At 47.1% G+C, this 66720-nt stretch overlaps 2 protein-coding genes and 1 pseudogene across 2 annotated transcripts; 1 reads left to right on the top strand and 2 right to left on the bottom strand.

The window, feature by feature from the left end:
• Positions 1-5995: 5995 nt before the first annotated feature.
• Positions 5996-30401, bottom strand: LOC149327210 (uncharacterized; annotated as a pseudogene).
• Positions 11731-15089, top strand: LOC149327211 (uncharacterized). Its single transcript, XM_089563172.1, has 3 exons — positions 11731-12017; positions 12527-12632; positions 14047-15089. The coding sequence occupies exons 1-3, from the start codon at positions 11988-11990 to the stop codon at positions 14985-14987; spliced, it is 1077 nt and encodes a 358-aa protein (XP_089419298.1). The 5' UTR covers positions 11731-11987; the 3' UTR covers positions 14988-15089.
• A 5015-nt stretch (positions 30402-35416) lies between the features above and the next one.
• On the bottom strand, positions 35417-36277 carry LOC149327209 (uncharacterized). Its single transcript, XM_089564816.1, has one exon. The coding sequence runs from the start codon at positions 36275-36277 to the stop codon at positions 35417-35419; it is 861 nt and encodes a 286-aa protein (XP_089420942.1).
• Between the last annotated feature and the right edge of the window lie 30443 nt (positions 36278-66720).

Genomic DNA, 66720 nt, shown 5'->3' with positions numbered 1-66720 from the left:
TTACTGTGTTACTTGAGCATGAAAAAATTGTTTAATGTGAGATGTTCTCACTTTACCTATTTTATTTATTGTCCGCAGCAAAAAGACGAATTTACGGCAAGAGCCGCAAAATGAAATGAACTCAAAATTACTGGAAATCGGCTAAGTATATACGCTATAATCCACCTTATGAGGTGTAGGACGATAAGCCGATGGATTTTGCATCTACAAGACCCTCCTGCTTCAGCAGTTTGGGAGACCCCGTAACGCGAGTAATAGGTCTCCCTTGAAGCTTTAGTCAGTTGGGACTTTCTCATACGCTGTGTACTTACGAGGCACCAAAATTTCCGCCGCACGTGCCCTCTACGTTCCCGCGCACTACTGAGAAACAAAAGTGTCATGTGTTGGCACGTATACATATACAGGCAGATACCTTTGCGTCGCCCCGAAACCGACTTGCCAGTCCCCCCCCCCCGTTCTTTACTACATGGTAAGAAAATGTTCAAGGATGCCTCCCCCGCCCATCCCCCACCCAACGAGGGCCTCGTGGGAGGGTGTAGGTTGCTCAACCACGGGACGAATCACGAAGAAAAGACACAGAGACACACACAAGCGCATATACACACACACACATATACAGCATTAAGCGCTTGTGTGTGTCTCTGCGTCTTTTCTTCGTGATTCGTCCCGTGGTTGCGCAACTAACACCTTCACAACATCATGTACCAACTAGGTCGAACCCATGTTTTATTGAAGTGCCTCGTGGGAGCACTTGCTCTTCCTAACATCCAGAGCTTACCAAGCATATTTTATTTAAATCACCTATTCGACATCGCCTTTGTCACTCACGTTATATATCCCGAGCCCCTATAGCTGAGTACCTTCAAAAACTCAGCTAATCGTGGCTTCTCAATATAGTAAAGTAAAGAATTTGTTTGTGATAGAATGTTTGGGACTTTTCCCGGGGCGCTATGAAAGGCAACCTTTTCGTCAACAGAATTTTTTGCGCCCTTAATAGAGTGATAAAGAGTGGTTAATCTGGCGTGCACCATTTGTCCCCCAACTTGTTTCAGGCGTTTATTTTCAAAACTGCAAACAACCCCTTTCTGGCAGCTGTTCTTAATAGGTGACTAAGTGCTCGCCTAAATTTTCTGGACATGCTCGGGAGTGCTGATTCATTCGGTTTTTCTCCCTCTTCGCTTTTGCTTACCTCTACGGCCTCTCCACAAGGCAGATGACAAATGTTGCGATCGGGCATTACTTCCTCTACCCATACATATACAGCCTTACCTAGACTTTCTCTATACTGGTGTATTAAAGCAAAGTCAGCGGATGTACAGTGGAGCCCACTTTGATGGCCGCAGATATGGCGAACGCTGGCTTACTGCGAGCGGGTGTGGTGCTACTATGAAAATATGCATAAGGGCAACGGAAATTCGTCGCAGATACAGCGAACAACTCTGGCCACACCACTCGGTTATAGCGAACGAGGTGGCGTGGTGAACTACCCCGAGGTTGTAGAGGTCGTTCTTCCGCTAAGCACGCAGACGAAATAGCGCCCCTCAACCTTCACGACACCGCCCAGGAAAGAACGTGTCAACCCAGAAATGGAATTAAAAGGCGGCAGTGCTGTGCGCAGCGCTAACCGGAAAGTCCGGCGTCCGGTAACGCTGTAAACGCTAAAAAAAGCACGGTAACAATATGCTGTAATTTTCTATTGAAATAGTAAGTAACCGCCGGCCAAGCCCACGTCGATGGCCAACGAGGGCAATCATTGCCTACGCGTTCGCTGGCTCGGCAAAGCATCCCGAATGGAAGAAGCGCGGTGCGCGTGAGAAAGGGGCATCGTCGAAAGCGAAGCTACTGACCATGGTCGCGGATCAACTCACAACAGCGATTAGGTAATTCTGAAATCCTTGCTGGCCATGCTAGTCACGTGGTATGCATATGCATAGCATGTGCGGGCGGAGGAAGGGAGTTATGGTGGCATGCCTTATGCCGAGATCGCTGAAATCGACGCGGTCAAGTGAGGCATGAGGAGGGTCAGAGAGGTTCCAAATATTCCATGCAACAACCATAAAGAAAGCCTACAAGATAGCCGAATAGCCTAAAGCATCTGTAAACAGAGTTTTCTGTTGAGCCGCCATTAGTACAAATCCCGCTCGGAGTCAGAGGTTAGACTATGCATACTCTTTTAGTTATTAAGGCGGAAGCCTTTAATGCCTCATCGTTGTAAGCAGGAGTTGTCGACAGAAAATGTCACGCTTTTCAATTGGTCGAAATGCTCGTGACGTCACAGTGCGCGAATTTCAAATGGGGCCAATTGTACTTTGGCTAGTAACCATGCAACCAATCAAAGGAATCGTATAGTGATGCTCTAAGTGGGACTGAGTTTAGTTAATTGATTAATTATTCAATTAGCCTAATTAAGATAGAGGAGAATGAAGAGGTCAGAAGAAAGAGGAAAAGAGAAGAAAGACGCGCGTCGCAGCGACAACAGCATCCGCGGAAGGAGACGCTGCTTAAAAAAACAGATAAGTACGAAGCCGCGTTCGCTCCACCACCACGCACTTCCCCACTCAGTTCGACGTTGCTCGTTTCATATACGTTGTGTCGAACATCCTAGACAGTTCCAACATTTGGCAGGTGAATGACAGAACACGATGGATAGAAATACAATAATATAAATATGAAATAGCCTAATTAACCTTTCTAGTTAGACCGCATAAATCAATAAAACCGAGAACGAAATTGGTCGAGTTGGGGAATCGAACCAGGGTCTCCGGAGTGCGATACGAGCACGCTAGCCACTCCGTAATGCCAGCTGAATGGTTTGGAATGAACAAAGGCGCGTCTAGCTAATACGGCGTCTTCGTTCACTCCCATCTTCCCCCTTTCCCTTACGGCGAGGTGCAGGTGTCCACCCAGATATGCGAGAGAGATACATTTCCTTTCCTCAAAAAATAAATTTACCGTCCAGCAAGGCGTACAGCCGAATTGGCGATGGCGTTCTGTGGACTCCCTGGCAGCGTTGCAAGACGCTGTCGCGTTCCACTCTTACAGGCAAAGCTTAACATGTTAACCACACATCAGTAACACACGCAGACAGCCAATGGACGCGTCATTCGCTGGCAGCACTTGAATCATCATTCACAACCACATTCGTGGCAGAATGCTGTACTCAGGCTTTCGCCTTGCACCACTTTAGTCGCCAAAGTGACTCCTAATTTTCATTTTACTGCGGTAGCAGTATAGTTCAGAAGGGTGGCGGATCGGGCTAGTTGGTGCAGTTTTGACATTTTTCGAAGCGCCGAAACAACAAGGACGCAGAGGGAAGTAGCGCTCGTCCCTGCCTGTTCCCTCTGCGTCCTTGTTTTAGCGCTTCGAAAAATGTCAAAGCAGTATAGCCTGCTCTCCCAAAAATAACCGCGCTGCGTGCTTGCAGCCTCCATCCTTGATTCACACTCCTTTGGGCGTACATCAGAGCATTCAGTGGTAAAAATGCACCTTCAAAAACTTTCACCCATCTCTCCACTCCTCATCACCCACCTGTACCCGATATAGCCGAGGCAGATTGTTGTGAAGGCTCCACGTATTTAGTCGCCCAAGCGTTCTACGAAAAAAAAAACGCCAAAAAAGCATAAGCCTGTCGTGTCAGACACTAAGAACGGCAAATATGACTGCGAGAAGTAGATATAAGTCGCCAGAAAGAGAATTCAAGAACGAGCAGTGCGAGAACAGCGGATGGAGCCGCGCGCTGGCGACTGGCAGCAATTCTTTCGTAGAAGCAGAACGATTTCAGCGAATTGGCATAACGAAATCACTTCATCGTAGTTACATTTCATCGCAGTAGCATCTTTCTGGGCGGAATCACTATCGCATGCCAGCGAGCTCGTGTATTTCCGCATTGTCCTTTTGTGTAATCGGTATTTATTTTTTTTCTTATTAGTACATCTCCCCCGTTGCCAAGAACCCGCCTTTCGTTTCTTATTTCCGTCGCGTGCAAACAAGAATATGCGGATTATAAAAGAAATAGAAGCTGCACCAATTTATACATCCTTCTTTTGGTAATACTAGTGGTAATATCTCGGGTTTCACGTGTCGAGTAGACATTGGGGCTACATGACAGACGGTGTAGTGGAGGGCTCCAGATTAACGGAGACCAGCTCGGGATTTTCGACGTCAGGCTGGTTTTTGTATTTTTGGAACCAGCAGCCCAGCTCCACAACCACTGAGCTATTTTTTTTCTTGATTGCCCTACATGCCCATCGTGAGGGGTTTTATTTAGAACTTGCTGTCTCAGACAATGAGCGCCTACAATAGTAAATGTTGCACTACCTACTGCGGTTGCTCAGTGGTTAGGGCGCTCGGTTACTTATTCGGTGTACCCGGGTTTGAACTCGGCTCCGGCGACCACGTTTTGTTGGAGGCGAAACGCAAAAGGCACCGTGGGCTGCGCGATGTCAGTGCACGTTAAAGGGCAACTGCGCCACTTTTTGAGAATTTCGCGATACTCAAGGATTCAAATCTATATTGGCTGTAGGTAAAGCATGCTAAGTTTTTTGCACTACCATTTAAAATAGTGACGTAATCGACGATTAAATTTTGCACTTCTTCTTAAAGCAACAGTGGAGTGCGGCGAAGTTCAATGTGATGTCACGGAAGGTATGATTTCAAATTACTTCTGCCGTCAGCCACGCCCTGCCGTGCCTCGTTGGACGCTGCCAAACAACGTTCGGCGGGCTGTGCCTTCGGTGACGTTGGTTTTTTTCTTTCAAAGGCGTTTATGCGTTGGAAAGATACGGATACTTTCGATGACTTCATCATGCGTCCCTCCTTAGCGTTGTGCTCTGCGGAGAAGCTTGAAGGCCGTCGCAATTTTAATTGGTAATTACGTCACCGTTTCAAATGCTAGGCCAAAAGGACTTCGCATACTTTACCTGGAAGTTTCACAAATTGACCCTTTTAAGCTCGTCGATTTCTAAAACCTATGCAGTTGCCCTTTAAGGATCCCCAGCTGGTAGAATTTTATCATTGTGCCTGCATGTCAGTGCCCTTTATTTTTAAGTTGCCCCAGTATAAAAAAACTCATTTTCTTCATCAGGATTCTTGCCTGCTTTGTGCCATATATAAATGTGGGAGGAATGGCATTTCATTGATATATGGTGCCAAAATATTTCACGCCTGTCGCAGGACGGGTATTGTATGCTTTGTAAGCAGGTGTGAGTGCTGACGCTGTGACTTATGTTTCGATTGCAGTTGAGGAGCAGCATCTTTGATCTTCGCCCTCGTGGAAATGTGGCCAGGGTTTGATTCCGCCCGCTTCCTGGTGTGCGACATCCCTGTATCAAAACCACTTAGCTACGACTGTGAGCGGTTGCCCCTAAACTGATCTTATTTTATCAGGAAACATGAAGGAACCAAGATTTATTTTGTACTTGGTTCTAACTGTGAAATTACTTTCAACTCATTTGCAGCTAGGTATAGCTAGAGTTGTAGTATGTATAAATCATTCACAAGAGGGAGTGGCTGGTCTTGTTCAGCTGTGTTCTCAGTGGCACATAGCAACATAACTATTGGCTTTCACAACACTTTATTTCAGCCTCTGTCATGGCAGCTGCCCACATGTATATACATCCTTTTGCAAGCTGTCACACCTCAGCATCTCCTGTTTTGTGTTGACAAGCAATGGTCAGTGCCTTCGCCAGGTCAACAGATTGATGATTATAGATTTTTATGGCGCAAGAGCATCTAAGATCAGAGAACACCATGGCACAATATATTTTCTACTTTTCAAGGCGGGGTCAAAGACCCATTTCCCAAGTGCTTCACCTTAAAGAAGCCGAGAACCAAACCAGGGGAAAGCATGTACCCATTGTATCATCGATGGATACAAGGCAGCACTGGGGATCGAATCCGGCCCCTCCCGCATGCAAGGATGCTCAACACTTGGCCACCGCTGCGGTTCGTCGGGTCAACAGCTCTGCTCGGTCAAACAGTGAGAGGCTGCGTAATTTGTGCCACGTGAAGAGTGCCTAGGTATTGCACTCAGCTTCTGGGGTTTTGAAACGGCAACGATGTGATATAATTAGATCTTCCTTTGCTGGCCTTTCATAGCCACTGGACATAGAATTAGTCGGCAGGGTCTGGTAACTGTCGAAGCTTTCCCTGTACGAATGTTCCTTGCAGTGGGATACTGAGCTTTGCAGCAAGGCATCGACGTAATCTGCAAGGAGATATAGTGCATTTATTTATTTATCTCCTTATCAATAAAACAGGGCTCTCAGTTTCTGGTGCATAGCAGGTACGAACACAGCGCTGTTCGTTCTTTCCGCCCTTCCTTTTGTGCTCTTCTTCTTTGGCCTACGGCCGTTGCGCTAGTGTCTACGAACATGTTCCAACTACAGTATCCTTGCTGTTTCACATCACAATCCCCTGTACAGCATTTATACACCACATTACTCTATTCTAGCTTGTTTTGATCCTTGCCCTTTAGTTAAAGTTAGTGGACTTAGCAGCTGCTTTTATTAAACAGCCTAGAAATGAAGGGTTTGATTTCTGGAGCAGATACAGCCACGTTCAGCCAATAAAAATTGCTCATTAGCATGACACTGTTTTGTGCACTGCATTTTCAAAGTGGACATTGAGTTTCCCACAGGTTTAATGACCACTTACCATACGTGAGCTTCTCTTTCAAGGGGGGATACTGTGAAATGCCCTTTCCTTGCTTTGGAAGACTTCACCTTCCACTGCTTCTCTCCTTCTTTGGTTTCAGCTTGTTCTCTGTAGGCGTTCTCATTGAAGTGTAGGACAGCGAGCTGGGTCCTAAAATGTATTAAGGAGATTATACGATTGCAAACCACCTGTCAGAGCTATATGTACCTTGCCTGCATCATATCCGGTGAGAAAGCATTGGCCTTAGGAGCGAACCGGATGAGCACGCTGTTGAAGGACTCCAATGAGAACGTCTGAAACTGGAGAGAGCTGGTGAAGGTCGCGTAGCAGCGGAGCAGACTGAGTGCTTTGAGGCTCATGAAGGCTTCCGAGGCTACAAAAAATAAATATAAAACTTGGCATGCATATTTCTCCATAAAGTATAGATGCTGCATATCTAGCTCAGAGTACTACAGCTCCAAGTACTACCATTTACATGTTAATTACTGGTATTGACGCCAGCGCTCGTGCAGATGGAAGCGCCTCTCAAGAAGAAGAGGAAGTGTGTGCATGTGTGAAAGTGGAAGTGATCTGGAAGCGCACGTCCGTGGGAGCCCGTGGGCGGCACCTGTAGTGCTTGTGAAGAAGAAGGACGGCACCTTACGATTCTGCGTTGACTACCGTCGGTTAAACACCATCACTAAAAAGGATGTGTATCCGCTGCCCAGAATTGACGACGCCTTGGATCGTGTATGCAACACCAGATATTTTTCTTCCATGGATTTGAAGTCTGGATATTGGCAAATTGAGGTAGACGAAAGAGACCGCGAAAAGACGGCATTCATCACTCCAGACGGGTTGTACGAGTTTCAGGTGATGCGATTTAGTCTTTGCTCGGCACCCGCGACTTTCCAAAGGCTCATGGACACCATCCTTGCGGATTTGAAGTGGCAAATTTGTTTGGTCTACCTGGACGACGTCATCGTTTTTGCCCCGTCTTTCGAGGAGCACCTTCGTCGCCTCGAGGAGGTCTTGCAGGCCATAACATCATCAGGCCTTACTCTCAAAGCCGAAAAATGCCATTTTGCTTATGAAGAGCTAAAGTTTTTGGGCCATGTCGTCAACCAAGAAGGGGTTCTTCCGGATCCTGAAAAAACATCCGCCATTGCCAATTTTCCACCGCCGCATGACCAAAAGGAAGTTCGTCGCTTCCTCGGGCTATGCGCATATTACCGCCGCTTCGTGGAGAATTTCTCTAAAATTGCTTCACCCCTTACTGATCTGACAAAAGCGCATGTACCGTTCAAGTGGGAACCTCCGCAGCAGAAGGCGTTTCAAGAGCTTCAACGCCGCCTGCAGTCACCCCCCGTGCTGGCGCACTTTGATGAGCTTGCTGACACACGGGTCCACACCGATGCGAGCAACGTTGGTTTGGGTGCTGTCCTTGTTCAAGTTCAGCGGGACCAAGAACGTGTCATCGCCTATGCCAGCCGTGCACTCTCCAAGACAGAGACCAACTATTCTGCCTCTGAAAAAGAGTGCCTCGCCATCGTGTGGGCAGTTTCCAAGTTCAGACCGTACCTTTATGGCCGATCCTTCAAAGTAGTGACCGATCATCACGCACTATGCTGGCTGACCAATCTCAAGGATCCTTCCGGCCGCCTAGCTAGATGGAGCCTCCGACTTCAAGAATTCGATATCACCGTCATCTACAAATCTGGTCACACACATGCAGACGCAGACTGTTTATCTCGTGCTCCCGTGCAACCAGCTCCGGATGATGCTGCTGACGACGAAGAAATATTCCTGAGTGCTGTCCATACCAACGATTTCTCCGAGCATCAACGCGCCGACCCCGATCTTCGCGACGTCATTCGTTATCTTAAAGGAGCCAGCAGCACAGTTCCTAAAGCCTTCAGGCGCTCTTTGTCGTCTCTCTGCATACGTAACGGTGTTCTCTTTAAGAAGAACTTCGCTGCCAACACTAGGCCGTACTTGCTGGTCGTCCGCGTGTCCCTACACAATGAAATTCTTCACGCCTGCCATGACGAACCAGCTTCCGGCCACCTTGGGATTACTAGAACACAAGCCAGAATTCAAGAGAAGTACTACTGGCCGCGCCTGGGTCATGACGTTGCACACTACGTCCGCACTTGCCGGGATTGCCAGCGCCGTAAGGTCCCGCCCGTGAAGCCAGCCGGATTCCTCAAGCCCGTTGAGCCGCCTTCGCAAGCATTTCAACAAGTCGGCATGGACTTGCTGGGACCTTTCCCTACAACAGGCTCCGGGAAAAGGTGGATAATAGTAGCCACTGATTATCTCACGCGTTATGCAGAGACAGCATCCCTTGCGAATAGCACCGCCCTCGAAGTAGACCAGTTCTTTGTGCATCAAATCGTCTTACGTCATGGAGCTCCACAAGTTTTGATTACGGACAGAGGGGCTGCCTTCTCCTCTGAGCTCTTGCATTATATTCTAGTTTTTAGTCACACCAGTCACCGTAGGACGACTTCTTATCATCCCCAAACTAACGGACTGACGGAACGTCTAAAGAAGACGCTTACAGACATGCTTTCCATGTACACAGTAAAAAATTTTACACCCTTAAGGGTGCTTAAAAGGTGCTCCGGCAATGTGCACCCTTTGGTGCACCTTTATAACACCCTTATTTTGCCCTATACACCCTTCATCACTGTCTGAAAGGGTGCTATTCCTCCAAGCACCCTTCATTTTGCGTAGGGTGTAGAAAGGGTGTAAGGAGGCTACTTGTAATGACCATATATTTAAGTATATACTGCTTTTCAAGGCTCGTGTGTACCAGAGGTACAACTAAAAAAGCGGTAGCCACGCATAAAGATTCGCCATTTAACATTACTTCGAACAGATACGCATATCTTTACATCTGGTTGGCAAAAAACTGCCACTTAAACACAAGTGTTTCCTCAAGCAGTTTTTAGAATTGTGTAACACATATGCGCACTACCAGTCTGCCAGAATCACTTACGCTGAACAGATCATTGAACAATTTGCTCTTGATTACATCTCTTCAGTACTCTGTCATATTTAAGTGCCTTGAATTGATTTTCTGGCATTATTGTAAAAAGAAATATAATCTGAGGACCTCATCTAACACTACAGATGACAATGGGTGAAATCTATTTCATAAAAAATGATTTTAATCACCAGAAAAGTGAAGCATGAAAAGTAGAAACAAGACCAAATGCAGCATATTACACTGCAAACATTCACAGAAAAATTAACTTTGTAATTGAGGAACATGTGATAATAAAAAAACGTTCAGTAAGTGCAATGCATGTGTAGAAGCATGCAGCAAGCAGTTTAGAATGTCATGCTGAAAGCTTAAAAATTGCTTTGTCCTGGACCTGCAAGCATGCTTTTGTGGTGCAAGCTCGAAAAGTGTTTGTTTCTGTATAGGTATCAAAAATGATCCCATGTGGTTCCGTGAGAAACATTCTTTATAATCACACATTTATATAATCCAGTAAGCAGGATGTTGCTGCAAGCCGACTTGGCAGTAAGATGCGGAGGATGTCTGATTAATGTTCTTGCCTTTGGAAGCAACAGCAGCGCAAGCAACAGGTCGTTAATCCGCGCGTTTCTACCAGTGGTAATTGCTGGCAAGCGCTGAAATTTCCTCGGGCACCGAGACGGCTGATTACCCAATTATATCAGCAAAATTAAAATAAAAAGTAGGAAAAGAAACTTTTTCACATCGAAACCGAAACAGAAACTGATTGTCACCGCCAGGTGGCTGCCGGTAGCTGTTTATCTGTATAACCATCATGGCGGTTCGGACGGTGCGACGTAGGGTGCCTCGATGCGCGCGCCCTCTTGGAGGGTGGTGCCATTCTTTGAAGGGGCGAACGCCGCCTCCGGAGCGGCAGCGGCCATTTCGCTCCCCACGCGTCGCCGCGGCTGCTTGGGAGAGGCACGTGCGCGGCGTTTTCTGGGACAAAATGCCCGGGTGTTGCGTGCCCCAGTGCACGAACCACTCACGAAATGAGTGGAAGATGTACCGGTTCCCTAAAGAACCGAAAAGACGGCTTCTCTGGCTCGTAAAAATCAAGCGCGACAAGTGGCAACCCACGGACCGCTCGTGTGTATGCAGCGTAAGTTATGCTTCTTCTGTATTCGTAGTTATTCTTTCATTTGCATGCTTTATACCGTAGCGTTTGTCAGTCTTGGATCCTAGATATCTGGCGCATATGCTTGCGTGTTTAACTCGTTTATTTCTGGGCAACACGACATGCTTAGTTCTTATAATCTCTTGTTGTACATGTAGTACTGCGAGCGCGTAAAGATGTGCGCTCTTTGCTACCGGATCCTTGTGCAATTTCTTTTTTGTGCGCAGTGGAACGTAAGGGGAGCTCTAAGTTACCTTTTATGCTATGACATACAGAGCGCTTTGAGGAATTTTCTCGGCGTTGTATTCTTGTGCCGCTGTCCAACTCAGACGGTGTGCGTGCGTGCGCGCGCCCGTTTGTGTGTGTGTGTGTGTGAGAGAGAGAAAAAGAAATGAGGCGTATGACCAAGCAAGACGCATGTGTGGCCATGACAATCATGTCAGGACTCGTTATGACTAGTTTACTAACGGCTAATTGGTAGTTACTGCATGTATAAAGGCACGCTTAACTTGGTGATCGATATGTGTTTTGTGATCACGCTTGTCTAGACATTCGCTTTTCTTTCCCCATTCGATGACCGGTGAATTATCTGAACATCTGACTGGAGATGAGTGACGAGGATTTCATGACTACGGAGCCCTTTAACAACGGAAATTTCTTAATGGTGATGACAGGATCAGACGAAAGAGAAAGCTGTTTCATTGAAGCTCCACAAAATTTGTGGACAGCATGATCGAAAGCGGGAAGTCGTGAAAAATCCAGGATTGACTTACAGCATTGCCTTCTTGCGCGCACATATATGAGTGCAACGTTTTATTTTTAAAGGAATTTCTTAGCTCACTGCCCATGTTCCACCTAGCAGCAAAGGCAAGAACCTTTAGTATCTTAACATGGGAAGCACACATCTCTTCAGTGTCCAATAATTTCCTCGCACTCTCCCCGTTTTTTTTTTTTTCAGAAAGAAGTCGACGGTCTTTTGCCTCTTTCTTAGTATATCTTAACAAGCACCTGAATTTCACTTATAACTGTTTGGGCATATCCCTGTTTGTGTTACTTATTTTTAGCTGTTTAGAATGTTAGTGTGAAGCCCTCTCAATTTAAACATTAATAAGTTTGTCTGATCATTGCATGTTTCTGTGTTACAGGCACATTTTGAAGAAAGCGCCTTTGAGCAGAATAGGGCTGACGGGTGGAAAAAATTGAAGCCCAATGCTGTGCCAACGCTTTTTTCCTTCAGAGGTATAATAAGCCACATATTTCTACATTAACGAAAGTTTGCAACGCTTCTTTCCTAATCCTATTGCTTCTTTCATTCTTAGCCTGATTGTTCTAACTTAGTACTGTAATGACCGGCCATTTGTAGACTCACGTGGAGCGATTATTTTTTTTTTCATCATACTGCAGACCCAGTGAAGGGTCCTAGCAAGAGGGGTAACAATTTCAGAACAAAACACAAAAGCATAAAGTGCAAAAACACGAACATAAAATTCACACAAATGTTTCTTCAGAGAATTAGGCGGCTCACATTACAGTAAGACTCTTCATACCTCCGGTCAATAGAATAGCTCGTTTTCATTTTTTACAGGGAGGTAAATCAGCCGCGCCTTCCGCCCAGAAGCATGATGCTGACAATTTTGCATTTTATTTAATTTTATGTCTAAACGTAGCAAGACTTGGAGCATGCTCGTTCGTAATGATAAAATAATGCACCATCTGATTTGCAGCATGTGTGGCCTCTCTTTTTTCAGCGATGCCTAAGCACAGGAAGCCGCCAAAGGAAAGGTTACAAGGGGTGCCTGCGGCAGCAGAGCAAAGGGGCACTCTGCAGCATCAACAGAGTGCTTCTGATACCACATCAACAGAAATTCAGGACCAATACGTCAACGACATGGCTGATATGCCACACACGGCAAATCAAGAACTGCAGCCATTGCCCAGTGACGACAGGGAGACGGCTCAAAGTCAGATGAACAACTCACCTCGCCCAAGTTCCATTCCAGAAACTTCAATACCCGCCACAGATGATTCCCTGCAAGTTGCCTGCGCACTTCGTGCAACCCGTGCAGAGAAGTGCAGTAACAGCTCATGTGCTACACTTAATAAACAGCTAGAGGACATGAAGAAAAAATACGCGAAACTTAGCGAAGTTCACAGCAAAACAAGTGCTACAAATAAGTCAATTAAAAGGAAGCTTCAAAAAATGGAAAAGGCCAGCGAAATGTTACGAAAAAAACTGAAGTTCCTAAATCAAGACCAAATGCGAGCCCTGTCTCGGAACAGCAACAAAGGTTCCACCTGGTCGTCCAAAACAATTAAACAAGCCCTTCAGATCAAATTTGCGAGTGGAACTTCAGGCTACGAAACCCTAAGAAGACTTGGGTACCCACTGCCTTCTAATAGGACTCTTGTCCGTCGTCTTCAGGGACTCAAGTTCCTACCAGGAATCTTAACTGAAGTGATTGACGTTCTCAGAGTAAAAGCAGAGGGCATGGAAGATATTGAAAAAGATTGTGTGCTTTATCTCGATGAAATGGAAATTGCACAAGGGTATGACCTCGATCGTGCTGAAGACATTGTGTTTGGAGGGAAAACATTTCCAGCAGTTCCAGATGAACCTGCATGTCATTGCTTAGTGTTTATGGTCGGAGGATTGAACACAAGGTGGAAGCAGGTAATCGCATACCATTTTACAGGAAGCTCTGTCGACGGGGGTCTGCTTAAGAGTTTTGTTCTGGAAATCGTGCAGCTTTGCGCTGACATTTCTCTTAGAGTGCTTGTGGTAACCTCTGATATGGGAGCGTCCAACAGAGCTATGTGGCGCGAGTTAGGTTTTTCTAGCCATAGGAATTCTAACACTGTGTGCTCAATCCCTCATCCGATGCTTCAGGGAAAGGAACTCTTTTTCACTGCGGACGCGGCTCACGTGATAAAAAATATCCGAGGTCAGCTTTTAAACTCTATTGACTTTACGCTGAGCGATGCAACTGTCTGCCAACATAGCTTACCCTCAAACAAAGTCAAGCTGGAGCACGTGCGCGCTGTCGTAGAATACGACTCTAGCAAAGAGCTGAAAATTGCACCCAAACTTTCTGAAGCTCATGTCAGCAAAGGCCACTTCACAAAAATGAAGGTCGGCATAGCAGTTCAGTTCTTCAAGGAATCCCCAGCCGCCATTCGTTGCCTAATAAGAAAGTGCTCGAACCAGAAGCTGAAACCACAGCATGGTTCCTGGAGCTCATCGCAAAATGGTACAAACTGATGTCCTCACGACATCCGTCAGTTGCACTTAGTTGGCAAGATATGGCAAAGTACCATGAAGCCTTGCACATGTTGCGCCTGGCAGTGGACACAATTCAAGGCATGCAGATGGGCAGCACATCCCAGTGGAAGCCCTCACAGGCAGGTCTCATGATTGCAACAACAGTTGTCCTTCGTTTGCAAGATATTGTGCTTAAAATGGATGGCTACAAATTCTTTCTCACCGGGAGACTGCTACAGGACTGCCTGGAGAATCTTTTTTCTGTTGTGCGTCACAGGAAACCCGTTCCAAACGCGTATGACATGAAATGTGCTTTGAAACTTGTATGCGTCAGTCAGTTTTTGCACACACCAGCAACCTCAAGCTATGAAACGGATGATTCTGAGTACCTGCTTGATATGATTTCACAAGGAAAAAAAGAGTACGTTGGAGATGTTGAAGAGGAAATTGACGATGGGGAAATTCTGTTCATTGAAGCACTGACTTCAATTGAGTGCAGTATTTTGCATCATATTGGCGGATTTGTTGTGAAAGGAATTTTGAAGAAAACGAACTGCGAGCAGTGCAAGGCTGCAATGCTTGGCTCGACGAACCATGAGCATGCATATTTAACTGCACTGAAAGAGTACGTCCAAGATGGTGAGAACTTGTGTTATCCGAGTGGTGCGGTTATGAGCCTTCTTCAATCCTGCGAAGAGCACTTTAAAGGAATCACGTCCTGGACAGACAATCTGTTCACCCTTAAGTCCCCTCTAAAGGCTGTCACAGAATATTTAAACAAGAACACACGATTCACTATGGAGGCCTGTCAGCAACACAAGGATTCTCTGGCAAACATACTGATATCAAGTTATGCAAGAGTACGGCTACGCATTCACCTGCGTCAGCTCGAAGCTGCGAGAGTCAATGGGCATGGAAGCAAGACATGCGCTGCAGTTAATTTGCAGTGAGTTGTAGCGCTTGTTTTTGACATTTTAAGGTTTCCGACCAAATAAACAAGCTATCACATCGGAAATCGCTAATTATCGGATGCAGTTTCTTTTTTCATTGTTCAGAAACCGTTTGGCTGCTTTATTTTAGCGGCATCGATATCTGATTTATAGTAGTGAGCAGTTTACATTATATTGCTGCATAAGATATGCTAAACAGGGCTTATAGTCCGTGACTGCGTGAGTCAAAATTTAATGCTATAGAAACCATATGTGTGAAGCACCAAGTAATCTGGCATGTATTAAAAAGTTTGTTTATCTCCATCTGCATATCGAAAGTAACGCGAAAGAAAGGAAAACGAAATTCAGAATAGCTATGGGAATGCTTTTCTGAGCATAAAATAGCCGTAAAGTACTATATTGTGTAATGTAAAATGAAAGAACATGCCTATATGTATACTCAAGCTTAACACAAAAATGTTCCAGAAGTCGTTTATTTTGTAGTATTAGCGAGTAATGCTCCGCAAAAATTATAAATCACGTTTGAAACTACAAAGAAACATTAAAAGTGGCCCGGATGTGTTCGCTGGGCGGTATATGGCGCTCGGCTGCACGGGCGCGACACAGCCGCGGCGGCCGAGTTTCGATAGAGCTGAAAAACACAGTGCCTTGTACTAGGTCGATATCGGTGCATGTTAATAAAAACCTGAGGTGGACGAAATTTCCGATGTCCTCCACCACGGCTTCATAACAGCCGATGTCGCGAAATTACAAAAACCGTGAATGTGACACTGGCTGGCTCGCCGCCCTTGGCTGCGTACGGAGCGGGCATCCTAATGGCGGACGTCGTAGCAGACGACGCGGTTGTCTCCACCCTGCACGGCGGCGGCGGGAGGAGCGCGCGCATCGAGGCACCCTAGTGCGACGCCATGTGCGACGCGCTTCGACGGTTGTTAAAATTCGCTACTTGGATTGTGAGCCGTCGTGAAATGTGTTGTGGTTTGCGTGTGTTTCTTCTTGCACAAGGGTGCACAATCGCGTAGTGCTGTCGACATACCCTAGTCGAGGAAAAGGGTCATTTTTCTGGTCTCTAACTTTTCAGTCTGTGCGCTTTGTGCAGTGCTGGATGGGTGTCCGGGCACAAAGATGCGTGGAGTGTAGCGGGTGAAAGGTTCGAAATGAGGCCTGGAATATTTTTTTCTCTGTGACTACGTGGTAGAGTGTGCCGGCTACGCAGCACTCGTGCTGAACTCGCGCTGGTTGGTGTAGTGCCCGTGACACGAAGGCTAACAGCGTTCTGCACGACTACGCAATCGTCTGAAAAGGTAAGCAGTACTCTTGTGCATTATCCGAAGCATATAATGCTCGAACGGTGACCTGTCGTACTGCTGCATTATTCGTGTTCAATGCTCTAAAAAGCGTTTAAGGCGCTTGTTTGTCGCTGGCTGGCCAAATGTCGCCGCGGTGAGTTGCTCTGCCAAGAATTGTCGGTACTTGTTTTGGCAAAGGGGATGCTACCGTGCGTGCGCTAGCTTTGCATGATTTTAGTATGCGCGTGAGCCTGTTTGCGCGTTTTTTTTCTTGTTGAGCACAGGTTTTTCAACGTATATGACTCGTTATAAGCGTTTCTGCCCATGCTTGTTCACACCACCGCGCACGTTTCAAGGATCGGCACTTTGGCTGCGCGTAAAATGTATGACTGTCTTTCGAGATAGCGTTGGCACTTTGAGGACGCGGGGATTCAAACACTTTCTATGCGCCGCGGTTTTTGCTTGGTGCTAGGCTGTTGAACCTTAGGTCGTGGGGTCGATCCTCATCGCAGTAACCGCATTTCGATTGAGGTGAAATGAAAAAAAGAATGCCCCTGTGCAGTGCGATGTCAGCTCACGTTAAGAAATTCTAGGTCGTCTAAATTAATCTGGAGCCCTCCAATACTATCAGTGCCCATTTTTTGCGTCTGAATTCAAGCCCCACAATATCCAAAGCACTGTCTCAGGTTGCAGTTACCAACTAAAGTTAATTTCCGGCCCTCAGGATTTAATTTTTAAATCAGTATGTGAACATCTTTTTTTCTATGATGCCGATCGCGTTTCTGGTTACCCAGAGTATAGGATCTTGCATTTTGATCACTCTGCTTTAGTTGGAAATTGGTTTTTGAGAAAAGGAAGTGGCGCAATAATTGTCTCAGTTATTACGATGTTTATATCTACGCGTTCGAACGGCCGTTTGCAGATTTATTTTCCTCATAGCAAGAATCCTTTATTATTGCTAGGGGAACTGATGCATTTGTTGAGGCGTATACTTGGGCAAGTATATTTTTCCTGATCTTTTTACATTCATGCGATATTCACTGTCGGACCGAGTTCGCATGCTTGTGTCTGTATTCCTGTCACACTGATAATGGGAAATTGGTATCTATCTGCAGGTGGCACATCTGTCTTCCAGTACGAGTCAATGGCATGGATTTTGTGGCCACCATATGGAATCAAAAGCTGTGTTGTAAGTTGTTACTGCATTGTGCTTTGTTTTTGTGGTTGTCATGAAGTGTTCTTTTACTTTCATTGCTCTTTTCCTTAATGGTTCTGCTTGGAACAGTTTGGATAGTTCTGGCCTCAGATGTTTATATGAGTAATATTATTTGGTCGTTAGAATAGGCCTGTTGCAGGCCATTTGAAGTTTTACATCCAAAATTGGTCTTCTTTTAAATGTTGCATTCTATGCATGAAGTGCGAAATGTGTGCATTTTTTCGGCTACATTGTGTGATACTTTTTCGACTATGAATATTAACATTATGACGCATGCGTGTTAACTTAAATATGTGTTGTTGTGCCACTCATCGCAGGTCACAGATGTAAAAAAAAAGTGGACACATGAGATAACTGGTTTCATTACTGCTGTCTTGTTTCTGCTAAGCATGGAGAGGTGGGCTATTTGGTTCTGGGTAGAATTATGAGACATCATTCGAGTGTACAAAAACACATAAACAAAAAGAGTAGACACCACGAACCCCGGACTTCAGCTGAGGTTTATTCCATAACATGGGCTTTTTACATGCAAAGTGGTTCTAATGATCCCTGGGGCTGAAAAGTATTTCCTCGACCAGGTAACAATTATTCAAGGTTAGGCGGAAGGGTATCTTGCCACTCAAGCTGAACGCATCGGCCTGCATGCATGCCAAGCGTGCAAGTTTAGCACTTGGAAGAGCTGGGAAATTTTTGAAGCCGTTTGTATCTCTGCTGAAAAAGAGAATTATGTCAGCAGCCCTTCTGTAGCACTCCGGAAAAAGGAACTAGATTATCTCAAGGCAAATGTGTTTGTTGGGTCAGCCAGGGAGGTGATGCATAGGCGTGCCGATGTGTTGAATGTGTGTGGCAAGGTACCTTTGTCCCTATGTTTTTTTGTGTGTTTCAGTTTTTGCCACCATGAATAATTATCTGGTCGCGGATATACTTCTCAGCCCCAGGGATCACGAGTACACCTTTGCACATAAAAAGCCTGTGTTGTGGAATAAGCCTCAGTTGAAATCCGGCGTCCATGGAGTTATTATCTTCATCTGTGTAATTTTGTGTGCTGGAATGATGTCTCATGATTCTCCCTTGTTTTCAGTGAATAAGGAGGGCCCCTGGCATCTCTTTTTTGTGTGTGATGGTTATAACAAAGTGGCTGCTCATAAACTGACATTTCGGGCTTAATTGAAGAATACTTGGGAATTTATGTCTTCACAGCATGTCCCATGGGTGCTTTCTTGAGAAAATCAGTTATTTGTTGCCCATTTTACTGCATTAACCATTACTCATCATGTCTCAGAACTCATTGATAATCACAAGCTTTCGAGTACCTGAGTTATGGGTCAGAAGCCTTCTTACATACTTTAAACTACTAAGGATGTGTGGAACCACATTTTACGAATAAATTTTAGCCAATCCAAACCTCTTGGTTTTATCCCTGACAACCTGAAGCCAACCTGTCACCCATTAAAACTGGAAACCGTTCTGACCCCTCAAACTGTTCTCCTATTTTATTGATGTGCATTTCACATAAACTGTTAGAGCACGAAATGAGTCTGCATATTACTTGCCACCATAATTCAAACTAATTTTTGTATACCAGTCATCACAGCTCCCATTCTATTTACTTATGTGGAATCCAACTTTTTGAATTTACAACAGATTTTCACCCAAATTTAGATTATTTTAGGCGAGTGTCATCGACTTGAATTTCTCAATATAACCTTTTAGCTACGCTCTCATGCCTGAGCCTTCATTCTTTGATATTAGCGTAGATTCATTGCTTCCTGTTGTACTGCTTGTCTTATGAAGCCCAGTATATCAATATGCAAAATCATACGGCATCCCTCATATCCTGAGTCACTTTGGAATGTTAAACTCGCATAAACCAAACCAAGCATATTACCAAAGTACACTAATATTAGCCATTCAATAACAGTCCCTGTCTTTATGTCCCAACCATGTTATTATGACTGCATTATTCAGAAGAATGCCCCAACTATCCTAGCTACCCCGACTGTATTGACTTTTGCAAGACGGATGAATGGGCTTGTTGGTAATTCATCGTGACAAAACAGTGCAAAGAAGACAATAATGAGGAAGAAATGCGACGGCACGAGCGCTGACTTTCAGGGAGGTTTTTTGGAAAGCACGTCAAAATATATACATTGTGGCCTAAAAAAAAAGAGTGATGAAAGGGCGCCTTGTAACATTCACATTGGATCTGGATTCACATTGGATCTGTCACATTGTTCACATTGGTTCTTTCCAATACACCTTGTTGAAAGTCAGCACTCATGCCGTCGTATCTATTTCTTCCTCAGTCCTTGTCTTGTCTGCGTTTTTTGTCACAACGTATTGACATCCTTTTCCAGCTCTAGGGTTAATGGTATGGAGAAACCTTAACCAAATGCAGCTCCACAAGCTTGGAGCATGTCACAATGCATGCTGCTGGCACCGCAAAGGTACTCGGGTTCATCAGGAGATGCCTAGGCCTGTGTGCTCTTGCCATGCTGTGCAGTTTATGCACAAAAATTTTGACTCCAAACTGAAGTAATTATTAGCTCTTCCAAATTTGCGCCAAACTGTTTCAAGCTATGCCACCAACTCCCTTAATCCAGCAGCGACACTCGGTACAGATTATGTGTAATCAGTCATCTCACTTGACCACCAGACATTACTGCATAAAAGGGGAAATTGCTCGTTTAGGTGTATTCCATATACTCTGCATTACTTTTCCACAACTTTGTTAACTTTTGCTGCCCTGCCCCAAACCAGGACGCCACCACCACTAATTCAAGAATTTTTTCCTGTTCCCATTGAAGAATAAATGGGCTACCTCACCACATTTTCATTCCATGTGGTCCCTCAAAATTCAGGAAATAAGTGATGTCACTTGGAGCATTGATACTGGTTTGTTTTACGTTTTGTTTGCTGCTGTTTTTATTTTTTCGCAACTGATATATCATGAAGTGTATGCCTCTTTTCTGTCTTAATGTATCGTCTGCGACGTCTCAGCTGTGCTAGTGCTCTCACCTTTATGATGTTACCTTTATATTGTCCCTCTTATTAATACCCCACTAAAAGCCGTCAGAGAACAATAAAAATATGACTTTTTTGTATTTTGCTCATTATGGCACACATCACGCTTATTTGTAGGGACATAGGCAAGACCTTTGTCTTGCGGTGGTGCTAGTTATGCTGCTGATGATGATACTTAATGATGAGCGTATGATATATGGAGTATGAACCTCAAATTATTTTTCTTTTTGAGTGTGAATAGCTTCAGTGGTTCTTGATTTAGGCTCACTTTATTCCTGTGGCCACAATACAGTGCTTACTCTTTTAGCACACTAATACAGGCAAGGAAAAAACTTGTGGATCCTAATTTTTTCACTTGAATCTTTTCTGCAGAGTGCATCGCCCAGTTTTCCAATGCCCTCATGCACCGGCAGTACATCAACAAGGCTCTTTCATGGGGCCCAGCTGCATTGACAAGTGGTAAAGAAGAGCAAGAGGAGCATGAAGACAAAATAAAACTGGCTCTACAAGCTTCAGCTTTTTCGAAATTTTTGGATGTCTCATTGTGACAGATGTAACGTGGCCCCATGGCCCCTGCCCCAACATCTCCCAGCCGTCCAAATGTCGCCAGCAGTCCACCATGTTTTCCATTACCATTTCCAATAGGGTTGCGAACGGTCACAGGAACACACCTGCCATATGGGAAACATCCTTCCTTGAAGGGTCCAGGTTCAGCGTGCCTAGCAAAAGGGTGTGCTCCCAGCCACACCCTACTTTGAAGGGTGTAGGTTCAGCACCCCTAGCAATAGGGTGTGGTCCCAGCACCCCACTTGGAAGGGTGCAGATGCAACACCCCAATCAAAGGGGTGTCAATATACTCATCCCTAGGGTGCTCCCCATGCGACAAGCCATTTACACCCTTAGGGGTGTAAAATGTTTTACTGTGTACGTGGACGTGGAACATAAAACCTGGGACGACGTCCTGCCCTATGTCACGTTCGCGTATAATACAGCCGTACAAGAAACCACCAACATGACACCATTTAGCCTCGTTTATGGCCGTCAGGTGACGACAACACTCGATGCCATGCTGCCCCATGACGAAGACCACCCAAATGACGACGCTGCATCCTTCTTACAACGCGCCGAAGCTGCCCGCCAACTCGCACGGCTTCGCATTCAAGATCAACAGGGCCAGGATGCGCAACGCTACAACCTACGGAGACGGCTTGTTGAATACCTCCCAGGTGACCTCGTCTGGTTTGGTCCCCAATCCGACGACGCGGCCTAAGTGAAAAGCTCTTGCGCCGCTATTTCGGTCCTTACCGAATTGTGCGACGCCTTGGAGCCCTGAATTATGAAGTCGTCCCTCACGAGCCCCAACAATCTCGCCACCACCCCCACCCCGAGGTGGTCCACGTCGTTCGCCTGAAGCCCTACTACGAAAGGGCGCACTAACTCTTCTCGAGACCACCCCTGCGCCCGTGGCGGCATCGGGTCGATGCCTTCGCAGGGGGGGGGGGCTAATGACGCCAGCGCTCGTGCAGATGGAAGCGCCTCTCAAGAAGAAGAGGAAGTGTGTGCGTGTGTGAAGGACATCATCATCATCATCATCAAGTGGAAGTGATCTGGAAGCGCACGTCTGTTGACCCGCTGTGGACCCTCAGCCGCTGCTTACCAACGTGACAGTATAAACTGTGAATTCTGGCAAGAATACAGAGACAAACTTCGAGTGACTCTTGACCACAAAAGATTGGTGCATTAATTGTCCTTTGATCACACAATATTAGTGCAGTAATTGCGGAAAAAGGTGTGCCGAATTTTCAGGAAAGAAAATAGAAAAATCTAACCCCTACTCTTGATGCAATGCGCAAGGCATGCAAATTCTTTTTGTCATAGAGTGCGGCCCGCAGTCAGGTATCTCCTTTTTCATTGCTTTTTTTTTCATTGCAAGCTGTTCATCAGAAGCATAAAAAATAAAAACAATGTTCAGTACGAAGCTTCTTGCATCACTTACTTGGCTTCATCCAGTGCCTGTCCCCCATGGGGCCGTGCATACACTTGCGGTAGGGTCGATCATGGCCCTCGTGGACGTTGCAGATGTGGTTGAGGAAACTTCTTCACATGCTGACCACGAGGACCTCGTTGCCTTCACCGGCGCCAGCTACCCAGCATAAGTGATTCACTATGCACTGCACCCACTCTGCAATGATGGGGTACTTCTTGCTCAAAGCCCACAGCTTCTTCTTGAGGCCTAGAATGCATGGGATTATCACATTTATAAAAATGTCTTGACGTCTCCACCCAAGAGATCGCACACTACAACTCACCTTTGGCAACATGCCAAACATCAAACCAGTGTGTCATCTGTGGCCTGCTGACTCTTCAGTAGCTCCTCACACCAGGATGTCGGTCTGGAAAAGTAGACGTTCACTCCATGAACTTTGGGCTAATCAATAAGCTTCGGTCTGTATTAAGAAAACCAAGAGCCTGTAGTTTCAGCACCTCAGAGTTCTTGTTTCAATTTAGCATTTTCCCATGCCAGCAAACAAAAAGGCAGCGGCAGAAGTTAAATCAGTTTTATCCTATGCCACTGTCTGTAGTTGAGGTTGGCATATTTAAGGTTAAAGTTCACGCCATTCACAAAATTCAAACTGGCTAGTAAGTGGCGCAAGCCACTACGAAACAGTGCGTCTCGAAAGTGGATATAGATATAACTCGGAATTCTCTAAAGTTTGAATGGCTTACTGCAAGTTTAATCTGTGAAGCTTAGCGAATTCACTGTCGCTTCTATGGATATGGTTAACTAGACTCCCAATATTGGTGCTATCGCATGATTTTCAGTTTTTTCTTCATGCTACCAAGCAGCAACTGTAACAGTACCTGTGGTTAGGGAATTTACGGCGATGCCCTTCTCTTCAAGTGCATCCAAGCACTTGATGAGCCCCTGCTTTTCCATAGGCACACCGTTCGGGACCGCAGGTGACTACATAAAGGGGTGCAATAAGCTTACTGTACTGGTTCATCTCGCTGCTTGAAAGAGGAGGTATCAAAAAACTCACCTCCCCAACCTGCACTTGTGCCGTATCAATAATGCTCCCAAGCTGCATGGCCAGCACACTGTATGTTAAGTATTTGGCACTGTAGCCCAGTGAATCCCTCCGCCCATCGCCTGCTAGGTCCACCGCCACACCATTTAGGTCAACCAGCAGCAAGGCCTCCGTTGCTCAAACAGCTGCATGCAAAATCAAACATTCTAGTGTCCTCCCATGTAGTTGTGGTTCATTTTTAAAAAAGAAAAGAAGCTGACGAAAAGAGTGCTGCCGGCCACAGCAATTGCTATCTAATGTCTAAGCACCCAAGCTGGAGCCGGCAGAAATTAAAGTTAGTTAGTTAGTTATATGGGGTTTTTTGGCGCATAAGCAACTATGGCTATCATGCGCCAAAGACAAGGTTAGATGATGATATGTGAAGTGTATAGAGGTTACATTATATTAAATTTAAAACATTGGCTTTCTTTAGAAACTTACAAACAAGTGAAAACTCGACGAGTGTTTGCTCGCCTAAAAGCAATGCGGGGTGAAATGGAATGTGTTCATTGTAAAATACCGTAAAAATTTTTTTTTCGAAGTTCTTCGAGATGCGAACAAGAGATTAAAATGTGATTCACTGTGAGCTCCTCACCACACATTTCACACACAGGTTTGTCTTTTTTTGTTAATAAGAAGTTATGGGTGATGTGTGTGTGGCCTCTGCGTAAACGACATAAAATTACTTCGATAAAACGTTCTTTATGACGGCATGATTTCCATTCTTTCAAAATAGGCTTTACAGTATGCAGCTTGTTGTTTCTTTCATTTTCCCAAGAAGCTTGCCATTTGGCTCTTAGTTTGCTATGCACGAACTTCATGTAATCCCTCGGAGGCAAACCCACATGTTTCACCTCCATGGCTCTGGCTTGTGCAGCACACGTGTCGGCCCTCTCATTATCCCTAATGCCAACGTGACTGGGAACCCAGCAGAATTTTATAACATGTTTTTGTGCTGTGACCTTTACTATATTGTGTATGATGCTTCCAATCAGTGGCTCCGTGGCATTTTTGGAGTTTAATGCTGTAAGGACGCTCAGTGAATCTGTATAAATGATGCTCTTTTTGATGTTTTCATTTGCTATTTTCTGTACCGCAACACAAACGGCATAACACTCCGCGGTGAAAACTGTAGCACATGAGGGCAGTCGTACTGCATTTTCATTTTTTCCTTGTATTACTGCGCTTCCTACATGAGCATGAGTTTTTGACCCGTCAGTATAAAATGACGTGTAATTTCTGTATTTTTCTTGTAGTGCTAGATATTCTTGTATTATATGGTCGTGTGGCGTACAGGTTTTACTGAGGCGTGTTAGGGTGACGTCACACACTGTGGGGAGAGTGTACCACGGTGGTAGCGCTTCGTGTCTTGGAGCAATATTTTTGATTTCCTTTAGTGCGTTCAGAGTTTGACATTTTTCTTCGAAGCGCAAGAGCAACGGCTTAATCGCATGGGGCTTGTTGTTGAAGAGTATTCGGGATGGGCATTTCGTGACAATTAGGTAACAGAGATGTTTGGGCTGAGAAAGGATTTTGAGGATGTATGTACAAGTTAGTGCAGTTCTTCGATCTTCTAAGGAAGGTTCATTAGTTTCCACATACAGACTTGCAATTGGTGAAGTTCTGTAAGCACCGGAAGACAGCCTTAAACCAAGATTGTGGACAGGATCGAGTCGTTTTATGTAGGACGGTCTTGCTAAGCCATATACTATGGACCCATAGTCTAACTTAGAGCGAACCAGAGAACGATATATATGTAACAGGGAAGCTCTATCAGACCCCCAGCGTTTTCTTGATAGTATTTTCAGCACATTGAGGGCTTGGGAAGCTTTTTTCTTTAAGCTGTTTATATGTGGCAAGAAAGTGAGTTTTTTATCGAAAGTTATCCCTAGAAATTTGTGCTCTTGTTTGAACGGTAATGGGGTTTGGTTTAAATATAGTGTGGGGTCGGCCTGTAGGCCTCGTCTCAAAGAGAACAGAACCGCTACTGTTTTCTGAGAGGAAAATCTAAATCCGTTTCTATCTGCCCAGGTAGCCAGTTTATTTATTGTTATTTGTATTTGCCGCTCACAGGTAGGTATGCTGGAAGACGGGCATGCTATTTGGAGGTCGTCTACGTAAACTGAGTACATGATGGATTTTGGGATTACTTTTCCTATGGAGTTCATTTTGATGACAAATAAGGTCGTGCTGAGGATGCACCCTTGGGGTACACCAGTTTCTTGGATAAAAATCTGGAAGAAGGTTGCGCCTAGGCGGACTCTGAACGTGCGATTGGTCAGGAAGTCGCTCAAACAGCTCAGCATCCTGCCGCGGATACCTAGGTCCGCTAGGTCACGGAGGATACCGAACCTCCACGTGGTATCGTAAGCCTTCTCCAGGTCGAAGAAGACCCCGATACAGTGTTGGTTGTGGATGAACGCTTCCCGGACTGTGTTCTCGAAGCGGACAAGGTGATCAGTTGTGGAACATGTCTTTTTAAACCCGCATTGATGTATATCTAAAAGTTGCCAAGACTGAAGTATGAAGGTTAGTCTGATGTTTAGAATGCTTTCGAATGATTTTGCTACGCAGCTAGTGAGTGCTATTGGCCTGTAACTGGTGGGACTAGTTGGTGGTTTGCCAGGTTTTAGGAAGGGTACTATGATTGCTTCTTTCCATGCATAGGGAATTTCTCCACTCATCCATATTTTATTGAAAAATTTTAAGAGAGCCTCCTTGGCAGTCTCCGAGAGGTGAGCAAGCATGGCATAATGTATATTGTCTGGGCCTGGTGCTGTCTTTTTACCGGATGTTAGTACTGCGTTTAGTTCGTGCATGGTAATAAGGTGATTGTAGTCTTCATATATGCATGTTCTGAAGGGAAGTTCTTGTTTTTCTACTATTGTTTTGTGTTTTTGAAAGGAGTGTGTGTAGTTGGATGAGCTTGATACTGTAGCAAAATGCTCACCCAATATGTTGGCCTGCTCTTCTAATGTTGTTTGAGTACCGGGTGTTGTTAGCATTGGAAATGTGAAAGGAGTAAAATTTCCAGTGAATTTCCGCACCTGCTCCCACATTTTTTTGGATGTTATTGAGCTGTTTATCGAGGATATGTACTGTTGCCATGATGCCCTTTCTGCGTTGCGTCTAATGTATCGTGCTTTGGCTCTAGCCCTTTTGAAGGTGAGCAAGTTCCCTGCAGTGGGATATCTGCGAAGGTTGCCCCAAGCCTTGTTTTGCTGCTTTTTTGCTAATGTGCATTCATTTGACCACCAGACTTTATGTGTTTTTCGTGCAATTTCAGATGTTTGTGGGATTGCTTCTATTGCTGCAGACGTTAAGCATGTCAAAAATTTTTCATTTATTTCTTCTATCGTAAGGGTTTCGGCATATTATTTTTCTAGTGTGGCCTTCGTTCTGAAAAGTGCCCAATCGGCGAGGTGAATTTTCCATCGCCGCGGCTTAGTAGGCAGGATGGAGGTAGCTGATGTTAGCTTTAAAACCGTAGGTAAGTGATCACTTCCCCGTGGGTCGTCTAAAACATCCCAAATAAAATCATTAAAAACCGACGGTGATGCAAACGCTAAATCTAGGCAGGTCATTTTTCCAGAGCTGGGGCAGCAGTACGTTGCTTTTCCTGTGTTCATTAAACATATGCTATGTGAAAGAATAAAATCCTCGATGAGCTGACCCCTGGAATCAGTATGCTCACTTCCCCAGAATGAGGAGTGTGCGTTAAAATCCCCAATTATGACATACGGCTCAGGCAACTGTCCCAGAAGTTCTTCTAGGTCATGCATGGTAATTGTGTTGTGTGGTGGTATGTACACAGAACATATTGTTATTGTTTTATGGCTAATGATGTTTACTGCGACCGCTTCTAAGTTCGTCTTTAATGATACCTCTCTTGCAGGGACATCGCTTTGCGTAATGATAGCGACGCCTCCTGAGAGTCGGCTAGCTTGTACTCGGTCTTTCCGGAAAATATATTTTTTAAAGATGTTTGTGTGCTGTGGCCCAAGGTTCGTTTCTTGCAGGCACACAGCTGTAGGTGCCATTGTTTTGAGCATATCGGTTATGTCTGTGTAGTTTCTCTGTAGGCCTCTACAGTTCCATTGTACTGATACGCCATTGTGATAAGTTGGGGATTGGGGAAAGTTACTTATTCTCAGGAGCAGTGATTCGTGGTTTCCCTTTCTTCTCTAGGGAGTCTCGCCGCCGCTGCAGCGGTGGCGAACCAGGAGTTGTATCCATCGCCACTTTCGTGGCGCCGGATTTCCGCGGAGACGCCGCGGATGTGTGTGTTTTAGATGTCGGCGGACTTTCGCCGACATCCATATCCTCCACGGTGGACGTGGGGGATGCTTCTTGGTTGCGATGGCCCGTGGCCTTCGCATTCGTCTTTTTTGTTGGCACCGCTGAACCAGGCCCTGCTCCAGCGGCAGAGTCTTTTGGGCCAGCAGGTGCCTTCTTAGAGGGGTGGGGCGACAGGTCCAGTTCAGCTGAGCTGTTCTGGGTGTCTGTCGCCGAGGATGCCGCTGCTGAAAGTGGGGCCTGAGGGCCTCCAGCGAGGATCGCGTGGTCTTCTCGCGAAAGTTTCAGCCCTGTGGACTGTACCACCGACTTCTGTGGTGGGGACTTGGGTGTCGACACCAGGTCCACCGGATAGACCTGTGTGCCGACAGAAACTGAAGGCGGCGGCCGTCCCCGCGTCACCGCTTCAGAGTATGTCCCTTTCTGTTGGAAAGAGACGCGTTTTTTTGCTTCAAGGTAGGACAGGTTTTCTGTGGTCTTCAAAGTTATAATTTGTTTTTCTGTTTTCCAGACTGGGCACGACCTGGAGTACGCGCCATGTGCGCCATTGCAGTTGACGCATTTTGCTGTGCGTTCGCATCTTTCTTCTGTATGTGCATCTTCTGCGCATGTGACACAAGTGGGTTTACCGCGGCAAGCCAACATGCTGTGTCCAAAGCGCTGGCACTTAAAACATCGTCTCGGATTTGGTATGTATGGGCGGACTTTGCAATGGAGGTATGCGGCATGGATTCAGTCAGGCAGGGTTGTGGTATTGAAGGTTAAGACAATGTGTTTTGTCTTGATTTCTGCATTGTTTCTCCGGATGGTTATTCTTCGGGCTGCTATTACTCCTTGTTGAGCTAGTTCTGCTTCCATTTCCGCATCGGTACTCTGTAGGAGCTCATATTCAGATATGACTCCCTTCGAGTGGTTCAGGGTGCGGTGCGGGGTTACCTGTACGCTCATTTCTCCAAGATTCTGTAATGACATCAGTTTGATACTTTGTTCTTTTGTGTTTACTTCTACAAGGAGGTCTCCGGTTCGTTGCTTTTTTGCTTTGTAGTCTTTGCCTACACAACTTTTTAGGGTGTTGGCGATGACAAATGCAGATAGGTTGGCTACCGGTACATCAGTGTTTGAGTGAAGCATAAAAAACTTCGCAAACGCTTCTGGCTTCTGTGGACTTAGTTTCTTCACATCGGTGCGACCCCTTTTCGGGGGCCGATCAGATTTTTTGCAGATTTTTCCATACGGCATGTACTGACTAAGGGTTCCCAATACTTTGTCGCCTCTGATTCACCCTTATACACAGAGGAAGGTCCCGGAACTCCCCGCCTGGTAGACAGACGAGGAGCCCATCGGCCGAGGATTGACCACTTCATCGACCGCCACCGTTCAAGGTTTCTTCCCTCCACCTTTCAACCTATCGCCACGGTACGGATGACAGCTTCGGTATGGGGGCTAAGGGTCCGTGGTGGCGCCAAGCACCAACACCTCGTTACACAAGGTGCCCTTGCGGGAGAAATTAAAGGGAAAAGGAGAGGAAAGTGAGGAGAGGTATAGAGGGGAGCGACAGCAAGAAAGGACAGGGGAGAGCTTTGTACACTATTTACAAAATACAAAAGTAATCAAGTTATTAAAAGGTATTTCGTAACATCAATATATCATTAATATTTACATTTATCACATGCTCCATATTTCGATCCCGCAGTTAGAGCAGTGTAGGTGCATGCATGCCTGTTTGCATGTAGGCTGTGAAAAAGACAGGCATAGAGATTTGCTATAATACGTGTGTTACTTATGTTCATGCGCTCTTGTGTTCATTTGCTGGCACATTTTCTTAACAGGTGAAGTTTCCATTATGCATATACAACAACATATCGCCCTTTGCAATGCCAGTTTACAGACCGGGGTGCTTGTGACACTGCTTAAATTTGAAAGCGCCTAAGTGGGAAAAAAAGCCAGACCTCACTGATAGCTGGCAGAAGGAATCCCCGCTGGTAATTGCAGAAAATGCGATGTGATATCACTTGCACATTGCCACCACTGGACATCCGGGAAACAGGATTTCAGCAGCCAAGAGAAGGTTGCCAGCTGGGTTACCACCTAGAAGTGGCTGGCTTCTCCACTTTAAGTGGTGGCCTTAAGGACAAGCACCCTCCACTATCAGTAGGGTGCCCCTTACAATGAAGTCACAACAGCACACTTGGCTGCACATGCGACACATGCCCATGAACTCTCTCAGACAGCTCTCAAATACAATAAACTTCCGGTCAGTATGGACGGGTGCCTGGACATCCATTCCTTGTTCACTGCAAATAAAATACACTACATTTCATTTCGCAGCACATTCCTTTCGCTCACCTGGGCTTTCTTATGTACATATAACTTGGTATGGACCTACTCTCAGTCATGAAAACTGAGAGTAGGTCATGGTGTTTAACACTAAAGGGAACTAATATATGAAAATAAGCCTTTGCTTATTTCGCAATGCTGATCAGGAAGACTCGTCAAGAGTGGGAAAGAGGCTACCAGGCATGTTGCGCTTCTAAGTAGGTCACGTTATCTGTCTTGAGTATTAACAAACGCTTCAGCTCATGCATATGTCATGAGAGCACTCTGCATAATTCCTCAGTGTAACGTGCTGCATTCAGCACCACATCAGAAGTCTTGTTGGAGGCCTCAGTCTTGGTGCAGGCCTCGTGTTCAGTTGGCAATATAATATACCGTCAAATGCAGTGAGATCTAATGGCTAATGTGCTTTTGTATAGAAGGTAGTGCTCCTTTATGTTAACTACAAGCATACTCCGACTGCCTGAGCAGGTGATATAGTTTGGGTTAGCAGCGGCACTGTTTGCATACCTGCTGAAGGTGTCACTAAACGATGGCATGTACAGCCTTTGTCAAAAATATCCAGGCTCCATGGTTTGCTTCTTATTCGTATAACAGAACCCGCACGGCTTCCCCAAAGATAAAAAAGTTTTTTGAAGGTAAGAACAGGGGCTATTCTTACCATACAGAGATTTCGACCTTGAAGGCTGGAATAATAGTTTTTTTTTTAATTTATTGTACCCTCAGGGCCAAAGGCATTACAGAGGGGAGTGGGTTAATTAGGATAAAGAACAATGAATATAATACAGTGAAAACAGGTAATAGAAAATAAGTTTTCTCCAGATTAAAACAAACAACATTCACAAAGCGTAAATAACATAAAATCAATGTACATAACACAGTGGAAACAGATATAACACATGATCAACTTCTTTCAGAATAAACAATGTTAGCTATTGCGTCGTGAAAGGTTTTGTTATCTGCAATGGCTGCAATATCGGGGGGAAGGCGGTTCCACTCCACAGATGTGCGAGGAAGATATGACTGAAAAGAAGATTTGGTGTGGCATGTTGGGATGCCAACCTTGTGGCGGTGATCGATGCGGCGTGAAATGTATTCTGGGGGTGATATGAAATAGTCGTGAAGCGTAACGTGATGATATAGCTTGTGAAACAGTGTTAGGCGACCAATTTTACGGCGAGATTGTAACGGTGGGAGTGACACGTTAGATTTCATGGCTGTGATGCTTGCCGTACGGTTGTAATTTGAAAGAATGAAGCGAACGGAATTATTTTGGACTAGTTCCAAGGAATATACAAGGTTACCATGTGTAGGGTCCCATATTGATGCTGCGTATTCTAGTTTAGGACGTATAAGTGTTTTATAGAGTATAAGCTTAAGAGATGAGGGAGCGGCTGAGAAATTGGGACGTAAGTACTCTAACATGCGGTTAGCATTATTATTAACGCAGTCAATATGAATAGACCATGTTAAATTTTGAGTGATGTGAATACCTAGGTACTTGTATGTTTTTACCCAATCAAGAGACGTGTCGTTAAGATAATATGAAGGAAGAGCGTTAGGTGCACGGGAAACACGCAAAGCTTTACATTTATTAATGTTTAATTCATTATTCCATGTAGTGCACCAGTCTGACACAAAATTGAGGTCTGGAGAGTGTCAGTATCATTAACGTTATTTATTTCCCGAAATATTACACAATCGTCAGCAAAAAGGTGAATTTTGGAAGATATGGCAGAAGGAAGGTCATTAATATAGATTAAGAATAGGAGTGGTCTAAGGACCGATCCCTGTGGAACACCAGATAGTACGTTAGCAATCGGTGAATTAGTGTTATTAGTAGAGACCGGATTTTAGGCAAATGCCTATTTTTTTCAACTCTGCGTAGGCGCACCATTTTTACATATGAGCACGAATTAGGTGTTTACAATATGCTTAATACTCTTTTTATAGTGCCTATAAATGCCTATTTTGGGTGTCAGTGCCTATAAATGCCTATTTCCGACGTCGGTGCCTAAAATGCCCTATTTTACAGAAAAGGGGCCTGAAATACGCTGTGGTTTTGCTTTCAGATTCTGTTTGCTTTCGAATCGATTTCGGTTCTGAGTAGAACACACACGTGACACCATTAGATGACCTCGTCAGTTGGCTGTGGTGAACACAGCACCTACGCCGGCTGTGTACACAAGAACAACCACTTCAGCCGAAAATATCGAAGCAACCTTTTTCCTATTTTCTGCCATTTTATCGTGGCAGCAACGAATCGCTGTTCTTCCTCACGGAGAAGTTGCCGAGAAAATCCGCGCAAAGTTGCAGTCCGTCTTGGATAAAAACGAAGTGCTCTCAGTCCTCAAGCAAATTTCAGGAGTACTTATACCGGTGAACATTCTATGATACCGAACAGTGTAAAGCCATCAAATGTTCCTAAGTACAGGCACGCTCCTGTAACATCCATTGATGTTGAGCGTTCCTTTTCAGCATACAAGCTTGTTCTTACTGATAAGAGGCATAAATTTGAGTCCATCAACCTGAAGAAGGTGCTTGTCTGCTACTGCTTCCATAGCTTTAACAGTGATTTCTATTTGGTTGATGTTTATTTTGCCATGGATCCACCTGGGTGTACGTAGGCCCGTGCAGAACTACGATTCTTTTCGGCATATTCCGCATCAAGCAGCAGTGTGTGACATTTTCTAGCATCTCGTATTTATGGGTTCCAGACCCTTCTAATGGCAAGCACCATTTGATAGTCGCGTGGCTCCAGACACGCGAAGCCACAAACTATAAACCACTGTTTACACAAATGAAAACATATTTATTAATGTTGAAGCATCGTGCATGCCTGCAATAAATAAGTTCAATTCCTGTGTGAGCGAAGACTGGACTCATTTGTCAGATGCTTTGAATTGAAAATGTTTCAATCAATTTCTAAATACATGGCCTCCATTTAAGGTGTTCATTGTTTCTACTTTTGTACACAAGCGAATTGTTTGTTTCGATGTATACCGAAGTGTTTTAAAAGGGTTGGTAACCGTCCCTTTTGCTCTTCTGAAGCATGTGTATTGTACGAAACGTTGCGCGACAGCCTTAAAAAACGGCTTCTAATGTTCACACCTTGCTTAAGGTCCCAAATCATTTCTGCTGTGTTTTTGTTTTATTTTACGGCAGATATTGCGCGCTGAAGTTCGGAACTGTGTGCACATTTGTTTAAAGTTTATAGTGCCTATTTTTCTCCGTTAGGTGCCTAAATTGCAATTTTAGCCGCCTATTTATGGCGCCTAAAACGGGCTTTTTAGTGCCTGAAAATCCGGCCTCTAGTTATTAGCATGCACAAATTGCCAACGGTTAAGAAGGAAAGATTTAATCCAGTCGAAGACGTTAGGATTGAGATTAAGATGGCTCAATTTATGTAGCAGCAATTTATGACATACTTTAACAAAAGCTTTGGAAAAATCCAAGAAAATGCAGTCAGCACAAGATGAGTGTCAAGTATGGGGTATAGCTTATCAGTAAAGGCAAGTAATTGAGTTTCACACGAGTATGTTTGACGAAAACCATGTTGCGCAGGTGCGAAAAATGAATTCTCATCGAGAAAGGTAACGACATGCTTGAAAATGATATGTTCTAGTAATTTGCAGCATGTGCTAGTGAGCGAAATGGGACGAAAGTTTTGAGGGGAGTGCTTACCACCGGACTTGTGAAGTGGAACCACCTTCCCAATTTTCCAGTCGTTAGGAAGGCTTGCTGTGTCGAGTGACTGTTGAAAAAGTTTGGTTAGTATAACTGAACTATAAGCACAAGTATTTTTTAGAAATTTAGCGCTAATCGCATCAGAACCAGGTGAAGAATCATTTTTCAAAGCTTCAATTAATTTGGCTTTGTCAGGTGGATCGATAGTTATAGGTGACATTGTCGGGAACCTGTGGTACTGTATGTGAGGCAAATTAACGCTTGAAACGGAGGAAAAGCTTTCAACGAATGTGTTATTCAGCACGGAAGCACAAAGATCACTGGGGATAAGGTTACCGGAGGCATCTTGTAGTCTAATTAATGGGTCGTTCTCAGGTTGTATAACGCGCCAGAATTTCTTAACACTCGTTTTCAAAATAGCTGGTAATGTTGCAGACAAAAAGGTATTCTTTGTTCGTTTAATCGCGTTGACGTAAGCGTCGGAAGCAGACTTCTACTTCGCCCATCACGCGTTAGATAGTGAAAGCTTCGCGCGGCGGTTTAAACGTTTCTTTTTGTTATATAATCATTTGATGTGAGAGTTGTGCCAAGGTGCTTGTGGATTAGAGGTGACGATGCGCTTAGGAATATACTTATCAGTTACTTCGTGAACCTTCGTTTTGAATGATATCCAGTTTTCTTCGACAGAGTAGTAGTCAGAGTTAGCAATAAAGTAATCAACAAACATGCCCAGTTCATTGTTAATAGCGGCAAAGTTGGCGCGTTTGTAATCTAGAATGATTTTTTTTTATTTTGCTCGGTTCTGGACGTGATATATTAATGCAAAAATTGAGCAGAACGTGATCACTGATGCCTGGAATATATGTTATATCAGTAGCTAACTCTGGATTAGTTGCTAGAATTAGATCAAGAGTGTTCGAAGCGTTATTTACTGTCCTTGTGGCTTTTGTTACTAACTGGGTTAGCGAAAACATGGTGCATAGTTCTAAGAATTCTTTAGCTTGATACGAAGGGGAAGATGAAGAAGGCGGCTGAGCAGTCCATGAAATAGTTGGAAAATTAAAGTCTCCAAGTAAAAAAATGTGGTGATGAAGGAAATCGTGCGCGAACAAGATTGATAGCATCGTGAAGTTCGTTAGTGAATGTAGACGAATAAGAAGGAGAACGGTAACAGACGCCAATAATCAGTTTAAGATGACCTATCACTATTGACGCAAATATTAGTTATAATTCGCTGAAGACTTGCATACATGAAGATGGAATGTCTTTAGAAATAGCAAGTAAAGCACCGCCGCCACGTTCGGCTAAACGATATAGCGAGTAGCGATGAGCGTTTTGGAAGATTTCGGAATCCGATACATGCGTTGGGAGCCAGGTTTCGGTTAGCGCTATAATGTCAGCTGAGCATGTGTCTATGGCAGAAGATAAAGAAGTATGCTTGTTAAGTAGGCTCCTGACGTTAGTATAGAGAACAGATATCGACGATGGCAACTGTACACTACCCCTCGCGATTCCCTACGGTGAAGCGGAAGATCCAGCCACAGAATGCAATCTAGACGATTCGCCACGTGCCATGATTTCTTCAACAGTGTCCTTGGTAGGGTTATACATGAAGCATTTTTTATTGATATGCAGCTTGTTATAGCGTATCTTAAAAGAGCGAGGGCGAGCGTGAATATTTCCGAATTCAAAAAGTTTTTTCCGAGACTGGCGCGTAGCCGGTGAGAAATCTTCACTGATTGTGATGTTATCCGTTTTAAATTGGTTACGAAGGGTTAATATCTTATCTTTCATTTTAGTGTCAGAAAATTTAGCTATGATTGGTGGACACTTCTGATCTGAAAAAACGCCCAGGCGATGTGCACGTTGAATTGAACTCGAGGGGCATACTTCGACAATCTTAGTCAAGGCTTCCAGGAGTTTAGATTCAGTGTCTGCCCAAGTCTCTTCCTTATCGGGTATACCTCTAAATATTAGATTTTCACGTCGGGATCTATCTTCGGCTTCATCAAGGCGAGACTGCAGCAAATCATTTCGAGTACGTTGGTCTTCTACAGATTTCTTTAAAGATGAGAGCTCCTGATCCATGTCGTCGATTTTCTTTCCCTTTTCCTCGAGTTCATCAAGCCTCTTGTGCATGCCAGCTAACTTTGATTCAATGTTCTTCTGACTACTCCTAATGTCGTTAATATCAGCTGCTAATTCGGCCTGATCTTTAGAGCTTTGCAACCTACGAGAATGTACATCCTTAAGCAGCTTAAACATAACTTTCATTTGTTCAGACGGATTGTCTGGCAGGTTGTCTATGTCAAGGAAGCGAGTCATAGGACCCGGGTTAGATTCAATGTCGCCAGAGCGCAAAAGCAGAGAAATCATTGAAAAGCATTCACAAGCAACATCAAAGCACACCCGCGGGCACGGGAACAGAAGTAAACAGCGATCGTCGCATTTTCTAGCGTGCAAAGAATAGTGCGTACAAACCTGCACGGTAAAGAAGCGAAGCATTGGAGGTATGCCGATGTCACTGTTCCCGTGCCCACTGAAGGGAAAGCCAGCGTGTCGTCGCTTTAAATCCGGTGTGGGTGGTGATGGCATCGTCGATGACGCTGGACGGGTGTGGACGAGGGATTCGATGAGCAGGAAAGCCTGGCCGGGTGGAAAGCTGAAGTTGTCGGTGAAACGAAGCCCAGATCTTGCAACCACCATACCAGGGAAAAACCATAGAGAAAGATATTGGTAAAGAGCGGACACTCGGCGAAATCTGGCCCCAGGAAATGACGCGCAATCCTCCTCCTCCACTAGATAATCTTCCAACTCCAGGATGGCGCCACCAGTCTCTAAACGCGCGCGCGCGCGCGGGCGGGTAGCCGGCGCGGCTAAAGACCCTAGATCAGCTTTGCTAAGTAGCGACAAGTCCCTCCTCTCCTACCGCCCTTTCCCCTGCGGCTCGCGTCGTCCGCCATGTTCTTCCTGACGCGCTCCGATGGCGCGGTTGTATGCACTGGAACGGCGGACCTTGCAGAGTCGCGGCTTTGCTGTAAGGGGCAGTGAAAAATGTAGTAAATGAGCTTGGTATGAGAAGAACGGAAACGTGCCAGTAATGCGCTCCGAATGTGATTTGCGTTCAGTTTTGTCGGAGACAGCGAGTGCGGCAAAACTGCAGTTGTGGTGCTGCGGCCAGTTCGCGAGAGAACACGGACACGCGTGCAACTTTATATATAGCATATTATTGCAAAGACTACCAACGGCGGTTTGTGGCGGTTTGCGGGGCAGTTTTGCTGGCCGGTGAGAGAATATTGACGGGACAGCAGTGCATTTGTTTCTTTATGCTAAGCTTCCTCAGAATTATGGGCTCGAATTGATCTTCAGTAAAATGGAGCTTTAAAGAAGGGTAGTCGTATTAGGAATATATATTGTTACGTGGCGGCCAGCCGAAGAATGAGACGTGGTGAACCATGACCAAGAGATGATTTAATGGCTGCTGGCCTAGCGCGAGCGATCCGTCCCGCGCCACTGCCAGCTTCGTCTTCGTCACACTACCCGGGGCCTCCGAGCGATCGTCCCGATCGGTTACGAACAGACGGCGAAATGGCGATGGCATGAGTGGTGGGTTAAACAGTATGTAGAAGATGGTGCAGTGCTGGCCGCCACGATGAGAAAGATGAGATTTACGTAACAATATGAAGATGAAAAATACAAAAACCTAGCTGTGCAGGTGAACACACTGAAGTCCCTTCATGAATTTCTAGGACAGACGGAAGCCGATGTCTGCGGGGTGCCGGTATGCACGAAATAATTACGGTGCTGCCTCGCGGATTACTTGTATGGTGGGAATAGAATGAAAGGAATATTATGGGCACTGGATGCTGAGACTGACCGTTGGTTTCGCACAGCAATAAAATTCCTTTGCGCCCGCGTCACAAACTTTTGGCACGTAGAGCACTTGTGCAGCAGACACTCCAATAAATCAGACATGTTATGCGCGAGTGTGAACACATGTAAATTCATCTAATTGGAGCGCGAGCTATGTACACACCGCCAATCTTTAATAGTACCGCGCGAGCGTCGACTGGACAACGCCTTATCATGGCGCGGAGCGCGAATCAAGCGAGAATAAGCGCATTTGTTTCAGATGCACTGGTTCTCGCTCGTTTTGCCGCTCAGCGCTGTCATCAGGCGCTGACAAGCCGGCTGGTCGACGGTCGCGCGGTACTATTAAAGAATTGGCAGGGCATACCGCAGAACACTTCGCAAGAGGTTACGGTTTCAGGGCGCATTACTGAGCGAAAAGGTTTTGGCTACTTGATCTCAATGGACCAGCTGCACTAGGTGCCGGAGTGGGGCCGTAGGCTGAAATACGCGCGCATACTTGCTCTGACATGCATGTTTACGAAATGACAAAGGCGGACAGCAGCGCGTAATCAAACAATCGTCAAGCATAGTGCGAGCTGGGAGCTTTAGCAATTCTGACTCGCCAGCCAAAGTTTGCTACTAGAGCATCGAATCTCAACGATGGAAAACAGGAATTGAGCTTACATCGTATACGATGTAAGCTTGAAATTTTTTCTCCCAATCCTGTGGAGCCACGCTTTCTGTCGCACAATATCGTTCTTCGCCAGCGGCACTGAAAACAACGCCAGACCTTTTCCTGACTGGGTTGAGTACCCGAAGGTGCAACAGCCCGGAATTTCGGCTGCTGCTGCGGACACAAAAAAAAAGAGCCCGATAAACTAAAGTGACTTCCAGCAAACAGCGACAAATATAAAGTCACCTCCACTGAATGTCCGTGGCCAGCACAACTATACTGTCACGTTGTAGTGACGGCAGTCCAGCGGTCAGGAAGACAGCAACAAAACTTGCAAACGAAGCTCTTTATTTGTGCTGACTTGCGCCCGCAAAACAACTGAATCACTCGGCGGCGCCGTAAGCAACAGACGTGCTCGTCAGTAGCCGAACTACGAAATGCCGGCCGCTCGCGGCATCGCTCAATTTAAAGCCGGCAAGGAAACTTCGAGACAACCAGGTCAGGATCATCTACAGTAATCTGGAAAAACGTAGATGCAGCTCTGCACGACTGCGATCAGTGGAGGTTAGTCCGGGCGCTTCTCACGTCACGAAGAAACGTAGCGTGCAAGCGCCGTCAAACTATGCAGCCGGACGACTTAGGAAGAACATGGCGGAACGGAACTAGTTCCCAACCGGAAGTGGGCGCTGTCCAATAGTGTGCGTCGGCGGCGCCGCAAACGTTTTCGGTACTTAGCTTTTTTTAGAAAAGCTCATAAAGGGACTTTAGCTTTTTTTAGAAAAGCTCATAAAGGGACTTTAGGCGCGGCGGCTCAGACCCATCCGAGTGGCAGACAACGGAGCATCGTGGGGGCTGTTTTGTGCGCGTGAAAGCGTGCGGCGTATTTGCTCGTGCGGGCAGACCGCAATTTTTTTCGTCTCTCTTGCCCTTCGACGCAGAACTCCTCCTGTTTATGACGGCGGCAAGGTGAGAAATGTTTATTTGTGGAAGTACGCTGTATTGCATGCAATTTAGGCGGCCGCGCCGGCCGCCGTTGCCTGTCCGCAGTTCGTGAAGCGGCGCGCTCGCTCTGTGGCCAGCCGGCTGTTGTTCACGGCATTCTTGCAGTTTGTGACAACGTCAAGAAAGGAATGTTTTGTTTTTGCAAAAGTGCGCTACATTTCAAGCACTTTATGCAAAATTACGCTGCATTTCGAGCACTGTAGCTTAGTACGCCGGCTCAGTTGTGAAGGGCGCGCGCACGCTGTGTCATGCTACGCCGTGGCGGGAGCGGCGGGAGGAATGATGCTGCATGATGCAGCCTCGCCGGTCGGTGCGTAGAAACAAAAAAAAATCCTGCCCACGGCCTGTGGCCCGACGCGCTGTGCCTAGCGGTTAGTTTTGCTTGGTTTCGCGCTTTATCGGGACGTCACGTTTTTGTATGGTCCCCGACAATATGTAACTTCTTATGGGTGACATTTGTCGGTGTAAGCTTAAAATGTACTTTTTTGAAAGTGGGCGAACGGCGAAGACGACCGTTCCCGCGCAGCAAGTACGGGACCGTAGTTTTCAAGACTGGTGGAAAAAAAAAAGATGACGCACGAAAAGCTCAAAAACCTTACTCTTGTAGTACGTATGTATGTATGTACACGGTCGTCCACTTCTAGTTTGAACACGGCTCCGGGCGGCCGGCGTAAAGCCCCTCAATAATTTGAAAGTAGCGACACTCTCCTCCACTCCGGCGTTTTCCTCCTCGAATATCCTCGCCCGCCGGCTGCGCGCGCTGCACACGGCACGCTTTTTTGGGCGTCGCTCGCTCGCCGTCCGGGCAGTTGAGAAAAAAAAAAACGTGAGAAAGACATGCGACACGCGTGACTACCACGAGCCACATAAATTAGCGTCTCGTACGCGCAATGAAAGTGCCAATTACGAGCGCTTGCGGCACGAACAAAACCACTTTCTGCATACATCTCACATTCTTTTTGACTTTTCAGTACCGTAAGTCTCAACACGGCTAGTATATGAAGCATAATATTTACAATATATTTGAACATTCCTGAATATTTTCAGCATACCAATGTTTAGTTAAATGTGTATTCACTTCGAACTAATTATCGCGGAAGTACAGTTTATGAAGTTGTTCACGAGTGGAGTTTCAGAAGTGGGATGGTTGCTGAGAACAAGATGGGGTATTTGCTTCGATGGCCGTTCTAAAATTTTTCATTAAGGTTCAGTCTGAGTTTGGCACCACGCAGTGCACATGCAACGGCTTAATCGTTTTTGTAGTTGAGAATTTTCGCGGTGGCTTAAAAACGAATATGAACTTTTCATATACGCATGAAACGACTTCAGCTCCCGCTGTCGGCGACCTTGAGGTGATGTCGAGCCGAAGCTGAGAGCCAAAGGTCCGCGCACCGATTTTCCGTCATCCAAGGAAAGTGTCCGCACCCCAAAATTTGGCCCTCTCAACCACCGAAATTTGACCTTGTCCGAATTTCATCAAAATTGGTGTCAAGCCTAATTTTAATATGACCAATTCAATGGTGAGCTCCAAAATTAGGTGGGCTATCCCCAAAATTTGTCTCTCTGGACCCCATAAATTTGAGATCCATATTTGACCAACATTGGGGTCCAACCTAATTTGACTATGGGAAACTCAGTGTTGGCTTCCAAATTTAGGTAGACCACCCCCAAAGTTTGGCACACTTGGGCATTTTCCGCCTACATTGTATTCCTGTTTAAATCCGCTTAAAGAGATGTTTCGTTAAGAAAGAAAAAACTGATAGCAACGACCGTGACAACACCCAAGAGAAAGTTATAGGGTGTTAGAAATTTGATCAGCCACAGTCAAGGCTATCCTAAAGCAAGTGCCTAACTAATATAATTATGCCTTGAGTATAAATACAGTCGCAATATGACACACAGTTTTTCAGATGCAATGTTTATTAGATGAGTCGTGTAGTTTTACGCCGAAAATATACATAAAAACCACGAAGAAGCCAGCTGTGGACATCTGTCTGCCGTTGGGTGCAGTTCTCAAAACAAAACACAGAAAACAAAAACATAATTACGGAAATGAAACAGCTCAGATGTATAGGCCTATAGTTTTTGAGCGGATGATGTATTCAACAAAAGGCTACGCGACCATGCTCAACTGAAGCAAATGATCGCAAACTGTAGAAATGAATATACAAAAATGGCATGCATTGGATATTTACCAATTCTTGAGTAGATTCAGGCAACGATGGAAAGCACTGAAGTTATTAAAAAATGAATTATTTATGTGAATGCAATATGAGGTCTTTTCCGAGAATGTGGCATTGAAAATCTCACCTGGTAGAAGCGTAACGGTTCAGCAAAACAACAAATAAGCATAGATCGTTAGACAAGTTGCATTCATAAAAAAAATCTTGGTTAAATCTCGCTCGGGACACGCGCCGCATTACTGCGATGTGCACCATTACCAGAGGTTTGAAAAAAGTACCGCACCGCGGATACCGCTGCACGCATACCAACACTTTTGCTTCCACACTTGCTAACACATGCACACACATTGTATGCATCAGCCGCCGCTATTCTAGCACGTTGAGCGGAACCATGAAGTGACAACAATAACACGCATAATGACGCAAAATGATCAGTGAATTAAGTGAGGTTGTTGGCTTTGTGATGCGCATGCATGCAGTTTCAGTATACACAGTCGCTTGGAAGAAATGCAAAGTTGCTCGCAGAGGTGGGCAGTCTTCGTCGGGGTAAAGTTCTTGCGGCCGATGTTGTGCAGCCGCTTTTTTCTTCTAATGCTGTCTTTCTTGCCGCTCGGAATCGCGAAAAGAACAAAGGCTTTTTCACGCTGGCTTGTGCACTGAAATGCGCAGCAACTCGGCATAGCGCTGCTCTAAAAGAGCGCGAATGACGCGAAGTGCAAGCGCGCAATGCCAGGGAGCTCGGTCGTAGCAGCGGCGGCTGGCCAAAAAATGGCGCCGACGAAAAATGAAAACACAAAAAGAGCGAACTTTCCGCGCGCTTTTCCCGGAGACCGCCCGCGGAGCCAATCAACGTTGAGAAAAGCGCCGATGGGAGAGGTGAGAGAGGAGGATCGGCGAGGGTGCGCGGCGCGGCGGCATAGTTCACAGAAAGACGGTACTTTCAAATTATCGAGGGGCTTTAGGCCGGCGTAGGAGTTGCGCGTCTGTTTTCCCTCGCCGCTCCGAACGCCATTCGCCGAGAGGCGATCATGTGATTTTCGTGACGTCGTGTGTTCAACACTCCGCGGAGAAGCTGACTTCACAGGTGCAGCGCCGAGCGAACCCTTGTGAGCTCGACGCCTCATGGGAGCCCGCACTGTCGGCTACATTCATTTGTTTTCCGTGCACACCTGTGGCGTCAGGTTTGGTGTTCTGAAGTGGCAGTGACGGAAGCAGTCGTCAGCTATGACTGGGTGCAGTGCGCCAAACTGCAGCAACCGCACGGAAAACGGCAAAGCGTTTTACGCAGTGCCATGTGGAAGGTCGGCGGCCGAAGTGCGTCGGCGCTTCAAGTGGCTCCTGAGAATGAACGTCTCCTGTTTGCGGCTGTGAAAGGCTTACAGTATTGATAAATAAATGAAAATTTCTAACATGTTCCAAGATCTACCAGTGCCATCACAACCAACATTTGCCTGTTTCGACAGCGAAATCAGAATTCCATTGGTAAAAACATTTTTCATGTGTCGACATTTGTTTACCTTGAACAAATCACTAGTTTTTTTTCTAACTTACACACATTATCAAATAAGGAACAGGCAACGAAAACCTTGTTTGTCTATATCTTTCACTTAGTGTCCTTTTATGGATACTAGTTTGAGCCTAGACCTGTCCCTCGAAGCAGTATTTGTAGCATATCACTGCATTAAAATTGTACAGAATTTACAGTCTGCATCTGCAACTTTTTGGCCCTTCACTAGGGCAGGCTCTGCTTACTCTACTGCTGCTTCGAGCCTTCTGTAGTGATGGTTCGAGGTGAAATATAAGGGACAATGAATGTTAAAGAAGCAAATTCCATGCATAGTTTTGCTGCATTTTGATGCCAGTCTCATCTGCATAAACATTTAATTTGCCTATGCACCGCTGCGTGGCTTAGTGGTTATAGCTCTCGACTGCTGACCCGAATGACGCGGGTTCAATCCCGGCCGCGGCGGTCGAATTTCGATGGAGCCGAAATTCTAGAGGCCATGTACTGTTCCCTGTCACAGCCTGAGTCGCTTTGGGCAGTTAAACCCCCCTAAACCATTTGTCTGCCTATGCTATAAAGTATTGTTCTTAGTAAAAATACCATTAAGAACCATCTGACAAGGATTAAGTGAGAGATGTGAGGATAGGATAGGCAAAAATCGCATGTAAACAAATGTCGCAAATCTTGATGCCGCGAATAATTTCAGCTAGAAGACAGCAAATCAGCCTATAACATCGGCTTTAAAAAAATCCAGGAGTCGCGAAATGTTTTGATACTGCGACCTAAGCCGAATGTACGAAGAAGGAGTACAAAAATGCAAAGCGGAACATTAAATTAGTTTTTCCGAGCAATAAGGATGAAGCAGGCAGGAAAACCTACCATAGTAATCAACAAGTATTGTAATTTAATAACTAAGGTGAAACGATAGTGCTTTTCGATAAAAAATGAGGTTTGGTTTGGTTTGGTTTGGTTTGGTTTATGGGGTTTAACGTCCCAAAGCGACTAAGGCTATGAGAGACGCCGTAGTGGAGGGCTCCGGAAATTTCGACCACCTGGGGTTCTTTAACGTGCACTGACATCGCACAGTACACGGGCCTCGAATTTCTCCTCCAAAGAAATTCAGCCGCCGCGGCCGGGATCGAACCCACGTCTTTCGGGCCAGCAGCCGAGCACCATAGCCACTGTGCCACCGCGGCGGCTTAAAAAATAAGGAAAGTTAAAAAATATCTACGTGTAAGAGTACTTTCAAGGTCCTTTAAAGATCCGCCCTATCACTGCATTTAGCAACGGGGTACATTTTGTGAAATGGGTTGGGCAAGCAATTGAGTGCTAATTTTTTCGTTATGTCAGACTCGCCTCGTTCAATGCATTGGCGTTGCTTTAGTCTGCTTGCCTACAACAAGTTGCAAAATTATTTTAATGTGGTTCTAGAGAGATGCGTTTTCGTATTTTCCGCGCACAGCTCGTACAGAACACGCGACGGTGCTAGTTGCGAAAAAAGTAATTCATCGCTATACTCTTTTTGTTCTTAAGAAGTGCACGCAGGAAGACAGGATGGGACAGACGCTGTCTCATCTGGACCGGAACTGCTGGTTCTTCTGAAATTACTGGTTCCAGAAAGAAAAAAAAACTCGCAGGCCGTTTCCAGTCTTTTTTCGTCAGTTTGTCATGATTACGATTTGCTGTTAACTTTTGGCGATTTTTTTTTCGTGCTGTATGCACACCCTCGGCAAATCACAGATTAGTTTTCAGCGTTACGTTTAGAAACTTGCCATCAAGTCAATCTATATAAAGGAGAAAAAAAAAAGCACAAGCGCCCTACACAGCGAGCTACGCAGCCCCTGTACGTACGAGAAATGGCTTTCCCGCACAGCTTGGAACATGATGGCGGACCTTCGCGCAACTCTGCTCCCTGCGGGAGCATATACAGGAACTCTAGGCCGGCGCTGCGCGCAGCGCCTCTCTCGGTCGCCTGGGTAACTAGCGCGCAGGCACAGTGGAAACCATAGGCGTGGCTTTCGCCGCGTCGTTTGCTACAGCGCTCCAGCGTCGCCGGGTTAGCCTCGCCTTGCGGTGAAGAGCACGTTTGCACTGAGCGCGCAAGTGCCCGGATGATTACTGTTTCCGACGCAGCAGCTTAGAAGCACAGCACCTGCGCATGGTCGAGAGCTGCATCAGCGGTGGCTAAGGCTTTTGCTTATCGTTCCTTCTTGCAATCAACAGGTAACAATAAGCTGATGCGGAGAAAGATATCGTCCAAGTGGGACTTCAAGCGGATTCCTCTGAGGCCACCACCATTACTTAGCTGCAATATTTTACCATTTGAAGCTATTCGTGCGAAGCAGCCAGAACAAGCCGGAGGCTCACGGGCTCAAATTGCCATTCTGCATTGTCAGTACTAAATGTATGGCGCGCTACCCTGGAGGGAGATTATCACAAAACCAGTACGAACACCAGCACTGCACGGTAGGAATCGTGAAAAAAGAATGAACGAACGAAAAACATGGTCCTGTTTTGCTCATATGCCCAGAAGAGGGGTTGCATAAGAGCAGCAACCAAGGTCTGCGTAGAGACCATTGAAAATCATTCTTACACGAGTGCATCGGTGAGCGAATTGTTCAAACATTATTTTAGCAAATTCGGGAAACTGCCCAGCAAATTAGCCCCTTGTGTGTTAAGCTAAAGAACCAAATAAGAAAATTTCGCCTAACCTGCACCTGTATTGCCAGTAAACATAATTTAGGACTGGCATTGCACTACGGTGCGGCACTTCAGCGGATTAATGCAGCACTTCAGCGGATTAAAGCAGTGAGCCGCCGGTTTGTTCTGGCTGTTTCGCACGAATAGCTTCAAATGGTAAAATATTGCAGCTAAGTAATGGTGGTGGCCTCAAAGGAAACCGCTTGAACTCCCACTTGGACGAAGTCTTTCTCCGTACCAGCTTATTGTTACCTGTTGACTGCAAGAAGGAACGATAAGGAAAAGCCTTAGCCACCGCTAATGCAGCTCTCGACCATGCGCAGGTGCTGTGCTTTTAAGCTCCTGCGTCGGAAACAGCAATCATCCGGGCGCTTTGCGCGCTCAGTGCAAAAGTGCTCTTCACCGCAAGGCGAGGCCACGGTGGAAGAAACATATTCTTCCACCGTGAGCGAGGCTAACCCGGCGACGCTGGCGCGCTGTAGCAGACGACGCGGCGAAAGCCACGCCTATGGATTCCACTGCGCCTGCGCGCTAGTTACCCAGGCGACCGAGAGAGGCGCTGCGCGGAGCGCCGGCAGCCCGGAGCCGTGTTCAAACTAGAAGTGGACGACCGTGTATACGTGTGAAAGAGTCCGTTATCTGCGCTCGTGGAAACGCACATTTCGCCCGTGCATTGACAACACAGGGATGCGCTTTTGAAAACCGGGAAAAAAAGGCAACGCGTCTGGCTTTCTAAACTCTAAAGAGCTTGAAAACCAAGAAATGTTAAGCCGATAGTTTCATTTGCTATGCTTCTTAAGACATACGTTGCACCCGTGTATTTCTCAGTGCTCCTAACACATTGTGTACTTCTGGTTCGTAGTCCGTGTTGTGGCCGTCTTTGTACGAAATATTCTCGAACAAACCGCGTGCTCTGCTGTCCACCTAGGTTTTAGAAGGTAGACAATAACGTCGGGGAATGTAGAAATGCTTGCAAAAAGCTGATTGGTATCTGCCGTGTAGTAGGGTATGTGTATTGTACTTTGCGCAAGGACGTTCAGCACGCGAGTTTCGCAAAAACATGTTTGCTCCGCTCGTAATTTCGTTCCCTCGCCGCTTTCGCACCTTTTCACTGTTTACAGAGTTACAATATAAGGAGACTGAGAATGACCATACTTGCGAATTTTTCAGGTGATACCACCCGTCGGCAACACCTGCTGTGTTCCGTGGTGCCGCAACAGGATCACCTTGAGCAGGAGGCCAGGAACCATCTTCCGCATCCCACGGCTTTGTTTGTGTTGCACAAAATAAATGTTCTCATTTCACTCAAAACCTGGTGTCTTTTGTGGAGTGCTAATTTTTTTGCAAAGGCTGTGATGCAGCTGCGTTCATGGCTGGTCAAAAGCACTCGAAATCTATTTAATTATACGCTGCCAACGGCGCAGCGGGGCGCGGCGTATGCTAACATTCAAACCGCGCGCCCCTGAAACCGGAACCGGAAGTCGTCCCAGGCAGCGAGGCGCAGCGCATGCAGCCATTCAAACTGCGCGCGTTGAAACCGAAACCGGATGTTATGAGACTCCGCCCGCTTGGTGCGCTGCAGTCAAATGGGCCGCTGGGCCCTATGGGAGTGTCCGCTCTTTACCAATATCTTTCTCTATGGAAAAACGTCGAGTCAATGCCTGCAGCCGGCGAAGTTGATATGGCGAGCGCCAGCACGGCCTGCACGGTAAAGAAGCGAAGCATTGGTGGTATGCCGATGTCACTGTTCCCGTGCCCACTGAAGGGAAAGCCAGCGTGTCGTCGCTTTAAATCCGGTGTGGGTGGTGATGCCATCGTCGATGACGCTGGACGGGTGTAGACGAGGGATTCGATGAGCAGGAAAGCCTGGCCGGGTGGAAAGCTGAAGTTGTCGGTGAAACGAAGCCCAGATCCTGCAACCACCATACCAAGGAAAAACGTCGAGTAAAATGCCTGCAGCCGGCGAAGTTGATATGGCGAGCGCCAGCACGGCCTGCAAGGTAAAGAAGCGAAGCATTGGAGGTATGCCGATGTCACTGTTCCCGTGCCCACTCTTGCTCACTGTTATATACGACTGAGAAAAAAACGTGCAGCCTGGATACTTTTGACAAAGACTGTACGTCGTGTCGTGCTCTGCCGGCTGTTCTTCCTCATCATCATCTTCCTGCCAGTCGCAGAAAGATTCCTCAAGCTGTAGTGGCACAGGCACCGAGTCAATTGGGGACAGCGGTGTCAGTTGAGTAGCTGAGGCAATGGTCGGCAGTGGTGTTCAGGCACCACGAGACCTGAAGCTGGCAGGCGATAGCAACAGTGCCTCAGTGTGCTTATTGGCTTGGTTGCAGACAAATTTCTCTGCTGCAGCCTCCTGGAGGGCACGCGGATCAGTTTGGGTCACGGCCGAAACCAGCACCTTCAGGACCAGAGATACCTGTGTAACTGCCACAGTGTAAAACAATTATTACTGCGTACAGTTGTGCAGTTATACAAATAAAACACGTTGTTGGGCTAGTTTGTGCATTGCGCCAAGGAAGATAACACCAGCCAAAAGCAGACGCGCACAGACAACTGGGATGATGACACGAAAGAGAACAACCTCTTTGCTCTGGTAATCCCAGTCTCCTGTGTCAATCTTCTTTGGGCTGGCATTATTTTCTTTAAAGCTGTACAGACATATATAAAGTACCAGAATACTTTAGCTCAACAAACTGCTTGCTTTATTTATATTTTTTTTACTTACCAACAGACTGGCCATCCTTTGTTCTTTCGCTTGCACGCAGGCTCTCTTTCGTGGTCTGTGTTGCCGGTGTGAGTTTGGCAGCAGAGCATGTGCAAGTGTGCGCTGGTTCCTAAAGTAAGGCACGTGCAAACACAGAATATTTGTACTCTTGTGAAGCAAGCACGAGTACAATGAAGAAAACATCATTCACCTCCAGGAGGCCGCAAAACTATTCGACTCAAAATATTTTAGCAGCAACTCTGAATACCTACAGAGCACTGCACAGATAAAGACAAGTTCTTCTGCCGAAACATTGGCTGAGCATACTGAGATTTCCCCCACAACCTTGTCTTCGTTTTGTATTCTATGAATTCCATCTTTCAGCCCTTTCACTAGTTTTAATAGAGGCGTCTTTGTGCTTGAAAGTAAACATTAGTGGGAAAAATCAAATGATAGCGAACAAAGGTTAAATTAGCCACTGGCACTAGACATATTTTGCTTACAACTTTATGTACCATATGCAATACGAGTTCTCATCAGGCTAACGTTAGGTGGAGATTGAGTAGTGGACTGAACTCCACCACGCTGCTCTTGGATGCTGCCAAGCTGAAAAAAACCACCATTTTTCAAACCACCGGTAATTTCTAGATGGTTCTTTCGCGTTCTTTGGAGGGGATCAGGAGCCGCTCTAAAGGTGGTGAATTCGGCGCTGTTGAAGGAAACGATTGATGAATGCAGAAGATGAAACGAGGAAATATATTTACATAAATGTACAAGCCCAAACAGTTACAGAAGCTGAGTCACACAGAAAGTCAAACTAACAACCAAAAAAAATTCTCACACAGAGAACACACTACAAGACCTAACTTCTCGACCCACGAGTTAAAGCCTAGGTACTTGTAGAATTACGCGCCACTGCACGGATCCTCTTGCTAAACTAGACAAGACTGACTTCCCATGCATTTGTTTGTGTTTTTCTAGGTTTCACGTCTTTAATCCCCCCAGGCACGAGGCCCTCAAGGAACATAGACGTGGCTTGCCTGTTCAGGTGGTTGAGGTTTCCGGTTGGCGTTTCAGGCACAAACAAGATGGTATGCGTCGGGGGACCTCGCGTCTTGATGACTGTTGACGTGCGAGTCAACCCTTACAAAAACATTATCGCCATTGATGTCACGGAGCGCAGCGCACTGCAAAGTCTGTCCGCCGTTACCAAACTCGGCGACATCATCGTACGCTCCCATGTCCTCCAAGACAGCGGCACTACAGCAGGCGTCATTTACAACGTCGACATTTCGATCGCTGACGCCGATTTGCCTATTTTAGTCAAGCCAGCGTCCAACAACATCTCTATAATGGCAGTTCAGCGCCTTGGAAGATCTCAGTGCATCAAGCTCACATTCCAGGGCGACTGCATACCGTCGTATGTGTAAGTTGGGCATTTTCGCCACCCAGTTCGACCTTTCGTGCCCAAGCCACTCCAATGTAGAAAGTGCATGAAGATCGGACACGTGAGTGGCGTCTGCAAGAACAACATCGTGTGCTCTAGATGCTCTGATTCACATTGCGGCGACGTTTGCCGCGCGACTACCCTGAAGTGTGCCAACTGCCGTGGCCCTCACGATTCCTCTTCGAAAGACTGCCCACGCCTCAAGAATGAACGAGCAGTGTTGTAACAAATGGTTCGAGACGATTCCACGCACAGAGAGGCCGCTGCTAAGGTGCGACGACGTCGTTCGCGTCGTCGAAGGTCCTCTAACAAAGCCGTCACTTTTGACAGAGAGGCCTCTAGCACTGCTGCATCTTGTCCTCCTCCTCCGCCTGCCGTACTACACCAAGGGAGCCCGACAGTTGATGAGGCCGGACTTGCTGCATCGGCCGTTACCTGGCCTTCACTCCCGAAACCTCCCACATCCACTGGCTCAGGAAAGTCAATGCCATCTCTAAGTTCGGCGCCTACTGTTGATCCGGAGAAAGGCCAAGATCTCAGCCATGGCCAAGAGCTACAGGTTATGGCAATGCTGAAGTCCATCCTGAGTGCCATCCGCGCTGTGCTGGCAGGCCTGCGTACGCCAGCGGCTCAGAATGCGCTGCAAGTACTACACGCGCTAACACCAGTCCTAGCGGCGTTACAGTAGCAGGAACAATGCCCCCCCCCCCCCCCCCAGCATTAACATTTCAAAAGCAGCTGAGGCAAGCCTCTATTTTTCAATGGAATGCCCGCGGACTTCAGCCCCGAATTTCAGATATTTGGCAGTATGTTTACGTAAACAATTTCCCCATCCTTATCATTTGTGAGCCTAATGTGCCGAAGATATTGCGACTGTCAGGTTACGAGGCGTTTGCATCTCCCACGCACCGAGGGAACAGTAAAGTCATCATCTACATTCGGCGTAAACTTACATATGTGCTTCATCCAGTCCCCCTAATAACGACAACCAGTACGTTTGTCCAAGAGTGAAGAGGCATAATCTCACGTTTACGCTTGTGGGTGCGTATATGTCTCCATCAAGTCGATTTCACGCCGCACGACAGAGTGACCTGATCGCGGTTACACCCGACCCTTGGATCGTCATGGGTGACTTTAACGCTCACCACACCATGTGGGGAGGCGTTAGAATGAACATTAGGGGACGGAAACTTGTGTCCTTTGCTTCTGACCATGATCTTCAGTGTTTAAATGACGGCTCCCCAACTTATATTCGAGGGACAACTTACAGCAGCTGCCTTGACTTGGCGTTCGTTTCTCGATGCCTTATCAGCAATGTACGGTGGTTTTCGGATATTGAAACCCGCGGCAGTGACCATATCCCTACATATCTGACCATTACTGGCCTTTCCACATGCACCTCTGCCACACGCATGCGACGCATCGATTGCTCAGTGTTTCAAGCACTTATGGAAGATGCATCCAGAGAAGGTTCATTCGCAAGTTTTGAAGGGAAAGTTAAGGAGGCCATGGAGAACGCGACACGGTTATTCACCCCAATTAAAAAGTACACGGAATTCGATATGGAATTGCAGCGCCTGCGATCACTGCGGCGTAGGGCCGAGCGTAGGTACCGACGCAGAAAGTCGAGCCTTGACCTCAGAGATGCGAGGCGCATGCAAAAGAAAATTCAGCGCAGAATTCAAGCAGTACAGGCACAACGTTGGAGGTCATTCTGTGAAACGCTTGATCCACGGAAACCGTTGTCACGCATCTGTAATGTAGTTCGTGGCCTTCGAACATCCCCACACCAGCTGCACCCTTTCAAGTCCCTCGCACTCTTCCAATGACGTGGCGAGGTCGAGGTAGCTGAGGATTTCTGCGCTAGGGTAGCAGGACCATCTGCCCCATCTGCGACGCTGCTTTGCAGCGATGTTCCTGCTTCTCGGGATTCTCGGATGGACCTTCCTTTCTCCGTGGAGGAACTTGACGCCGCGCTGGCTTGTTGCAGACGATCATCATCGCCGGGACCCGACGGTGTGCCATACACTGCACTTGCAAACCTTGGACAAGAAGCTAGGCGTGTCCTTCTGGAGCATTACAACAAATCGTGGAATGAGGGCACAGTTCCAGACGATTGGAAGTCCAGTCGTCTAGTTCCGCTCCTGAAACCAGGGAAATCGCCTCTTGACCTGACATCATACCGTCCAATTGCGCTGGCTAGTTGTGTTGGCAAAGTACTGGAAAGGATGGTACTTACACGCATTGAGTGGTACCTGGAGCGCTACCGCATATATCCGGATATAATGTCCGGGTTTCGACGTGGACGCTCTTCAATCGACAACGTGGTCGACCTAGTGTCATCCGTCCAGCGCCAAGAATATTTGAAGCGCTTGACCGCGGCATTGTTCCTGGATGTAAAGGGCGCATACGACAATGTAACCCACCAGGCTATTTTGGACGCTCTGGAAGCTGCCGAGCTTGGTGGCCGCGTATTCTGCTGAATACGTAGATATTTATCCAACAGATCTCTCTTTGTGCAGGCAGAGGAAGGCCCAACATCTTCTCATTTCACTTCCCGTGGAGTCCCGCAGGGTGGAGTGCTCAGCCCAACGCTGTTCAACCTTACACTTGTCGGGCTTGTCGATATACTACCACAGTCGGCGCAACTCTCAATATATGCGGATGACATCTGTATCTGGGCATCCGGAGTTACGCGCCCACAAGTTCGAGCGAGACTTCAAAAGGCGTCAAGTATTCTTGCGGCCTACCTTCGCCAGCAAGGCCTACAGATTTCAACCGAAAAGTGCTCGCTGGTTGCCTTTACACAAAAGAACATGTCTCCTTATACCGTATGCATAAACGGCACAGCAATACCCTACGTAAAGAGCCATCGGTTTCTGGGAGTAATCATCGACCGAAATCTATCATCGACCCCTCATATCTCATACATGAAAAAGAGACTGACAGCGATTTCTCACGTTCTCGCCTTTCTTGGGGGAAAGTCGTGGGGAGCGTCGGTGCGGTCGATGATGCAGCTCTACAACGCCTTATTGATGGGATTTCTTCGCTACAGCCTCCCTGTACTTGGAAATATTCGGAAAACAAACATACGAAGTCTGCAAAGCGCTCAAGCTCAAGCTCTCCTTACTTGCCTAGGATTGCCGAAATGTGCCTCTACGGCCGCATCTGTACTTATCGCCCAGGAGCATCCAATCCCTACGTACTTAACAGTTGACGCACTGAGGGCACATTTCCGGCACATTTCCCGGGTTTCCTCTAACCATCTTGCCAGTCTTCCTATTACCAGGCCGCGCACATCGTTTACAGACAGCATTGACGCACATCCCGCCATTCTGCCGTCCCCGTTTACACCCGCCTCTAGACCGTCCTCCCCACTTTGGAGCCTGCATAATCCCCGTGTGCTTCTTTCGATACCTGGCATCAGGAAAAAGATAGACTTATCGCCGACAGAACTACAACAAGTCACCCTTGAATATTTACATGAGCACCATGCAAACCGGGTGCACGTTTACACCGACGGCTCAGTGAACCCTATCTCTTCTTCTGGCTTCGTCGTCATACCCGCAAGCACTACAGAAATTAGAGTTAGGACAGGTCACCGCACTTCTTCGACGGGTGCAGAACTCACCGCTCTTAGTGTCGCCATTGAATACATCAGTCAGCAGCGCCCTCAGCGGTGGTCTATTTTCACCGATTCGAAAGCTGCCCTCCAAGGCTTACAAGCTGCTCTTCGCCGTGGAGCCCATGAACAACTGGTCGCAGAAATTCGACAGCTACATCACTCTGCCATCAACAAAGGACATGACATTATCTACCAATGGCTACCGGGGCACAGCGGCATAGCAGGTAATCACCGCGCGGATGAGGTCGCGCGAACTGCTCACGACGACGGCGATTTTGTGTCGATCCCCATTTCGAGGTCGGATGCAGCGAGCAGGCTTCGCGCACTTGCGCGGGACATCACGCTTGCCGCGTGGAATTCCGGCCAATTTTGCAATTCCCGTTTACAATCCTTGGACCCAGATCTGAAGCTCCGGCTACCATCAGGCCTACCACGACGAGAAGAAACTTTGCTGTGTCGCCTTTGGCTTGGTGTAGCTTTCACCAACCACTACTCATTCTTAATCGGTATGGCTGATAGTCCTGCATGTTCCATCTGCGGGCATGACGAGACCATAACCCACATTCTTTGTGACTGCCCTGCCTACACCACCGAAAGGCAGTCTCTCAGCCGTGTGCTGGAGCGCCTAGATCCGCGCCCTTTGACGGAAATGAAGATTGTCGGCCACTGGCCGCGGCGGTCGTCGGCGGAGAAGGCCTGCAAGGCACTGCTCCGCTTCTTGAGAACTTCTGGCCTGCACGATAGGCTGTGACGTTAAAGAACAGTGACGTGTTATAGTGACTTCAATTTTCTGTTACTCTCCTTTCTCTTTCTTTTTTTTTATCCCCTCACCCCCTTCCCCCCGTGTAGGGTAGCAAACCGATTATTCTTCCGGTTAACCTCCCTGCCTTTCCTCTTCTATATCCTCCTCCTTCTAGGTTTCACAAGAAGAGAACTTTATGCTCTTATCGCGTGTTGGTTTTTCCTTTCCCACCGCACCTGTGGGTCGCCTCTCGAAGGATGTTAAATGTCAGATGGCGGAGGCCCGCGACGCTTCGGCACCATCAAGAATGTCAGCGGAGTAAATGGCCCTCCGCGGAACACAAGGCAGTTCGCATATTTGCGTAGAAGCACCTGTTCCCGGCTCACACAATGTTTTATTTTTTTTTTGTGCGCTGGTTCGGCCGTCACACCGATGCTGTCAAGCTGGCAGTGACTGGACAGGCGGGTGGGGAGTTCGGTGTTTTACCGGGAACTCACCGCACAGACCGGAGGCCCATAGGGGCCTCCAGCTAAAGGAATGAAAAAAAAAAGAACACGTTGATGAAGTGCGGCCTTACACCACCCAACATGTGCATCACACAGGCAGCATACACGCCTCTCGATACTTAAGGAGCCCAATACGGTTAGTTAAATAGTGAACTATTCAATAAATGTTAGTTAACTATGCGGCCTGGTATAGTTAACACGTCTTAGCTCTATATTCTGACGTACTACACCGCAGACAATGTCATGCCGTAAAAAGCACTCTTCTAATTCAAAAAGCTTATTTTTAAAAAATGTGTAGTCTTGGAGTGAAACACCGTGTATACTAAGCCTGGCTGTCGAAAGATGTTGGACACCCGGCTGTGTGATCGCAAAATTGCGCCGCCCGAATTAGAACACAAGGAACATGCGGTATTGCGGTCGTAAAACGGACGGGAGAGTGAAGGAAGGTCGGGACCGAGTCTGCATGTCGAAGCAGCAGCCGAATCTGAACCGCAGCAATACGTAGCCGTCAGGCCAAGGCCCTCCGCGACAGTTAACGCTTCGAATTCGTCCTGTGCCCTATGTAAATGCGGCACCTTTTTTTTCAATTCGCGTAGATAAAATTGCCTTTCATCGCAGAGGATATATCGTGTAAACATCCATACCGATCGCTTTAAGGTGGAAACTTACCTTCCCGGCGGGAAGAAACAGTGTCGGCAGGGACTTCGGTCGAAGCTTCAGGTGCTTGACTTTCATACCTGACTGTCGAACGAGCGCTAGGTTATAATAGTAAGCGTCAGGTGCGAAGTGTCGACCGCAAACGCGGAGTCTTCGGTGGCCATGCGAGGCTAGCAGTCCGATGCGCTCCGTCCCGGCAGCTCGCTCACGCACGTCGCTAGGAATAACATGCCTGAGTTCAACACCTCGCCAGTCACTGGGTTTGCAGCCGACGACACAGCAAGGCGTATTCATCTTCGACGGACGAAAAAGGCACGCGAGTGGCTCCCGAACTCCCGACAGAAAGAGGCGGCAGAGGTAAATTGATACCATATGCGCGAAGGCAATGCCGTGGCTCGCACTTGCTCGAGGGGGTCGCGCGGCGGCACCAGCAGACGATTTTCACGGCTACCGGAAGTGTGCCCATTACGTCGTGGCTGCCGCGGCTCCAATCAATGACAGCGTGTGAAGGCCTGCCGACGTCATGAGACTAGTGACGTCTATTTTTCCCATTTTAGTTTCAAAACCGGTTCATACGAAGACACCAATCGGCCCGCGAATTTTAAAAAACACTAGTTTTAAAAATTCATAATAAACTGCAGGCTCAGTTCCGAAGACTCATACTTGAGAACGCTTCTGAGCATCATTTCTAAGCATTGAAAACATTTACAAGGGGCTTTTAATTCATTGCATGGTCCCTTTAACACTGATTGGAAATGAAAGCGGGGATTGATATTGTACAATCTGCTTTCGTTGGCACATTTGTTTTCCCGTTCAGCCGCAATGGTGCAGCGGAAAGATACTAGGAATGGACTTACCGCGATTAATATTTCTGGCTGTTAGGTCACTTTTTCAATAACTGCAAAAACTTCAACAGGCACCGAAGGAAGCAAATTGCCGCTGCTTATCGCCGACGAGGTTGCGGGCCTTGCAGCCGCGGCCGCGTGCGCTTCTTTGGTTGGTTGCTTCTACCCGAAGAGGGCTGACTGTGTCGCTGAGTGCAAGATTTGGCTTGAGTTAAACCGTGGTGGCGCGTTGCGGGAGTTATTGTAAGCCTTACGAACCGTATCACGTATGACCTTGTCAGAAACTTCGAGAACAAAAGTGAACACATGTCTAAAGGCACCACAGTCGCATACTTTGAAGATAACAATCGAGCTCACGGCTGGATTGCTGCTCTCAGAGGAAACCTTCGTCGATGGTGAGGGCTAGATAAAAGCTACTAAAGCTGCACTTTGGCCTCTAGAGAGCACCGGGTCTGCTGAGCGACGTCAAGCATGTAGTCCTTCTGTACGGGTTGTTATCACTCAGCTTGAGACACGCCGTTTGACCAGCGACGAAACCAAAGAACGCTGCCACGTTTAGAAAGCGGCTGTGGGATTTCCTCACGCTTCTCTGAGTGGGAATTACCTTCCCGGACGAAGACGCCAGGGGAAAGTGAACGACGGCGGAAGGAACCAAGGGCGCCCCGGGCGTCCGGGGGAATAAACGGAGGGAGCCATCAAGCGATTACCCGTTTCCGTCGGGAGCCGACCCCACCATGGAGAGCTCGCCGCTCGTTTCAGCTGAGGCGCGCGGCGTCGCAAGGACCACATGTGTTTTCAGGGGCACGGAGCCGATTGCACTACTGTTGCTGCTCGACAGAAATTAGCAGCGGTCTTGCAATTTCTCCTCGCCCGTCCCCACGTCTTGACTCTACAACGAGTGACTTCGCCTGCTACTGTGCTGTGCTACTATGATCGGTTCCCATCTTGGAAAAATGTGCCTTGTGCTGGTTTGTCCAACACCTGATGGAGGAGCAAACCTTAGGGGATTTAAAGACTGGGAGTGAAAGGTCGCTTTGGGTCCTTTCGAAAAGGCTCATCCAATCGCTCGACGCTATGAACTTTGAATTTTTGATATTTTGCTCTTCTGTCTTCAACATGTAAAAAAAGTTTCGTAAAAGTGCCATTAAACCAATTTTTTTTTAGTTCTCCCATACTACAAAGCTTCAATCTTTCCTTAGCCTGAAGGCTCAGGCACGCTACCAAAGAGAGCCCGGATTCGAGATAGCCTATGTGCCACAACTGGTGATCAGCGGTGTAATCTGAAGGTACAAGCGGCCGCAACGGTTGGCGAGCGAGACACAACTGTATCGGGGCATGGTCACATGTGCGGGTGAGTGCTTAGCTTTTCCTATGATGTGTACCATGTTCTAAAACAGTATTAAATTTTATAACTGGTAGAGATCTGTGCTTGTATGCTAGAGGTTTGGTATTTTTGCATAATTATTTTGGAAGTAGCACCGACTCGGAGCGAACATGGGCCTACAGAAGCTGCCGAAGCCTGACCTGTTGCTGCTGTGTGAGAAATTGGGGATTGGTGATAACGGTTTGGCACGAAAACCCGTGATCATTCAGGCAATCACTGATTTGGGGGCAGATGATGAGGAGCTCAATGAAGCGTAGAGCCTCATCGAACAAAACAAGGATCAGCAGCTCAGACAGTAGAAAGTGCGGGAGAAAGAGGAAAACAGGTTGTGTTTGTGGGTGTATTCGCAGATGGTAGAGAAAATCCCAGCTACGGCAAAAAAAAAGTCTGACGGCATTAAGCGCTGGTAGGAAGCGCAAAGCAAACCGAGCAACGCCGTTGCAGACAATCATATACATGATATTCTTGCGACTGAAGGAAAGTTCAAAAGGAAAGTGCACCGGCCTGCCTTCTCCCTCGAGCTGAGCCACAATTGCCGCCATGTGCCGACAGAGGAGAGTTGAAAGATGTGAAAGGAAATACTGAAATAACAGGCACGCGTTGCAACAACTCCGTCCGCCGAAACGACAACGCCGGTGTGACATGCCTACTCGCTACCATACAGTCACAAAGCAACACGTATGTAAACTAGGTTCACCTTTTATCGCCAAGAAGCAACGCGGTTTTCTTGCCTGGAGAAAGGCGAAGACGGCTTTCCGTACGGTCACGTCTGTGTAGTGGGTACGTGCCATTTTATTTGAGGCCAACCAACCAACCAACGTCTGTGTTGTTCTGCACTGAAAACTATAAATCACCCCTTGGCCTAGGTAGAGTGGCGGCGGCCGCCACCATAATATTTACCATACTGTTGTGCCCCGTCGGTCTGCTGGTAAGCTGCTTTTCAACTTCGGTTTTCTGTATGCGAACCTTGCTGACAGTCCCTATCGTGCCCAGGCCTTTAGAGATTCGTAAGGTAATGTCATTTTAACAAGTAAAATGATTTCACTCAGGCATTTCTAGCTGTCCAACGTATGCATGGTAATATTGTCACGTAGCGGTGACTGCAGTCCGCGAACAGGAAAACAGCGAGAATGGCTTCTAAACGAAACTCTTTATTTGGGCTGACTTGCGCCCGCAAACAACTGAATCGCAGCAGCAAGCGTGCTCAGCGGTCGTCGAACAGAATGCCGGCTGCTCTCGTCCGTGCTCTCTTTAAAGCTGATAGCAAACCTTCGAGGTAAATCATGGAAAGTTACTAGAACATTCTGGAACTGCGTGGAATCGGCTCCGCCGGGATGCGATCAATCGAGATAAATCTAGGCGCGTCTTGCATCACAAACGAAGCGATAAAGCAGCATGCCGGCAGCTTTGAAGAATGAACAAACTACAAAGATTTGCCGCAATATGCAGGACAGCGTTACTGAAAGCTGAGATCATGAGCTCCGGATAGTTGCAGGCCAAACTGTCGTTGTGTGGTCACTGATCCGGAACCGAAGACAGTGCCACTCAAGCCTCTTTGGCTCCCTGAACCTAGTAGACACTGACATTCGTTACGCCATTCGAGCTTGCGGAAAGCTTATTTCTATTGTAGTGGAGCACTGGAGAGTTTCAGAAAGGAAGGGAATGCGCACGTTGAATAGAGGCGTTGCCTTGACTCTTAAGAGGTGATGGCGTCACTGTCATCGACGTGCCTAATCTTTTTACATGGTTTATTGGTTTGGTTTATTGGTATTTAACGTCCCGAAGCAACTCAGGCTATGAGGGACGTCGTAGTGAAGGGCTCCAGAAATTTTGACCACCTGGGGTTCTTTAAGTGCACTGACATCGCACAGCACACAGGCCTCTAGAATTCCGCCTTCATCGAAATTCAGCCGCCGCGGCCCGGATCGACCCCGCGCCTTTCGGGTCAGCAGCCCAGCGCCGTATACACTGAGCCACCGCGGCGGGTCCCATCTTTTTACAGGTGTTTGCCTACAGAGCCCGGTTTTAGTTCCAAGAAGGCCACCCTTGTTTCTCCGTTGACAGAATGGGGGCGCATACGCCGTCAGCTCCGTATTCCTAGGTGCGATGAATGTCGCCATGCTGGCCATGTTAAAGAGTAGTGCGTAGTGTCTTATACTGGTAAGCTCTGCTGTGGCATCCATACCGTTAACGACCGTGGAGGAGTATTTGATGGATGCAACAGAGGTTTCGGGTGCTGCTGTAGGTATGTGAGCATCAGCGCCCATTGAAGCAGACACTACTGGCATGTCTGATGCCGGTCCTGGTCTGCAGCATGACAGACGGATCAGCTGTTTGCAGATGTCGGCCGTCAATACTTGGCGGAGCACACACCGGTAGTGATGACAGTCTTAGTGCGCGCGCATCCCTACCCTTTTTTTTTAGCCGGAGGAAGAAAACAATGGTGGTGCGGCTGCAGCAGCGATTCCCTGCACTGCTGGGATTCTTGATGCCATAGAGGCTTCTTTTTTTGCTTTCAGATTGCTATCAATGTACAAAACTGCGGTTTTTACTAACAATGACACCACTCTCTCGCTTCTAAATATGTCTCGGTATTCAACCGTCTACGATACCCGATCTCATTTTCCTTGGTCACTGCCTCTTTGTCGGACCAAATACGGTGCGCAATCATTATCTTTTATTCTGCCAAAATACCTAAACATTTTAGAAAATAACAACATATCGCTAAGAGACATGACAGTAAAGAGCTTAAAAGCCATTTTGTACCTTTTTGAAGACGTTTAACTGGAACTTGTTCTGAACTGTGACTAAAGCTGTAACACGGGTGAATTCTGCTTATGTTGTACATCTGGATGATGTGATGCTTTTGGTTTTGAGTATTTATGACGCTTTTTGTTGTAATTGTGATACTACTGTTAAGATGCCACTGTAAATATTCCATTCATTTTGATACTTCATTTATTTTTTTTCGACTGCCTCATCCGTAGCTGTCTTGTAAACAAACAACTGCGGCGATACATTGCCTCAGCAGTGTGGGCGCAGGCTGCCTCTCAAGCTGCATTCAAGCAGCTTTTTTTTCCTGCGTCCTCTCTCTCCCAGTGATACCTGTACTACCAAGAGCGACAAATAAACTTCATCTTCAACAGGCTGCTGACTGCCAGCCTGGCGGTGCACCTGGAAACTGTAGCGCGGATGCGTGACGTGTCACCGAGATCTGCCTCCTCTCCGAAGGACACCGTTTCTACCAAGCACAAGTCGCTCTGTCGAAAGTCCGAGAGCGAAATATCTCCTCAGCGCTCCAGATGGAGGAGGAAGTGTGTCACGTCTATAGGGGCTCTCACTTTCCGGAATAGCACCGGACGTCGCGGATGCTTGATTTCAGTGCTAGTTGGTCGCCATGGCGAACGCCCAGTAGTTGACTGTCGCAGCCCTCATCTGTAGGCTTCGATCTAGAGCCCTCCACTACAGCACCTTTTGAAGCGAAAAGCTTCACTAGGCTCGTCAACACCGCACTTCGCGTGGGCCACCCCCGGGCGCCGCCGCGGCGCGCCCTTCCTCCTCCTCGCCACCCCCTTCTTTCTCCTCCTCGCCACCGGTTTACCCTTCGCCGCTGCTGGCGGTTCTTATCGCGTTCTTATTGCGTTATCGCTAGGCGTTGTGATAACGCCCGAGCGGCGGCGGCGAATATAAAAGAGGCCGCGCGCCGCGGCGCGCGCTCCGTCGTTACTTCTCGCCATCGGTTAACCGCTGGGGACGGTTGGGACAGTGGTATCCGTCCCAAAAGACGATTATTTCGCAAGGCGTTGCGAGAACGCACACGTGAGCGGCGGCGGCGGCCGTAGAAGAGGCGCAGACATTCGCCATGGAAGGAAGAAGACCCAGAAGTGGTAGCGAGGGAGTTGGCTCAAAATCTACACCGCTACGTGGTGCTCGCAGTGCATTATGCGCGAACTGCGACAGCCATGACGTCAAACAAAGCATAACTGCAGCTTTTCGCTTGTATATCCAGGCTTAACCAGAGCTAAGCCACTGCCAATTTTTTCTCTCTTTCTTGTTTCACTTCCAACTTTCAGATATGAGGCAATTTATGCGCCATTTCATTTCCTCGAAAGAGCCAATATTTTTTCTACACCTTGAACTTTCGGCGTACAATTTGCTTAACTTGAACCCCTGCACATATGTCAATGCATGCTCGAGAACTTTGATCCAAATATCGCTTTTAAATTCTGGTCTTGAATAAGGCTTCGATGTTAGGACGGGCTAATCAATACTTCATTGCCCTAAACATGCGAGAGTCCTGCTTCCGTCAAAATGCATCTTGGTGTTGCAAAGCCGACTACCTGGCCGAAAATGGTGTCCGCACACCGGTGGCTCAGCATTTAGGGCGAACGTAGCTGTTGAAGTGATGTGGGGCGGACACGCAGGGGGGTCTGGATTTGTTTTTTTACATTCTCTACCACTATTTCAACAAATTTTCTTGGAATCAGGCTTTAGCAACAGCATTTGTCGCTGCTTTGACGCAGGTAGCTATGGCGCGCGTCTATTCTTTCTTCCTCTCTTTATTCTTCCAGCCTTGCATCAGCACGAGGCGATGATAGTGGCTTTTTGGTGCCTGTTGAGAGGCTCGAGCTCTTATATTTACTTTTCTTGCTCAACGCAAACGTACACGCACACATGTAATCGCATATGCGGGCACATTTCCCGCAGTAGAGGTGGCAAAAACGTTTCTTATTAAGTAGCCTTATGTGTACATCCTGCTGTCGAGATGGCTCGTGGTTGCGGATAGCAACCGGCAGCCTGCGGCATTCGGCGACTTGCATATCCTACTGCACTAGCCGTTTCTGTGCGGCCGGGTCGGAGCTGGACACCGCAACATCCCAACTTTCTGTGTCCGTGAGTTGCAGAAAGGATGGGGGTTCGAACGGAGCACATATATAGAGGATATGATAGAAATCGGCTATGGTGATGCCGACTAAGGTGCATTCCGAAGTGTACTGGCACGGATGGATGAGGGCCAGGAAGGCTGGGGGCCTTCGTGCGAGCCTGGATGAACGTGCGGGCCTGGAGCTCCCTCCAGGTTACCTGTTCTATTTGGTGAGGGATTTGTATGGTGGAGGATAACGAAGCATTTGCTGCCTGAAGTTGGGGGTGATTGAGTAGGCGGTCTCGGGAGCAGCCAGGATCAGTGGTGTGCCCTGCTCGGTTGACGAATGATCCAGCTAAAGAGTGGGCAGCTTCATTGCGGAATTGCCCTCGTGGGCTAGTACCAAGACTAGTTGGATTGATCCGGGTTAGGATGCGGAAGAACCGAGAATTTTGCATGCGGCTGTGTGGAGCATCGAATAGCCGTTTTGGAGTCACTCAGGATGAGCGTGGAAACGGAACAGGAGGTGGCTAATGTAGTGGCCACCTTGTCTGACTCTAGGGATGTAGCGGCCGTTACTGTGCCTTGGGCTAGGTGGTGGAATTTGTTAGAGACAACGCTGAGTGCATACGCATCGCGGCCAGCTGTACTCTTCCGCGTCAACGTATACCGCACCGCTGTCTTGGGCGTGACGCTTGTGTAGTTCTTTGGTACGAGCTTCTCGCCTAGCTTGGTGGTGGACACGGTGCACATTTCAGGGAGGGTGTGCACAATGAGCCAGGCTGCGGGAGGGGGGGGGGGGGGGGGGCGGCGTCGGACAGAGAGCTTGTGGGCCGCAGTCGCAGCGAGGATAGAATGTGTTGGCTTTCGGCTATGGCAGAGAGCCGTTGAAGCTGAGCCGTGCGATGTGCTTCGGTAAGCACTTGCAGCGTGTAGTGTACCCCCATGAGAAGGAGTCGGGCGTTGGAGCTATGTCAGGGCAGAATAAGAGCGGTCTCATAAGCCTGCGGGATGAAGGAATCTACTTTCTTCTCTTAGGTTCGCGAAAGGTAGAGGAAGGGGAGGGAGTATAGCATTCGGCTGATCACAAAGGCCTGTAGTAGGGGCCGGAGATCATGCTCGAGCATGCGGCGATGACTGTGCGCTTTTCTTCGGATCAGGCGCATGACTTTTTCGGTAAATTTGGAGCTGGTGTACATATTTAGACCGTTGCTTTGATGGATCATGCCCAGGATGCGTACTTTCTATAGACCTTTTTCAGGTGCGCGCGGCCATCTTTCGACAGCAGCGCCGTCTTGCGTCTGGCCGATTTCTCCGCCAGGTTGGCTTGGGTGTCCGCCGCTGCAATACAGGCAGCGAGTACTCGCCGCGCTGTTCAGCCTTATCCGAGTGTTGATTTTTGCATGATTTTGACCTGCAAAGTGTTGCACTGTATGCACTGAGCAACTGTGAACAAAATGACCCGTGCTTCGGCGAGCGGCGACGCGGATGTTTCCCTGCAAGTTGCGCCGAAAATCGACATTGGAGGTGCGCTTCTACGCAAGTGTGCGCATTTCATTTAACGGTTTTCTGGTATCTATAATGGAGAGGTTTATTAATGCGAGCACGAAACTTGCGGAGCGCTTCTATGTTGTAGTTATAACTATTAAAGAAAAACCGCTCCGTTCCGAGCTAATAGCAGGGTTGCTGTCAAGCGCTCAAGCGGTCTGCTCTGCGTTGCGCCGGTGACACGAACAGATTGAAACTGCGTTCGACCGCGTCTTTCCCTACATTTTCCCTCTGCACTATCCTAAAAAACTGTACCTTTTGGAGTGCTACGTGGAGAAGGCACCATTGGAGCTCATAAGCACACAGAAATCTGTTGTGGCTTTTGGCTTTGCATAAATTTCTTGATTACTTCGTACTACCGGTAAAATAACTGGTGAAGCGTGCATGTAGGGTGGTCCACTCTTAGCGTGAACATGCGAGCGTGTGGCAGCGCTCTTCAGAGCTTCAGTGCATCCGTCGGCGCCGCGCGTCGAAGCAGTTTCGTAGGAACAGAGGAAACCGGATTTGGAGCTTCGCGTCGTCTGACATTTCGCTAAACTCGGAAAAAGATGTAGTAGAGAGGCATCTGGCCTTCGAACGCGATGTAATTTAAACACTCGAAACTGGTGCACCTACTGTGACAGTTCCTGAGGGGCGTATCTGCTTGGTCCGTCTCGGGTGCGGCCACTGATTAATGCCGAAAGAGCGAGAAAGCGCGTGCGTGTGGTCGGGTGGGCACTGCGTGCCTGCTGATTGCACGTCCCTAATAGGCACATTTTTTTTTCAACAATCGGCACTTTGAATTATGGCGTCAGTTGAAAATAGTATTTGTTCGAAGCATGAGGTGTCACGATGCAAGGTGGACACGTCAAAGCTGCCGCCCTTAAAGGCCGTTGTACGATCGTTTTTGGGCGGATCCGCCTGCGAGCGAACCGCTCGCTTTCGGCCTTCGCTCGGGCGTGGGGCGGAATGGGTGTTGTACGATCATTTTGGAGCTGGCGGACGAGGCGGATGGTTTAAAGCGTTCCGATTGGCGCGCCCGGGATTGCCGTCTCTCCAATAGCATGCTCCTGTTGGCAACCTAGACGGCGCGAAAACGTGGTCTTTTTTTGCTCCTCGGCGACCGGCACCTAGGCTGAACTTCGGCATAGCCATGGCGTGCCGAAGTTCAGCCGGCAACAGGACGAAGAACTTTGCACACGCAAAGGTGACGCCACGCGGCGAACCACGGAGATGCGAACCGGTTTCAAAGTGAATCGTCTCGTGGGTTGATGCCTTGATTCCCCGCTGTGCCCGCGCATTGAGCCGCTGCGAAAGAGCTTCCGTACTACTGGGGCACGTGATGGAGGGCGAAGAAACGGGCGCATGTACAGTATGGTAGCACTCGAAATTAAGGCAGGCTGTGTGACCTGTACATATCCGCGTGAGCGAATTCGGAAGCACATATTTGCGGAATCTGTAACGCGTACCAATCCCACGGATGCCGGGATGGATGCGCGCAATGTCAAGACCGCATACTAGGGGTATTTAAAATGAAGGATGACAAATTTTCAGAAAGGAATGCTGCGACGGTCATACAATGACAAAGGATAACAATTTAACTGACAAAAGAGATTATGAAGTCTGCATTTATTGGGAGAAGCCCAAAAAACAACTAAGACAGGTGGAAAATGACATTATGGAGGAACATGTACCAGTGAACAGCCTCAAGAGGGAACAGTTATTGATGGATGAACTGAGGGGGCTAATTAGAAGCACTGTCCCCATAATGGGACAGAGGTGTGAAAAGGCCCAGGGAAAGTACCTGAAGGCATTCCTGAGGTTATAATTGAAAAGCAGGATTAATGATAGCCATCATGGGTGAACTGCTGACACTTACTGGGAATTCTTGTATGCAGTGCTGTACAGTTGGATACTAATTACCGCACATGCATTTGAGCATTGATCTTGCATAGTGATGGAAATGGGGCAATAGCTGCTGGGTGGTAACTGGCAAAGGCCAGCATTCTGAAGTAAGAAACAGTATGTGCAGCATGCACTCCATACATGCGTATACACAGTGGCTCCTGCGCTCTGTCGTTTGTTGCCACAAAATTGTTGCATAGGGTTCTCTGTGCTGCTGAATGATAGCAGTGATGTCGGGTGAATATGACTGTTATTATTTTCAACTGGTAACCGTCTGTGCAATCAAACACATGCTTTTAGTGAGTTTCCATTGTTTGCAGAAGCAAACCGACATCCTGAGTGGAGTACCTTAACACAGACATTGGCTACCTACCTACAACATAACTGCAAGTAAAAAAATAATGGTGCTTTTCATGACAATGGTTTGCTGGATTTGAGGATGGTGACCTTGTGGAACACACATCAAACATCTGAGCAAGATGAAATTGCTGTGACTGAAATTTTATGATTCTGGTTCACATACCGCATACCTCATGTATAGTAGGATAAAACTTAAAAGAAACAGCAATTGTTAGCACTCGGTCATGGCCCGAGGCATCCTGTATTACTCCACTAACCAATAACAGTAAACAAAATTAGTTGTTCGATGCTTGACTTTATTAATCTACCCAGGTATCAGAATTCTAG

Source organism: Amblyomma mixtum, chromosome 10, assembly GCF_055824585.1.
Source record: "Amblyomma mixtum isolate Tamu chromosome 10, ASM5582458v1, whole genome shotgun sequence".
Lineage (NCBI taxonomy): Eukaryota > Metazoa > Arthropoda > Arachnida > Ixodida > Ixodidae > Amblyomma > Amblyomma mixtum.
This window is presented reverse-complemented; position numbering and strand designations above follow the sequence as displayed.

What these genes read in the sequence shown, in the direction of transcription:
- LOC149327211 (XM_089563172.1), top strand. Translation starts at nt 11,988, where the DNA reads ATGCTGTGCCAACGCTTTTTTCCTTCAGAG. An exon ending in AACGCTTTTTTCCTTCAGAG is followed by an intron (nt 12,018 to 12,526) that starts GTATAATAAGCC and finishes CTCTTTTTTCAG; the next exon opens with CGATGCCTAAGCACAGGAAG. An exon ending in CAGAGTGCTTCTGATACCAC is followed by an intron (nt 12,633 to 14,046) that starts ATCAACAGAAAT and finishes TGATGTCCTCAC; the next exon opens with GACATCCGTCAGTTGCACTT.
- LOC149327209 (XM_089564816.1), bottom strand. Translation starts at nt 36,277, where the DNA reads ATGATTTCTCTGCTTTTGCGCTCTGGCGACATTGAATCTAACCCGGGT.